Source organism: Mycena indigotica, assembly GCF_014461135.1.
Source record: "Mycena indigotica strain 171206Taipei chromosome Unknown Mind.scaff0002, whole genome shotgun sequence".
In the NCBI taxonomy this organism is placed as follows: domain Eukaryota; kingdom Fungi; phylum Basidiomycota; class Agaricomycetes; order Agaricales; family Mycenaceae; genus Mycena; species Mycena indigotica.
Window position 1 is genome coordinate 2631865 of NW_023503001.1, and position 60948 is coordinate 2692812.

Genomic DNA, 60948 nt, shown 5'->3' on the forward strand with positions numbered 1-60948 from the left:
ATTTAGATATGGTCATTCACATTCGGGACAACATTCAGCTGGGCGACCTTCGCAAGAAGTTCCCAAAGTTCCAATGGAGACAATGGGCCGACTTCGCATACGCGTTCAAAGTTCGGATCATTAATTGGCCCGAGTTCTGCAAGTCCCTTTACCCGGGTCACGGCTTTGCGCCCGAACGACCTAGCCAACAAGAAACAGGCCCCAATTCCGCCCACGAACGATGACGAGGACAATTCCAGCGACGAAGACGAGCAAGCGGCTACCACTCCCAATGTAAACGATGACGCCCCCACGGTCGTCCTGCGCCGTATGTACGAGGCCATGACCAACGCCTATCGCATCAACGACGGCGAGGACGAGGACCCACAGTTGGAAGACGCCGAGCTGGCCCCGGATATAGAGCCATGGACTGCGGGTAAGTGATTCACTTCGTTTGCTTTTGTCCCACGCTGAGGATTTCTACAGAAGAAGCAGCGCTCTGCGGACCCAAGCGATGTTCCCATCGTCGTTTGTTACGACGGGACCGTGTTGTCCCGAGCGGGCTCATCCCAGAAGCTACTCAAAAAGCTCGATGCCGATGCCAAGAAGGAGCTCAAGGAAGCCGCAGCCGCAGCAAAAGCAAAGGGGAAAAAGAAGGGTCCAGTGCCTGACGAGACGGCCATCACCAAGGCCAAGTCGGCTCCGGCCAGAAAGCGGCCCGGCGCGGAGGCTCCGAATCAGGCCGATCGGCCCACGCCCACGCCAGAGACGCCTGTTCGCCGCAAGCGAGCGCGGGAGGATGACGAAGAATACGAAGACAACAGCGAGACGGAGGCGGATGCCCAACGGCAGTCTGACCGCAAGCGAGCGCGGAGGGAGCAGCAGCGTGAACGCGACGACGACGATGAATATCATCGGCCTAAGCCCAAGAAGGCGCGTTACACCGACGACTACATGGAAATTCCCAACTTGAAGTGTCGTTACTTCAACAGCACCCAATCTTCCTCTGTGTTCTTTGCATGTGGTATCAAGCCCATCAACGTCGATGACCCACGCGTGGATCGCCGTCATCATTCCACAGAGTTCTTCATGAATGACGAGTGGACGACGATGCCCGGCTTCAAGCCCGTTTTTACTGCACCGCAGCGCATGTTGGCTTTGAAGCTGTTAGAGTACATTGATTTGGACGACGATTAAATCCTGTAGCCTTTACATCAAGCTTGCTTTTGTATGTCTTGCTTTTGTATGTCATGTATGTAGCCAGTAAAAAAAAATCTCCTTTGTGTATCAAGCAAAACTTTGCGAAAAAGTCACTCAAGATTATCGCTCTTCCCGAAAAGAGAAACCCATTGATTAGGTGAAATGTGATTATTACTCAGAACAAATTGTACACTAAGTCGGAGCGGTCGAAGGGAAACGAGGAGTCGCCGCCGCAGTGGAGCATAAAATAAGATGTGCTAAGTAAGTTCAACGCGCCGCGCGGTGGGCGGAAGAGGGACTGGGTCGGGGAGGAGGCGGGGAGGATGTCCCGAATAGGAAGGTGCAAATTGGAGAGAGGGAGAGGTGACGATTTCCCACGGTAACGGTCACAGAGGTCGAGCCCCGCTGGGGGTGAGTGATTCGGCCGACTCGGCCGATCAGGTGCGTGATCCGACTCGGGTATGCCCGTGGGCCGAGCCGGGAAGCACGTGGGCGTGCCCGCAGACCCTGGAGGCAAACGCGCGGGTTATACCCACTGATGGTGGGCTTAACCAAGTGCATGACCTGAAAATACCTGGCTGATGGGTCTGCCCAGCCTATTTAGGAAGGTTTTGCGCGGGTATGACCACCCCAATTGGGCGCATCCACGTGCACTGATGGGCCTACCCGGACGCGTCTTTGTGCGACGCGTGTGGGTCAGCCCCACAACCGCCCCGGCTGGCCCATGTCCTTTTTGGGAAAGACCTCGGGTATATCCAAGCCGAGTGATGGCCTTGCCCAAACCAGGCCTGATGAAGCCCCTTGGGTTGACCCAAATCACGTTCGCGAGCGCGTCCGGGTATACCCAGCAACCATGGGGACGACCCAAGTTGAACATGCCGGCCGGCAGAGTCATATACCGGCCGGCATCATCGGCCATGTCAGATATAACGGTGATATGTTGATTTCAGCACAGTAATAGCCAGACGACCTATGTAGCATGAGTATATATAGATAATACATATTATAGGAACGTTCTAGCAGCAAGCTTAAGGAGCATGGGCGGAAGGCCAAACCAGCAGAGCACAATATGCTTATTTTGTAGCAGGGGTGGAAGGGCGTCAAGTGACGATCAAAGCACCGACCTATAATCGTTCCGTGGCCCAGTCGGCTTCCCTCTTACCTCCCTTTCACCGGTTCCATTCCAGCACCTGTCTTTTTTTTCCAGTACAAGTCTTGCCCCCCCACCCCCTCTGGTTCAACTCTCGGAAGGGTCATTTTTTTGCCCACCACCACCTTTTCTTTTATCTATAGCCTATATAGGTACCCAATTGTCTAGATACTTTCCATACAGCCACGCCAGCTGAAAAAAATATAATCCAAGCACCTGCCCCCTACCTGAACTATGAAATGTATTTTCCCATCACCCAAGTACCATAATATATTACTTGGAACATGTCTAAGTGTCCCAGCATTTTTTATATATTTTCTAGGCTGCTATATAGGCTGTAATAAATTAAATACAAATACCCACACCCATGGGTCAACCCACACCAAAAAGGGCTAATGTGATGTGACAGACCATGGGCAAGCCCACAATCTGGGTAGACCCATACCCAGTGGAGTAACCCCATGGGAGGACCCCCTCATAGGCTTGGGGAGAGGGGGGGTTCTTTAACCCTAACAGAGATCAGGGGGGGGTAGCCTGAGGTGGGCAGAAGAAAGATTGTACCCCACATAATACCTCTTGACACTTTATAAATTCTTTTAAGCCCTGGAGCATTGTTTTCCATTTGAGTGAGTCGTTGTCAAAGATAAGTCACAAACTTGGTTGGACTCCCACTTGACCAGCTTCAGATCAGATTATGAGACAAAGCATAAGCAAAAGGCTGCAAAAGCTAAGCAAGGTCTCCGCGGACCGCCTGCGGCTGCGCGCACCTTTTTTTGCTACCCTTGTCCTGTCCCCTGCGTTCTGTTGATCTCTATCCTCAACAACACGGTGGTCAGGGCAGCTGCTGCCACATCACTAACTCGTCGGTCAACCTCACCGTGGCTGATATTGATATCATCAGTGGATACCCCTATGAATCACTGAGAAGAATACCATATGAGGCTTGATAGACATTCCCGCAAGGCTTTCAACTCGCCCGATGACCAGTTCTGCTGTGCAGCCACGATACCCACATACCGACACACAAATTCACGTCGGGCGGGGCTGCGCACACTGCTATGCCAGGCGTCAAGTGTGTGTGGGACCGACCGGGAAACGTTAACACAACCATGTGTTGACTGGGACTCAGATGCCATGGATTGGAGTGTTCGTTCCAAAGCTTCAGCGGCAGCTAGAGCTCGGATCGCAACACTGTGCAGGGACCAGAGGAATCATCAAATTAATAGACAGCAGTTTAAGTAATAACACACCTTGGTTTCAAAGGTTGCCACTGCACGATTGGGTGAGGCTGAACAGTGTTAGGTGCAATGCTGTCGCACAGGTCCTTGAAGCTCCACTGGACACTTGCGAGGAATGCATCAAAGACCAGCTCGGTGAGTGTGATGAGTCGGACCGAATGCCCCACTATTGACCGGAACCTGTCGATATTCTCGGTGATGAGCTCTGTGAAGGGACCACTGGCAGTGTAACTGCGCGCCACGTTACCCATATGTTGCAGGATAAACCACTGGAGATCAGCGCTACCTGTACTTTAGTTGACAGGCATGCAACCAAGTCATGGAACATACTCTGTTGGTCTCGTCGCCAGAGCATCGAAACACGCCGCAAGGAACTCACGCGGCGGTTCCACGCCTGCCTGACACATCTTCCCCACCAGTGAAAAGGCATGTAGCCGTGCAGCGTTTGGCGAGCGCAGAAGCGCCTCGAAGACGAGACAGCATTCTACTGACTTGACCGACTCCGCTAATAGTTTGACGTCCATGGTGGACCTCTGCCCGCCCAGGCGACGAATGAGGTCGGAAAGAACAACTTTCTTTGTCTTGGGTCCGATATTGGGCGAGCTGGAACATCCTACTTATTGAGAGAATGATCAAGAATCGTGGCTGAGACACACCCAAGGTATCCTACAAACGCTTCCAGCACGTCTTGTGTGAGCCCCCTCTGGAACTCCGTCTTTATCAACTTTTTCACCTCACGTCCATACATCCGGCGCATCAGCGGCTTGGCCATCGCATGAAGATTAATAGTAGGGCCAGATAGGTTCCGGTCACTCCACCAGCTGTGAATGCTTGGAATTGTCGGAGAACGTCCCAGCGGGGGCATATCAGCAGCAAACGGTATCGCTGCCAGTCGGGACTCCGGGTGCGAGTGGATGGAGAGTTGGGAAAACGATGTGTCTCGTGTGTGTTATGAGCGGCTCGTCAATGCTAGGTCTGAGACCTTCGGTTTGTAGAGTGTTCCGTTGCCTCAAGTCAAGACACAGACGAAGTGTGAAGCTGGTGTGAAGTCAAGAAGACGCGATTGCATCCGACGACTTCGAAGCTGATTTAGATCACGTAATAGTGGAGCTTCAGCCTTCGAGTCGGTAAAATCAAAGTAAAATGGAGAAGTTCCAGCTAAGGGCAAAAGATGTTTGTCCACAAACGTAGACGGGGGCGTTTGCTTTGAAAAAAACACCCCTTGTAATTCCAGTCCAAACATTGAATGTATTCTGACATGACCGTGCGTGACCCTAGCACAGCCCCATACCCTTCTTCATTCCCCCCCTTCACTACGGATGCTGCTGCGGACGACGGCGACGACGGCGATTGCGCTACTCGGAGCGCTGTGTGTAGGAGCCGATGAGGCGAAGGCTTGTACGGGGCGCAACGGCGGGAAATAACGACTTGAGCGGGCTAAGGAACGCGTGCGTTTCTTTTCCCTTCCACTGGTGGCCAATTGGTGTGCTGATCAGATTTCCGTAGGTGCAGCGCGGTTCCGCGCGCCGAGACCGCCCGGAGGCGCCCCGCGGCGTCCGGGATGCGACAAAGCAGCCCGTGCAGTGCTGCAGGTCGAAACCGTCGGGACGATGACGACGAATCCACTGCGTGGACGTGCCCACTGGCATGGCGCGGGCCGAGCAGCGAAGTCACTGTCAGCAACGTGTCGAGCGAGGACTGTCTCTTCCTCAGGTGCGTCTGCCTGCCTCCTCGTTATGTCGCTTATGCAATGCAGTGTGTACTACCCCGGCCGGGATGCATCGGGAGCGCAGCCCCGCGCCGGCCCGCTGCCAGTCGTCGTTTGGATCCACGGCGGCGGGTACTACCTCCGGTCGGCGAGCCAGTTCCGCGGGAGCGACCTCGTAACGGCGGCGGGCGAGGACATCGTCGTCGTCGTCATCCAGTATCGCCTCGCGGCGCTCTTCGGGTTCCTCGCGGGCAAGAAGCGTCTCCGCGTATGCGCTTGAGCTGTACCCCAACTTGCCTGCGGGGGTATATCCCCCAGATCGAGGAGGTTTATCGCGACGTTGGGTCGACGGAGGACAAGATCATAGCGCTTTACGGGGACAGTCAGTCTCATTTTACCCTCTCTCTCTCTGCACCGTCCAACACGTTTCACAGCGGTCTTTGACTGCCCGGCCTACGCTCTCCTACACGCCGTCTCCCAGCTCCCGGCGACCGCGGCCTACAAAGCCGCGCTCGCGATCCCCCCGGCGAACCACGGCGGCGACCTGCAATACTACTTCCCCTCGCTCGCCATCGACGTGCCCGTGCTGGCCTACCCCGAGTTCTTCCCGGACGCGCGCTTCGGGCACGCGCTCGCGGGTGGCCTGCTCGCGTTTGCTGCGCGCGGCGACCCGAATGACGTCAGCGGGACGATCGCGCCGCGATGGGCGGCGTGGGGCGGGGCGGGAAGGACCGAGATGGTGTTCAACCGGACGGAGGACGGCGGTCCGGAGATACGGCCCGGGGAGGACGGATGGGCGCGTCTTGGAGCGGTGTCGGTGCGTTTTTTGTTTTGTTTTGGCCTGGGAGCCTGAGCTGATCGAGGCAGGTTTTGGGACGGGATTGGGGAGTTTATTGGACACTGAGGTGTCCAGGATAGTGGTTCTGTAGAAGAGGGTCAATGAAGTCACAGTGGTCTACAGCGCCAAACCAGCCGGGTACTAGTGGTAGTCTCAGTTACGCCGCGCCAGCGGCCTCCCTCGATCGCAACCGGTATGACATGGCCAGCGAGATCTACGTGTTTCATACATTAACTGATGAACACATGACTTAGGGGCGTTAACACCCCTGCCCTTGCCACCGAGCATAACCCTGCCCTGTGAGGCTACATGATATATATATATATAACAGAGAGAAGACCAAAAACCCAAAGAGGCGGCCCTCCTGTTTTTTTCTTCTCATTTTGTTTCAAAGTTTGGTTCACTAAAGAGACATATAAGCCCAACTTGAAAGACCAAACCTTGTGGCCCCTTGGTGATGCGCCAGAGTACTTAACAACGTCATTGTCAATTAAAGACTTGGAAGTTCCGAAGCAGTAGCAGCTTGAATGAAGGATACCATAGTAACCATATAAGTACTCTAGTATTTCACTCACTCCAAATGTTATTTTTGGTGTGACATTGCATACTGTCAAATAGGGTGCAGTTTTTAAGGATTTGAGTATTAAAAAACGGTTTATAATTTTTCACATCATAATATAAATTTTTTAGCCCTAAATTCTGACTGAAAGAGTTACCTTCATACCTCTTTTCTCTTAGTAGCCTGCAGAACAGGTCATAATTTACTATATATGATATAATGTACAGGACTTAAAGTTTATCATGTAGATTAAATTAATAAAAAAAACTCATATAATGACATAAGGTTGCCTAATTAGGCAACTTTGAAGTTTGGGCTAGACATAGAAAAATTTTGGGTAGGGACTTGTGAAGATTCACTGTGACCTATAAGAAAGAATCACATAAATTAACAGGTGTGACATGTGGCACATATGACTTGGATTTTGAAGCAACTTACAATGTATAACTAATGACTGCCCATCTCCACCTTTGCTTTGATTATACCATTACTCTTTCTCCTTGCTTCTTGGTGGTGTACTCTGTCCATGGCTTTATGGCGGGCCAAACTAGGTTGGATATGTTGTCTGCAGCCCTTGGCAGTCTTGTTTCTACTACTGTTGCTCATGCTACTGCATTCCTAACTCCACCAGTGTTATATTCCATACATCTTTGGACACTCCAAGGTTATCCTTGGAGCGCAACGGGGTTTGTATGTGATGAAAGTAATGACCCATTTTAATCAATTCTGCCAGTCACAGTCACATCGAACTTTTTGGCCAAGATATTTCAGTGGGTCACAGGTCACAGTGATTTTTCTTGGTCCCAAAGTGTCCCAATTTGGAAGATTTTCAAAAATTTCCACACACCAAATTTCCTTCTTAGGTAATATGTCACAGGAGATTTGGCCTGCGGCTGAATTGAACATTCTGGCAAAACCGTCATAGGTCACAGGCCTGCTGAATTGAGTGAAATGGGTCAGTATCTGAGTGTTTGCCTTCAAACTGTTCTTCTGCACATGGACTCCCTTGGACTAGTTTAAACTCGCCAACCATCAACACAGATCTTTTCCCAATTGCACTCTTGCTTGTTTACCTATATCCTTTAAGTGTTTACTTTGTTTCCTTTGCCTTGTGTATGTCTTCTGATTTCCCTTACTTACTATGCCTTTGTACTTATCCTGCAGAGAGATCCTGCAGACCTCATCGGATCTTCCTATGAGGTCATAAGTTTACCACTTACTCTACTCTTGTGTACTTTAGTTTTGTTATTAACATTTCTTGCCTTGCTCCCCTTGCTCTCATGTGTCAGGGGAACCTCTCTTTTGGCCCTCGGAGACGATTCTGATTCCAGTCTGATTCCACTTCTGATTCTGGTCTTGTCCTCCATCTTGCCCACACAATCACTGATATGTCAATGCCCTCCCGACCAAGGGGGTATCATTATTTGAAAATGGGATATATTGTCGAAAGACTTTTTAAGGGCCTTCTGGGACCCTTACCATATCGGGTGTCATCATGCGACCTGATGATGTGATCAAAACTGGGGATAAAATTCAGATTTCCAGTTCAATTCATCAAAATACTGTTACTTACGGTTGATATATAAAACTTGAGCCCTTGCACAGTCACTAGTAGGCCATCCAAGGCTGTATGTAATCCACCAGTAATGATAAATTTGTAACACCAGTCACACTGTAGTCACACTGCACTCCAAGTAAGGTGTTGAAAGCCTCCCCATAGGAAAGTAGTAGGCATTCTGTATACCCACTTTGTATTCCATACTAAAATACATACTACAAATGTGGTGCAAAGCCAATCTCAAACCTACCAGAACCCCCCCAAACTTTTATATAGTAAAAGTTTTTTTCACCCTCCCTGCCCTCCCCCTACCCCATGTCCATGATAAGCATCTTGACACCCCCTTGACAAGCCTTGCTCGTCACGCCTGTCATGTGACCGCTCCGCTTAGTTAGCAGCCATATCCGGTAGCCGCCTTAGTTTCCTTAGTTTTTCATTTCCCTTGTCTTGTGCCTGTTCCTTTCTGTAGTTCCCTTGACTTGTTCCTTAATTAGAGCTCCTAGCTCCTAGTTCTTTAGTCTATATAAGCCACTGTTTTAGTTAGTCCAAATCATCATCCTGTTGCTCTCCCTCTGTTGCTTGCCTCTCTGCTCTCTGCTCTCTGCTCTCTGCTCTCTGCTCTCTGCTCTCTGCTCTCTGCTCTCTGCTCTCTGCTCTCTGCTCTCTGCTCTCTGCTCTCTGCTCTCTGCTCTCTGCTCTCTGCTCTCTGCTCTCTGCTCTCTGTTCCTCCCTCTGTTCTCTGAGTCTTAAGTTCCCTTAAGTTCTTAAGAGTTTCCCTGTTGAGTGTTAAGCTTAAGTTGTTGTTGGAGCATTTCTTGCCTTTTTAGTTCTTGCTCACTCCGTGAGTAAGCACGTCACCCTTGCTCCAAACAGTTGCTCTGGGACCTTGCCTGTTACGCCACCCAGGCCTTCTATGCCCGACAGAGGCAGCTATAGATATAGTCAGCTACTGAGCAGGTGGACCCTTGGAGTTTCTCCTCTTTGGATCCTCCCCTGCTGGGACCTTGATCTCAGGCCTCCAGGGTTGCCCTTACCTTATCCAACTCCCTCCGTATTCTAAGCCTTGATCACCTTGGGCTTCTCTGAACATATCCACAGGAGTTCACATATAGCCACTCAGTTTCCCTTTGGACTCTCCACTACCCCCTTTGGTCTTTGCACTTAACAACCAGGTTTAATATGCACATAATGACCTGCCCCTTGCTGGGTCCTGTCAGAGGAACCTCCCCTTCAGCCCTCTGGAGATGATTCCAGTCTGAATCTCTGATTCTGACCCCCTTTCTTGTCCGCACCATCACAGATCCATCAACACCCTCCCAATAGTTGCCCTGGAACCTTGCCTGCAACACTGCCCTGTGAAATCCATGCACAAGTAACACAGAAATGAACTGGGCCAAAAGACCACTATAATCAGATACTGGTCATGTGCACTTTCACTAGATATAGCTGGTACACACATTTACATGTACTCATCACCATCAAAAGTGAGCATCTTTTGGCTTTTTGATTGATCAGTTTTGATGCAATCATACTAAAATTGAACATACAGTGGCCCCTGAATATTCCATGTTATGTGATAAAATTTCATAATATTTGGTACATGATTCATACTTCTATGGCTGGTTTTGCATCCAGTGTCTAGATTTGGACTAAACTGTACATTGTGGCCCAGTGAGAATTTTTGGCACCGTGAAATTGAGGTAAGATCCTCCACAAAACAGTCTCTAGAGACTCGCAAAACATCAGTGTTCACATTCAAGCACAGGGTTTACAATTTTACATTTTGTTCTGCAGAAGCCTCTTAGTCTAGGCCAATTTCAGTTGAAAAAATTGGCCAGTTTTCAGGCAGTTTCTAGAAAGAGTTGGGAATTGCGGCTTGCAATGTAGATGTATGAGCTCAAAATTTAGAGGAGCTTGAGAGGCTAATGAAATGTATTTTATTCCATCAATGATATGTTGATTAAATCAATATACGGCTAGTAAATGACCTATGGATGCTCACTTTTGATGGTGATGAGTATGTAACATGCCCAAGTCTTCTGTGCCTGATAGCAGCAGCTACAGATGAGCAGTATATAGTCAGCTACCTAGCAGGCAGACCTTAGAGCTTCTCCTCTTTGGATCCTCTCCTGCTAGGACCTTGAGCTCAGGCCCTTAAAGCAGAAGTCTCTATAGGATTAACTATGTCAGGCTTTGGATACGGCCGTGCAAAGCTTCTCCTAAGAAACATGCACCGGGAACAGAACAGACAAATTCTCAGGCCCGCAAGCAAAGCAAGCAGGGTCCAATCGAACCAAAAAATTCCTTGGCAATGTCAGTGTTGGAGTTGAATCAGGTCATAAGGGCCCAATAGGTCAGCAATGCCTCCTTGTATGGAGAGAAGTGGTATGTGCATTTCTCCCCACTCACCCTGAGGATTCAGAAGAAAACTGGAGCATTTTTAAAAAATTTTAATGAAGGTAATAATAGGCCAAAAAAGGCCATCTTTATTATTGCCAATCACTGATTTCATGAGACTGATCAAAAATTTTAAGAAAAGAAGACATCAATTCCTTCCCCCCATTTCTCCCTCAATTCTGGTCAGAATCCCACGAAATTGAGTGCGTTGGAATCAGCGTTGAGCGCCCTTCAATCCGGTGCCAGCTGTGTAATCCATCTATATAATGATAAAATTCGACTTTCTGGCCCAACAGAAAGCCTCAAGAAGTAATATTAAGCTTTGTCTGCCTCTCTATGACCCCCCAAACACAGTAACTCGGAAACTCTCCATTCGGACAGAGCCTTCGACGAGTGGCTATGCGCCAGCGGATCACGGAATGGTCGGCCAGACACGACACATCACACTGTCGCGCGTCCGTGTCTTGTCTCTGGACATCACTACCTCACCTTCCTGGCTGCCTATGGCTACTGGGACTCGTCGTAGTCAACGCACGGCACCATCTCGACCTCAAGACAATGCCGAGACAGAGGAAGCCTTGGACGCGCTAGAAGCTGCAGCAGATCGGGAGAAGGAGAATGGGGGCAAGCAGGAGATGACTCACAAGCGGAAAAGAAGTAATCGTGCGTGCACACAACATAAACCTCCGATGTTCCCGTCTAACTGACACAGAAGCCCCCCGAAGGCGCCCAAAACCAAAGGCAAAAAAGCCGGTCGGTATGTGCATTGCGCTGGGTCTGTCTGATTCTTTACGACCATCTGGTAGCAGCAGTCCTTTCCCCCACTCCCATTCGAGCCACAACCAAGGCAACGGGTGTTCTAATTGAGCATAACCGTGCATCTGGTCAGCACTTCACATAACTCACCATATAAGTTCTGACCGTCTTCGAGCAGCACCTGAGGCGGAGAAAGAGGTGGTAGTCCATGAAAACAAAGCCAATGGTGGAGACCAATTTGAAGATGAATACGCGCACAATCCCCATGCTGTCGATGAATTCCGGAAGCGCTGCCACAACTGCAGCTTCGCGATAGTGAGTCCCCGGAGCAGGATTACATGGAGCGTGGGTCAGAGCACGATGATGGGCAAGATAGCGAGCTTGAGCTGGAATATCTTGAGGAGGAAGAGGTGGAATTGGCTGGTGCTGATTCGGAAAATTATGGTGTGTCATCGTTCCACGTCCAGATGTCTTGTTTATCATCTCGGTAGCTGACAACGATATGTACTCAGACCAAGATGAAGACACACGCATACTGGAGGCTACTCTGAAGATTTCAGCTTCGCCTCCTCCAAAGAACAAAGTCACTACTCTCAAAACCATTGTCATGTCGATTCCTTTAGCCCATCTCACATATCGCAAGCTTGTCAAAACCCTTGTCGACCGAACCAATGCCATTCTCGGTGCCGCTCTCATTACTGGTGACGGATACGACCTTCAATTTACTGTTCCACGCCATCATGCCGACGCAACCGATCTTGATTTCGATTCTTTCAAGGTCATGTTGAAGAAGGCAGACAAGTGCTCGGACAACCCCAAAGCCAAGTTTCTACTTCACATTCGGGTAGGTTATATCTCACTGTCCGTGGGCTTGCTTACAAATCCCAGGACCATTCACTTCTTACTGCTGCGGACGAAGCTAACGAGGAGCCGCCAGCCAAACGACAGAAAACCCGAGTGCGTACTAGCAACGTTGACCATCTTGTCACTCACTACTAGTATGCATAGGCTCCAAACGAGTGCGATCTTGATCCTGCAAACGATATAATAAATCAACGAATGGGAATCATCCGCAACCAGCAGCTTTGTCATGAGCGGCATGGGAGCGACTACTGCTGGGTGGATCCCGATACCGGCAAACATATTTCCATGGGTCATGACCATGTCCGGACCTGGGCCATAGCCTGGGTATGCTACCGTCGAAGGGGTTGGACTGGAAAAATACTGACTACTAGACAGATAGCCGGCGATTGCAATGAGAAATTCCCACCCAATCATCAGCTTTTCGATGCTTCTAATCCACGCAATACTCATTCCCTACTCCAAGACCGTGTGGCGAGGCAAGCCGCCGCACATGCTGCTGCTAATCCATCGCCTGTCAACATGACAATCAACGTTTCTGACATCATTGCTGCTACTAATGCTCGCTCCCAAGCCATTCCATTGATTCCCACCGACAAGAGATCCGGTCCTGCGATGAGTGTCGCAGATTTCTGTCGCTCATATGATCTCAATGATGAACTTGCCATCAAGCTTCACTCCGCCGGCTTCCGCAAGATTTCCACCTTTACGCAAATCAATGTTAGCGACCTACAGGACTTATTGAAGGTGGGCGAAGTTGGGGAGCTACGAGGAGCTATTGCTGAGTGGGCTATCGATGCTTAGATAACATATTTTGTTATGTCTACCGAATTCATGCACATTGATCTTGTCAAGTCAGAAATAACCTGAATGTCGAAAGTACCCTTCAGCGTCGGCTGGTGTGATGATCTGCACTGCAATCTGCATGTTGTAGAGTAGTGCTGCGTCTTTCTTCATCACAAAAATGTTGCCATTGCGTCGAATAAAATGTTTGATCTTTGAAAAGGCCTCTTCAATCGGATTTAGGTCAGGAGAATACGGCGGGAGGAATTCAAGTCGAACCCCTACATGTTTGGGTCGGAAACATAAATAGAGCGGAAATGAAGCTCACCAAACCGCTCTACAAGCTCTAGGATATCTTCTCCATGATGGATCTTGGCATTGTCCATGACTAGGACTGACAGCGGACCAGGGAAAGGAGAAGTCAATGGAAGCTAAGATGAAGTTGGTGAGCGGGATTGAAATCGATTGACAATGCTGTTAACGCACCACATAGTTCTCCTGGAAATCCAGAAAAGCCTTTCGGTTCATAGACCCTACCACCACATAGGTTGCCACCATTCCATCCATCGTCAGCAGTCCTGTCCCAGTCAGCCGTGTCCCACGGATGAAAGGTTTCTTCGCGGTTGCGCGCCAGCCTTTGCGTGCAAAGCCATAACGGCGGGCCAGCGTCCGGTCATCCTTGGATGTCTCGTCCATGAAGCCAAGCTGCTCTGGATGATAGGTTGCCATCCGCCAAATGAAATCGATTCGAAGTGGCTCGCTGCGCTCGATCACTATTTTGTCAAGTTGCTTCCGGGTGATGTTCTGCGGTTGGAGCTCACGGCAGACCGTCATGTAATGGATGGAGATGAACCAGTTATAACGGAGGAGAGACTTGAGTTCATCGAGGAACCAGTCAGGGCGCTGGCGGATAAGGGAAAGCATATATGTGAGGTCACTGCGTATGAGGAGTCGTTTTCGGCCACGTCGACGAGATGCTGCTTTTGAAGCGCAGCTGGTTGCTCGTTGGAGTCGAAGGGCACGGAAGAATGTCGCACGGGAGAGTCCAAGAACGGAGAGGATAGTAGACAACCCAAGCAACTTTTGCTGGTAGAGTCGAAGGGCGGCCATCTTCGGGTCATTGCTGATGGCTTTGCGAGCGACCATTGTATGCAGATGGCAAGGACTGATGCCAAGGGGGATGAGGACCTGTCTGCAGAGCTAGACAGTGGTGGTGATGTCGACAAGCAAGACGCGCAACGGTGTGACGTGTCGCATCGGCCTGGCCTACCGCTCCATGATCCACTGGCGCATAGCCACCCGGACATGCAATTCAAGCGGTCTATGCAGACTAAGCATATGTTTTGGGTCCTGGAAGAGCTTAAGTTGGCTTCACCAAGTGTTTCGGGGGGGCCAAAGGTCAAATTTCATTGTCATATAAATATACTACAAGACTAGTACTAGATTGGAGGGCGCTCAACGCTGATTCCAACGCACTCAATTTCGTGGGATTCTAACCAGAATTGAGGGAGAAATGGGGGGAAGGAATTGATGTCTTCTTTTCTTAAAATTTTTGATCAGTCTCATGAAATCAGTGATTGGCAATAATTGTAAAAAAGAGTTGAAAAAGGTCAAGTGGATAGAAAATAAATCTATGGGGAAAACAGCTTCCCAGATTATGGCAAAAAAAGCTTGTCTGTAAGGTGAAAAACAGAACTTTTTTTATCACATATTGATTATTTTTTTTGTGATAAGATTGCTATTCTATTTATTGAGTTCTTTTGACTCTTTTTCCCCAACAAATAAGGGTGTCCCTTTTTTGGCCAATTATTACCCTCATTAAAATTTTTAAAAATCCTCCAGTTTTCTTCTGAATCCTCGGGGTGACTGGGGTGCCTGTTCCCCTGTTCCCTGTTGTCACATGCTGCATATTGCGGGCCCTTGGTGGCCCGATGCCAAGTTTATATGCATTTTCAAGTAATCACACATGCTCCACCACCACATCCCTCACATTTGGCAGGTACTCCACGACCTTCTTCCACACCTCATTCTTTGCTGCAATGTACTCAGGGTCCGACCTTGTCTTGCCCAGCATGAGCCAGATTGTGATATGCACAAGCCGTGGAAAGTGTGCCACCCACTGTAAGACACCATTTGCCGCTGTGATGGTCTGTGTGGCGGGGACGCTAAGCGTGAGTCGCTCGACACAGGCAAGGTTCGCGGCAGCTGTAAGAAACGGCGGAGTGTTGGCCCATGGTGCTGGCGAGGCTGGCATGACATGGAACATAAGCTGGAGCTGTACGGCCCGGGTGTCGACACTGCCGAGCGCGCGGAGATCGTCGAGGAGCAAGCCGGCGGCGGTGGCTGGTAAGCCCTCGTCGATGTGGAACGCGATGACGCCCAGGTTCGGCGAGCCGATGAGACCGGGGAGGAGGCCGGCGGTCGGCACGCCGGCGCCGGGCTCGGACAACATGTGGAGCTCCTCGAGGCCGGGGTGCGCGAGCTCTGGGGTGACCAGCGGTCCCAGTGCAGGAGTTTTGCCGCCAGTCTCCAGCCGGGTGAGCTCCGGGTGGGCGTGGAGGAAGGCCCGGAACGCGCCGGGGTCGACGGCGGCGAGCGCAACAAGGGTTTGTGATCCGATGTGCACGGTGCGCAGCGCCGGGAGGCGCGCATTGCGAAAGAAGGCCGCGAGGTACGGACGCACGGATGCGGAGACGTCCTCCTCGAGGCGGAACGTGTCGATCGCCGCGCTGTTGAAGACAATCATGCTGAACGGCCCGGATGTCCCCGCCAGTGGGGGAACGCTGCTGAACTCCACCGTGTGAAGCGCGCGCAGCTTCGCGACGCGGCGCGGGGTGCGGTCGTGGCACGTCGTGATCGTGTCCCAGCGCGTCTCGCGCGGGCGGGCCGGCGGGTTGAACCGGCCCGCGGCGAGCTCCCAGCGCGCGACGTCGCCGGCGGCGCACGTGAAGAACGCGTCCGCGAAGTGCACCACTGCCGGGCCGGGCACCCGCCGCGCGGCTACGGCGAGGGCGCCACACAGCCCGCGCAGGCTGGCGGCGTTGCCCGGGGTGAAGACCGCCCAGTCAGATTTGTTGAATGTGAGCGTTATAGTGGAGAGGTTGTTTGCCCGGCGGAGTAGCCGCTGCAGCTCGACCATGTTCCCGGCGAGGCGCGTGCCGGATGTGAGCGGGGAGTAGTCGACGGTGAGGTTCTTCAGGGAGAGTATCGCGCTGTGCGCTAGCCCGCGGAGCAGCGGCGTCTCCGGCTTCAGTGTGTGATCCTCGCGGAGCGCGGAGTCGGCCGGGAGTCCGTGACGCGCGAAGTAGTGTCGGATGCAGAGCTCGTTCAGCGCGCGGGAGACACCGGCGAACGGGAGCAGGTCGGGAGTCGCGAGGGCGGCGATGATCTCTTCATAGAGCTCCATGGGGAGTATTTCCAGCAGCGGGCGACGTCGCGTGGCAGAGCCTGCCAGTGAGGGGCTTGCATGGCGTGTTATCGGTCGACGACGTGCTGGACGCATGGGGGGCTTTCAGAGCAGGGTGTTGCCACCCTTATATACTATTTGATAGCAACAGCCGACTGTCAACGGTCGCCAGATCAATTTATACACAACCGGCGTCACATCACATGTCTCGTGCCTTGGCGTGACCGCGATGATGACTCATCCACCGCTTCTTGTTCCCGACCACGATGAGCGAGACGACGACGCACGCCGCGGAGATGCAGGCCCTGTGGCAGTGGACGCTCACGCCCGAGGCGACCGCGGCGTGCCTCGTGCAGGATGTGTTCCGTGCGCGGGAGCAGCGGGGCGACGAGAACAAGGAGAAAGGTGCGCTGTTTGACGTGTGGGGGGCAAATGCTGATGACATGGAACAGCGGGCGAGGCGGAGTTCTATTGGGTGGGCCGCGTACCGGTGCGGACGGTGCGGCTGGTCGGGATGGTGGTCGGGGTGCAGGCGTATGAGAGCAGGGTGGTGTATTCGCGTGCGTGCCCTTTCTGGTCAGAATGCGTGTTGATTGGGGACAGTGGACGACGGATCGGGGGTGATGGAGTGCCAGCATCGTCCGCCCCCGGAGAAGGGAGCGGGGGCAGCCGCAGACGGGCCGAAGCCGGTGGCGCGTCTGGGCGAGCAGGCGGTGGTCGTGGGCCGGATCGCAAGGCACAGGGATGGGAAGAGGGTGGTGGTGGACAGCATTGGTGCGTGACACGCGGATAACTGACCGTATGCATGCTGAAAGCCGGTAGAGAAGTGTCAAGACCCAAACGACGAGCCGCGACACTGGCTCGCGGTGCGTGACTTGCACGCGACACACTACGACATCGACGAGCCTTTCGTCGTCCCCGCCCGCCCGCTTCAACCTACACCTGCCCCGTCAACACCGCGTCGCACGTCGGCGACAGTGTCCCCTCGGACGCCATCGACTGCGGCAAGCAGCCCGGCCCGGGCCTCCAGCGTCGTCCCAATGTCCCCGCACAAGCTGCGCCACCCGTCTCGCCTCCGATCGCGTGATCTCACCCAGAACGCGTTCAGAATATACGTGAAGCACTACATGGCGAACGTGCCTCCGTGGTCGGATCCCGGGCCGGGCACGCCGAAGACGCCGACCCAGGCACTGAGGGCGCTGGGGGTGGACGACACGCCGCGGCCTGCCCGACACACAATGCCCTCCTCTTCTTCCTCATTCCCTCATACGCCTGCGACTTCAGCTGAAACACACGGCTTCACCGTCTCCTATCTCCGGCGCGTGCCGGCCCTCGCACTGATGGCGCAGAAGGTCGCGCACGCGGAATGGAAGCGGCGCGCGTTGGAGGCGTACAACGCTGCCAAGGCGCGGGGCGAGCGGCCCGCGAAACCCGTACCGGAGAAGGACCCAGCGCGAAGAAGAGCGAGGACGAAGCGGCTGTTCGTGTGGGCCGTGCAGCAGCTCGTGAAGGACGGCGAGGTCGTGTCGTGGGAGGGCCCGGTCCGGCCGGCGCTCGGTCCGGGACTGGTTAGCACTCAGGACGGTGATGTGAGTTTGTGGCGGATGGACTCTTCAGCGTCGACTGCAGGCGGGGATAGCACGCTGTTCTCCAACGCGAGCAGCATGGCAGATGGGGAGCAGGACGACGGCGAGTTGAGCGCGCCGGAGGACGGCGAGGAGGCGTTCGTCCCACTCACGCCCGCGTTCGTTGCCGCGGCCGTCGGGGGCGCCGTCCGTGTGCTCGCGGCCCGGGGCAAGCCGGCGGACGCGCAGGCGGTGCTAAGGTATCTGCGGAGGAGCGACGACATGTGGCGCAACCTGAACGAGGTGGTGGTGCAGGATGCGCTGCGGCTGCTCGGGCTGGCGGAGTGAGGTCTCAGGTTCTGATACCGTAATGTTCCAACGAAAAAAAAGGAGATGATGATAGGCAAAAGATGTGATCTTGTGGTGTTATACTTTATGGTCGTCTGGGGGTCGAACCCCGAGCTCGAGAGAGCGAAACGCGCATTTTTCAATACTGGAGCACCAGACTCAAGGTCTTGGAGGGGCCCCAGAGTGAGGTTTCGTCTGCATATTGTTTAGTCTGTCAGACACTGCCAGTGGAATTCAAATGAGAAATATTTCCTGATATGTTGTAATAAAAGAAGGGGGGAAAAAATCCCACATGCCTACAGCCTCTAGTATCAAACGCCAATACGGGGTCGAACCCAAGACTGTCCGATAGATTTGAAATTCGAAAGCATTGGCGCCTCTCGGGACATTGATGCTGTCTCGTTCCGCGACTCGAAAGACACCCATGCTGCAACACAAGTTTGCTCCGTTGTCTGCTGGTTTGCTTATGTATTGTATTGTACTTATTCGCCAACAACCAAGAAAGAAAACAAAACAAAATAAAAGATCCACATTTGATTATGAGGTATGCGTGTAAGGGTCACCTGGGGGTCGAACCCCAAAGCAACCCCAAAGAGATCGGCAGCGAAAGACGTGTTTCGAGCGCACTGCTCACTGGCAGTCCCTTGGACGACTTGTGGTGCTTCTCGGGACACCAGCGCCGCATTGGCTTGAGCCGCTTGACATAAGACTTGAAGCCCTAGAAGACTCTATAGTTGCTGCATTGGCCGATGAAGTATAAACATTTCAGTCCTCAGTGGTTGAATGGATCCACGACCATTCTCGTGTCCCTGGTCTGTCCGCGCCACCAATTGTCCATGAAGGCCCGATTGAGATTGCCAGCACCTGCAGTAATTCATGAACCGTATTGAAATCGCAAGGGAGGCGTGCACTTACTCTTGTGAACCGCCTGCGCTTCCTCGCCAGTGGACGGCGATCGCTCCCAGATCAAGGTGCCGTCCGGCCCAGAGTCTGCGGCTTCGAGCCAGAGGCCCGCCAGCGTAGGACAGTGGGCGGTAATGGCTGTGCAAAGCGCGCTGTCGGTCCTCGCCGCGGGCGCGCTGCCAGTGCCTGCACGTGTAACAGTACGCTCGGGCCCCTCCCGCCACGCGCCGGGCGGCTGTGCAACTGCCAACGTGTGCAGTGTGGTGGGGAGCATGTCGGGGATGCTCTGTGGGTGGTTAGGGCGTGAAAATGGCTAGGAATAAAAGTCAACGCGCCTCGTAGAATTCCGCGAGCCGGCTGCGGCCCAACTGCCAGAAGAGGCGGAGGTGCCGCAAACCTGTCGAGGCACGGAGCAGCACTCCTAGTTGGGGGGCGGGCTGCCACGGCCCGGAGGTGCGGTTGAGGCCGACGAGCCGGGCGTCGAGGTAGCGCAGGCGCGGGAAGAGCGCGTGGAAGGCGGGGCTGTGCTGCAATAGCCGGTGCGAGTAGAGAACATCCCACGCGTGAAGCGTCAGCGCAGTCAGCGATGGCAGCGGCGCGAAGAGCTCGAGGAGCGGGACGTTCTTGGGGTCCAGGATTAGATGTGCGAGGAGCGGCAGGTCAAGCGGCGGCGCGGGAGGCATGAACTGAGAGCCCAGCCCGAGCGCGCCGGGGATCTCTGAGTCGATTGAGCCTAGGGAGAGTGCGCGGATGTTGGGAAACTTCGTGAGGAGGAGGATATTAGATGCCCTGTCTTCCGGCCACCAGATAAAATGTAGGGTTTCGAGATGCCGGTTGACAGCTATGTCGCCAATATGGGCCAGCCAGTGGTCTGGCGATATGGTAAGGTAGAGTTCCGTGATTTGGGATGCCGTGTCGTACAGAAATGGGGCCCAGAGCGGCATGCTAAGATTCTGGTCTCGCTGGGGTGTCGACAGCACGGACAGCTGCTGTAGAATGATCGTCGGTGCCAGCGCGTTCAAGTCGAGCACGGCAGCGGTGCAGTTGCTAGCGAAGTGAATGCTACGGAGGGTAGGATGTGCTGCATAGAGCAGACGCAACGCCGCCGTGTCGAGGTGCACCTTCTCGAAGAAAATGGTGTGCATCCGCGTGAATTGTGTGAGTGACCGCAGGAATGTCGGAATAATTGAACACGGTGCAACGGGTCCCGTTCTGTGCGGGTGTCGTGGCGCCGATATTCCTTCGCCGAGGCGCCGCGTTCCATGGCCGCGGAAATACACGCGGCGCACACACGGCGCACTGTTTGCGCTGAGTGCAAATTGAAGGCGCGCCTCCCATGCCCCATGGTCGCTGGGGAGCCTCGCTGCAAAATGCAGCGAGTTTTGGCAGGACCTGAGTTGGATGTCGTGCAGCCGAGCGGGCCGCGTCAGCCGTGCGAGATTGGCACAGGACAGTGCCAGAGCAGCCACTGCCTTCCTGTCGCCGTGTAGGAGCTCTATGACGATGAGCCAAAGCTCGGTGGGGAGGGCCTTCATGATGGTGAGAGTCAAGATTTGAGCGTGGGAGTTTATCACGACAGTCACTGGATGGCATCATGTTATGACGTGATGATCTCAGATCATATGAGTCTTAACAGTCATCTTTATATCATAGTACCTTCATTCCCTTTGTATACCCGAATAGTGAATCTCATTGACTTTGGGTGAAATTCATCCATATAATTTCCTCTATTTACAAGAGTATATTGACATTAAGGGCCAAAATACCTAGATAATTTATTTTACAAGAACTCCTGTAACTAATGCAAGCCAGAATTATATTATAGTTCATCAAATATTGAATATATATTATGACTATGCTATATTATAATCACGGAATATATAAGGTAGTAGTAGTCGGCGGGTCTTGGGTAGCGGTCAGCAGACCGCATGTACGGCTAGGGATGAGCACAGGTCAACTGGCGGGTGATCGGAGGCTGACTCAGACCCGGACCTGCACAGCCACCCACCCATGACCTGCGGGTATGGGTGCGGGTTACCCACAGGTCTGTTCACAAACTATGATTTAAAAAAGGATCACATCAAGTGGCAAAGTTCAATTCTGTCCCAACCATCCTCTAGCTCTGGCTCTTCCTCTCCTTCAGGAAGATCGTTATCCTGGACAACCAAGAGAACTTCCTCTGTCCTAACCAGATCCAGTAGACTCCATTGTCCAAGGCAGAAGCACCTGAATGGACTCTGAAGACAAAGCACTACGTGTATGATCTAAGATCAAGTGCCCCAACTGAATAGTCGCTTGACAGATACAGAAGTGGCTAATAAGTAGATAATCAATTGCCATTCACAATAAGCACGGATAGATTGCCCGACGTTCCACCCACCACTTGATTGGGTCTTTCACGTCCTCCACATCGCCGGCTAGGTATCGATCAATTTCACTGCCCAGTGCAGCAGCAACTGGTGCTTGGAAGGCCGAAAGAGAGTCGTAATGATTCCCCTGTATAAGTCAGATAGTGGTGCTGCAGCGGTGCAGCTGCTGGGCCAGCGCTGCAAGTAGATAGTTGCGTCATGTCACATTGTAGTCACAACATCCGAGTTTGCTTCATCCCAAGCGCTTCGAGCCTTGAGCATCCCCAGCGGAAACGAAATAGAATACCTTTACTGGGCTCTCGTACCCGCCATCATTCTCAGATTCCGAGGACGAACTGACAGCCGTAGATTCGCGGTTGTAGTGGTCATCGAACCGTGATTGCAGCAGCAGCTTTGCAGTCTCAATCCACTCAGACATCCACTTTGCATCTTGGAAATAATGAAGGTGGTACCATGGGTGTAGCACTACGCGAAATAAGAACCACTAAATGACGGATAGAATGCAAATAACATACTTAGGGCGGTCCGATATACCTCGGCTCCATCTGTGAGTGAGTAGTAGCGATTTAGCGTGTGCTTGGCTACTGTACAGCTGGTGCGGATTGTTCGATGGAGTTTGGTGTCCCGCTCACAGTTAGCAAAGAATGAATCCAGGTCATCCATTGTGGGAATGACAGCCGCAAGATTTAGACCATCCCGAGAGAAGAACAAAGTCGCATCCTTGAGACGCTGCAACACTGTCAATCGACAATAATTTCCAAGAGCGAGTCACTCACCTGGAGAACTTTGGCAAGATGTTTGAGAATCTTCCACTCGGCATTCAAGAGCTCGAAGTCACGAAGCTCATTCTCGCAATCACCTGTGAATTGGTCAACAGCCTTGGGATATTTAAGCGCAAAGATGAGCAAGTTAAATGTGGAATTCCATCGGGTGCGGATATCATGAGGTATAAGGTGAACGCCAATGTCAAGCTCTCGCAGAAGGGATTTCCAACGGGGAAGCAGACACGTGCTTGAATTGACAATCTTGAATGAAAACAGTCGCACAGCAGGAATTGACATTTGTCTTTGTCAGACCTTTAGCTACAAAAAGAAGTGAGACTTCTGAGCGTCAAATGAAGCAATAACGCACCCGGAGCACTCTTTTTGATTGCTCCTCCTCCTGCAGGAGCCTTAGCATTGTCTGTCGAGGTAGTTGCAGCTGGTGTTGCAGACAGTCAGATGAGCAATAATCCAAGGTGAAGGCTACATATGTGCATCACTCGCCATGACCTTTGGGACAGGGTCAGCTGCCTTCTTTTAAATGTGTTTCTTCCAGGGTGACAGGATATTGGCTGCCGGACTTTCCTCTGCTGGGATATGATCGGGGGCAGGACATTGTCGAGAAGCATCACTGAGCTTGCGTTTTGTTTTCGAAGCCCTTGATATGAGATGGTGGGAAGAAGATAAGGTGTCAATTTATATATTAATTACGACAGCATCACTGACATATTCTATCAGACCTGAGTCACCGGTTCACCGGGTCACCAGACCGGCACTGCGGGTAGCCAATTGCTGACCCAGACCTGTACCCGCGCAGGTCAGGGCAACCCGTGCTCATGCCTACATGTACCCTCAGGATGAAATATACACCTGCTAGAGGAATTTGTCTGGGTGAGGCCAGAAAACCATGTGAGATGCCTCCCAGAAGCGGCCTGCAGAGCCATGATGATGGAAAGGCTTGGTCTGGCAGCAGCTTCACACGACATGGGAGATAGTGTGGACAGCCAAAACAGGTGCCAGACAACCCAAGCCATGTGGTGAGGTAGGTGAGCAAAGCGGCGGAAATTGGATGGTAGAAAGCACGTCGAGGCAAGACGTGTCGGTCACATATAGTTATGTGCGGCCATCAAAAGGGCTAAAAACATATATAGATGCTCAGCCGACTACTCACTACCTTATCTAGCACCCCTGGTTGGCTAGCATCAACTATAGTAAGGTGGATGATGATAGGTATTTTCTCAATCTATATACTCAGTAATAGTACTGATCTTAGTCTGAGTTAGCCTTACTTCTAATAAATGTCACATATTATTTATTATATATGGTGATTCATATATCACTTCTAGTAGGAACAAGTGTCAGGAGTGATTGCTTGGGATTGACTTGATTAAATGTAGTGTAGAACCCCTGAACTAATGTCTACTAGCCAACTTAATACTAGTGCAATGCCCCTGATTGTATTGTGAGATGTGTCCAAGGCTGGAACTAGAGAGGCCAAAGGAAATTGACTGACAATCCAGCATGTTTCTTATGTTTTTATTATTTATTTCTAGCAGCAAATATGTTAAATATATCAAGAGATATACATACTAGATTATAGTTAAATATATTCATAACATATTCATATTTTGCAGCTGAATATGAGTATACTATAGTACAAATATATTATTATGTCAAAGCTCGGAATATAATATGATTATATGTGCATAATATATTATAATCATATTTATCCAGCACTACCTGTAACTATGTCACCCTAGTGGCACAGTCAATGGCAGTTTAGGGGAGGTTGAAGGTAGATTTTTTCCTTCTTTGTTTCAAACCATTGAAACCAAAGCAACCTTTGTTTGCCTGTCCACTGCTGTAGGGCCTCCTAGTAGCAAACTTGTCAGGCTTTGGGTCAAGCCATGCAAGGCTCCTCCTGGAAATAGTGCCCTGGAGTAGAATAGGCAAATCATCAGGCCCACAAGCAGAGTGAGCAGGGTTGAGTTGAACCAAAAGGGCCTGTTAAAGTGGTCCCTTGTCGAAGTCAGTATTGGTGTCGGGGTCGGATCAGTTTGTTTAGGGCCCGATAAGTTGGCGATGCATCCTTGTATGGAGAGAATCAGTACAATAGATGATCTAGTCAACAGAGTACATGCGGGCTCTGTTCCTGGCCATAGAGGGGATGATCATACATCCCTTGCGGGCCAGGCGCTACTCCTAACCTCCTAGCACTCTTCCCCCAAACCCCTTGTGTTGCAAGTTGGGCTCGGTGACAGCTCAACATGTGGTCCTCGGTCAAGTGCTTCCCATGTGTGTGTTCCTCCTACTAGGGCTGTAAGGGCAACCCTGGATACCTGAGATCAAGGGCCTAGCAGGGGAGGATCCAAAGCATAAACATTGATGAGCAAATACAAATGAAGCTGACCTAGCAGGGGAGGATCCAAAGAGAAGAAACTCTAAGGGTCCACCTGCTAGGGTGCCAACTATATACTGGTCGTCCGTAAGTGCTGACATAGAGCGCAGAAGGCCTGAGCGGCATTGCAGGCTCTGTCCCAAGGTGATTGTTGGGAGGCTCTTGATGGATCAGTGATTGTGCAGGCGAAGGAGGCCGTGGACGATTGTGATGGATATCACAAGGTCTTGCATCAGTCTGAAAATGTTGTAACAGGTTAGTAGTGTAATGGCAACACTGTCAGGGGAACCTCCCTTTTGGCCCCTCGGAGATGCCTCCGATTCCGGTCTGATTGCCCTTACAAACACACCAGAAATGCTGAGTTCAAATTCAGCCTGATCCAGAGCTGTTGGGTTCAATCCATACTCTTGTGCCTAGGGATGCCAGCCGTTGCCGTAACGGCAACGGCCGTCGATATGACGGGTGGGTTACGGTAACGGCCGTTGAAATGACGGCCGTCCGGAGTGCATCGTGAAGGGCCCGACGGTATGGGATGGGCGACGGGACGGCCGTAACGGTTACCGGACGGCCTCACGGTCTGATGCGATCATTTCCCCCAATTTTGCTGGTGAGTTTTCCTTCCGGACCCAATTTCTCTGCATGAATTGCTAACTACCCTGGATTTCGTTCCAATTTGGACTTGATGTTGCATGCTGACCTTTGGTCAGGCAGGACCAGCGCCCGGCGTGACGCAACAACAGTGTGTCATCTTGGTGGACTAAACCAAAACCCACTGGAGCCCGGTATGCAGCTGGCCGATTGTTGGCTTGTTGCTGCCTTGAAAGTCATTCGCAGATCTGGTGCCAAATCAGTTGTCTTTGGCAAGTAAATCTTTGATTTACTACATACCTACCCGTTGACCCGTAGCAACAGCCATTACAGCCGTAATCTGACGGCTGTTACGGCCCCGTCCCGTACCGTAACCGTCCCGTCGGGGACTCTACCAGAACCTCCAACGGTACGACAACGGCCACCCATTGACGGGGTGCCGTCGACCCGTGGCTACGGCCACGGGCGGCATCCCTACTTGTGACCTCTTTTACTCTAATTCACTTCTGTGATTGGTTACATGAAAGGTCACCAGTATAGACTCTGGGTAATTCCTTAAACCAAGCATAAACGGGAAAAGGTTGCTGGTCTTACCCCAGGTAAATCCTGAACCTGCAGTTTGGCATGCAATCCCTTTACAATAATGGTCGGGGTGGGTTGGAGCATCTGAGGTCGGATGCGCCTCAGATGTGCTTGGACGGTCCAAAGGAAGCCGAAGCAGGGGTTCCCCTGACACCGGAATCAGAATTGTCTTCGAGAAGCCGAAAAGAGGGGTTCCCCTGACAGGGGCGCCTGTTCCCTGTTGTTACATGCTGCATGTTGTAGGCTCTCAGTGGCCCAATACTGATATAGGTATACTAATAACTTATATTTTTAAGGGTACTGGTTATGATATTCAGGTACCCTTAGTGGTTTATCAATAACCTATGTGAGCTGTCTACATAGTAAGATATCACTGTATAAGGTGTAGATCAGCTAATGCTTGGCCAATCACATAATTACTGAGCTGCCACTATAGGTCACTCAATAAAAGTCATTCATATAGTTATAATATATAACTTTGATTTTGTGACCCTTTGTGACATTCTCTGATGATTTTCCTATCAAATGGCGAAAATTTCCTTTTTAAGAGATATGTCACACTGGTGACCTCATATGACACTGTGTAACAGCATATAAGGAGCTAAAACCAGTACCATTAATATATATATAGTATGATATAATATCACAAATATAATAACTTATTATATAACAGTGTCAAATCTCATAGTTACTTAGGTACTAAATCCTGCCCTATAATAATACTAAGCATTTGCGTTTTTGGTAACTTTCAATGATGTAATCATGATATGCACCTTATAGTGCATTTGGACTGAAATTGCCTTTTTTTGGCAAGCCTCAATGATTTGTTAGCTTGATATTTATTGTAGATATTGCAGTGTATTCAAGTCTTAAGCTACAGAATCATTACATTTATTGCAACTTTAAACTCTATCTATTGCAACATTGGGCCATTTACTAGTACAGAACCATTTCTAGTTACTGAATGCACACTAGGCTGTAGCATACATTCTAACTACAAGGGATATGTGGGATTAACAGGTGGATAATCTTGGATAATTATAGCACATTGTGGGGGTACTTATTCCATAGTATTCACACTTTGGATCCTGCAGGGACTCTTGTCACAGTCTTCAACACCCAGGCTATCACCACACAAGGACTCCGAAGGAGTCAAATTTTCTCTCTTTGCTCTGCAGTTTGATACTATAAACATGATAACATCAGAACTTGCATTCCATATGAACTTTCCAGCAATCACACATGCTCCACCACTACATCCTTTACATTCGGCAGGCGCTCAACTGCAATCTTCCACACCCCATTCTTTATCGCGCGCCACTCTGCAGTGAGTGCAGGCTCCCACCACCTCATTCCCAGTGCAAGCTTGATCGTGACATGCACCAGCATCGGGAAGCGCGCGGCCCACGCGAGGAGGCCGTTTGCTCCCGTGATGCTGTGCCTGGCTGGCACCGTCAGCGTCAGCCGCCGCACGCATGCGAGCCCCGCGGCGGCCGCGAAGAAGGGCGCGGTGCAGGCCCACGGCGTCGGCGCGTTGCGCGCGTGCACAACTGCGGTCGGCCCGGGCGGCACAAGGAGCGTGAGCTGCAGGTGCACCTCCCGGAGGCGGTGCCGCGGCGGCGGGCGGGTGCCGAGGGCGCGGAGCTCGGCGAGGAGTGGGGCGGCGGCGGCGGCAGACGCACCCTCGTCGATGTGGAATGCAACAACGCGGAGGTTTGGTGAGCCCACAAGGCCCGCGAGCAGTCCATGGGTCGGCGTGTTTGCGCCGGGCTCGGAGACCATGTGGATCTCGTCGAGGCCCGGGTGCGCGAGGGCCGGGACGACGAGCGGGCCGGGGGCGGGCGTCTTGCCGCTGGACTCGAGCCGCCTGAGCCGCGAGTGGGCGCGCAGGAAGGCCCGGAGCGCGCCGGGGTCGACGGCGGCCAGCGCGACGAGGGTGTGTGATCCGATGTGCACGGTGCGCAGCGCGGGGAGGCGCACGACGCGGAGGAATGTGGCGAGGTACGGATGCACGGAGGCAGGGACATCCTGTTCTAGGCGGAAGGTGTGCACGGCTGCACTATTGAAGACGATTAGGCCGCACGGGCGGCCCGGTGCTCGCACTCGCACCGCACGGAACTCCACCGTGTGGAGCACACTCAGGTTCGCGATTGCGTGCCGGCTGCGGTCGTCCCACGCCATGACCATCTCCCAGCGCGGCGGTGGCGGGTGGAACTGGCCCGTGGGGAGCTTCCAGCTCGCAATGTCGTCAGACACGCACGTGAAGAATGTGTCCCCGAAATGAACCACCGCCGGCCCGGAGACGCGCCGCGCCGCTGCCGAGATGCCGCCGCCACAGCGCGCGCAGGCCCGCGGCGTTCCCCGGTTCGAGCACCGGCCAGTCGTCCTTGTCAAACGTCAGCTTCATCGTACGCAGGTTGTCTGCATTGCGCAGCAGCTGCTGGAGCTCCGCCATGCTCTCGCCGAGCCGCCCGCGCCGGTCATCAATCCCGGAGTAGTCGATCACGAGGTGCCGCAGGGCAAGCAGCGGCGGCCGGCTGTGCGCGAGCCCGCGGAGGAGCGGCGTCTCCGGAGACAGCGTGTGATCTTCCTGAAGCGCGTAGTCGCGCCGTGGCAGGCCGTGAAGCGCGAAGTAGTGCCGGATGCACAGGTCGTTCAGCGCGCGGGAGACGCCGGCGAAGGAGAGCAGGTCCTGCGTGGAGAGAGTGGGGATGATGTCCTCCCAGAGCTCTACCGGGAGTATTTCGAGCAGCGGGCGCAGCGGGGACATGAGGAAGGGGCTTCTATGGAATGTCGCTGTCGTCGTTATATAGAATTCGACGACGGCAACAGCGCCGGCCTTCAGGTTTCAGCTGTCCGAGTCGAGGAGCATCACGAAAGGACGCAAGAGTCAAGATGTGGCAATGATGATCTTCACAGCCTGTCATTCACCATAGTGCTGGCCCGAATTATTTTATGTTTGATCAATTATTGAATATATTCAGAATATTATGAATATATTATGCCCTTGGTGGATCACTTGAATATGATTATGTTTGAATATATTATATTATATTATGACTATACTATATTATAGTCACAGAATATTCAACTATAGTAAGATGGATGATCATGTAAGGGCAACCCCGGAGGCCTGAGATCAAGGTCCTAGCAGGGGAGGATCCAAAGCGTGAACATTGGTAAGCGAATACAAATGAAGCTGACCTAGCAGGGGAGGATCCAAAGAGAAGAAACTCTAAGGGTCCGCCTGCTAGGTAGCTGACTATATACTGCTTGTCCGTAGCTGCCGCTGTCGGGCACAGAAGGCTTGGGCGGCGTCGCAGGCGAGGTCCCAGGGCGACCGTCGGGAGGGCGTTGACGGATCGGTGATTGTGCGGGCGAGATGGAGGGCCGGACGGGAGACGGAACCGGAGTCGGACCGGAATCGGAGGCGTCTCCGAGGGGCCGAAAGGGAGGTTCCCCTGACATCACCCCCCCTTTGAATGCGGCGTCCCGACGCTAGACCGGAACGGAATCGAGTCGAAGGTCGCGGAGGCGATGTGTCGTGGCTTGCCAGGGTACTTACGATAGAACTCCGCAATTTTCTCCGGGCGAAGACGCGGTCGAAGCGGACCCATTGGTCGTGCGATGCGTCGTAGCCTTTCCATCTGACGAAGTAGTTCAGCCGCTTATACCTCACCCTTGCGTCCAGGATTTCCTCTACTTCCCACTCCGGGACTCCGTCCTCGAGGTCCGGAGGGGGCTGGTCGTAGCCGGGGCGTCCGTCGAAGGGGTCGTCCTGAGCGAGCTCGAGCTTGACGACGGGGAAGACCGGGTGGAGCTTCGAGTAGCGCGGAGGGAGGTCGAGCTTGTAGGCACCTTTGCTGATCTCCGCGACTATCTTGAACGGTCCAAGGCGGCGATGGGAGAACTTTTCCGAGGGGCGAGTCGTCCTGATGTCAGAGGCATCCAGCCAAACACGGTCGCCAACCTTAAACTCCGGAGACGGAGTCCGTCTCCAGTCGTAGTAGCGCTTGTACTCCTCTTTGGCCTTAGTGAGGCGGCCTTGGCTTCAGCAACACCAGTGGCGATCCGGTCGCGGAACTCGTTCACTGACTCCATGGCGGAGCGGACTCCGGGTTCGAAGCCCATGCGCGGGAGCCGTCCCGTGTCCGTCATGAAGGGGACCTGCTGCGTGGAGGAGTGAACGTGGTTGTTGTAGGCGAACTCCGCGGCTGGAATCAGCTCATCCCAGTCGTCCTGCTGGTAGTTGGTGAAGATCCGCAAGTACTGCTCCAGCTCCTGGTTGACGCGCTCTGTCTGACCGTCTGTCTGCGGGTGGTACGCGGTGGACGTGGCGGGCTTGATGCCGATTAGACGCCAAAGTTCTCGGGTGAAGTCCGCGATGAACTGCGAGCTGCGGTCGGGAGACGTACTTCTCCGGAGTCCCATGGTGCCGCCAGACATTCCGGTAGTAGAGGCGGGCTGCCCCTACTGCATCGACCGTCGTATGACACTCAGCCGGGATGCGGTTGACCGGAAACGGAGTCCGAATCAAACCGCCAGGCGTCTTGGGGGCGGCTGACTTGATCAGCTTGGCCCGGACCAGGGCCTCGTATTGACGGAAGGCCCGGGTGCGCCAGCTAAGGTAATCCCGGAGGTCCGGGGGTCGTTCGAGGACGTGATTCCGTTATTGATCAGGGGGTCAAGTCCGTGGCGGAACTTGGTCACCTTGACCAGTGCGTCTTCGAATCCGGCGAGGTCCATCAGGTCCTCGAAGTCGTCGGTGTACTGGTAGACATCCTTTGTACCCATGTGATAGGCGGAAGTCTCCAGCTTGGAGAGAGCGTGATCTTGCTCATTCTCCTCGACGAACCGGAGTCGAAACTTCGGAAACGAACGAGCCCCAGGACGGAAACGGAAACGGGGCTTTGCTTCCGTGGCGCTCCGCCCATTGCTGAGCGGGTCCTTCTGCCATAAACGACATGGCATAGCGGACAGCCTTTTCCTCGCTCGCCTCTCCGTTGACCACGAAGGCCTCAGGGGCAAGGCGGGCGAGGTGCGGACCGCGTAGAGGAACGCGGCGGCCGCGTTTCCGGTCGCCGTTGAAGGTGAACGGGGGGTTTGGTCGCAAGACCAATTTTGAGGCGAGGTTGATGTCGCCAAAAAGGGCTTCGAGTCGCCCTGGACCGGAGTCGGAGTCGGAATCGACGTCTCCGGCGATGGTGTTTGGGGTCCGCCAGCATTATTAGCGGCGGCAGCGGCAGCGGAAGCCTGGTTGGTGAGTAAAGCAAGGGCCTCAGTTAGGCTATCAATTTTCGCCTCGAGTGAGTCCAGCCGGGCGTCTGCGGTAGGAGTGACTCCGGACGGCATGACGGGTGCGGGGACCACAGGAGTAGAGGAGGAGGGGACAAGTGGCAGGGGCGGTGACGAGGGCGGAACGGACTCGCACTCCGAGCCTGAGTCAGCGCCGAACCTGGCAATCTTGTCCGGTTGATCCCGTAGAGAGTTTCTTCTGCTGTAAGGGCAACCCCGGAGGCCTGAGATCAAGGTCCTAGCAGGGGAGGATCCAAAGCGTGAACATTGGTAAGCGAATACAAATGAAGCTGACCTAGCAGGGGAGGATCCAAAGAGAAGAAACTCTAAGGGTCCGCCTGCTAGGTAGCTGACTATATACTGCTTGTCCGTAGCTGCCGCTGTCGGGCACAGAAGGCTTGGGCGGCGTCGCAGGCGAGGTCCCAGGGCGACCGTCGGGAGGGCGTTGACGGATCGGTGATTGTGCGGGCGAGATGGAGGGCCGGACGGGAGTCGGAACCGGAGTCGGACCGGAATCGGAGGCGTCTCCGAGGGGCCGAAAGGGAGGTTCCCCTGACATCATCACAGCTATTTTCTTAGTGTATGTAGTCAGTCATAGTACTAATCTTAGTCTGAGTTAGCCCTACTTCTGATAAATGTCACATATTATCTATTATATATGGTGATTCATACATTACTTCTAATAGGAACAAGGGTCATGACTCGCAGTGTTGTAGATAAGATGATAAGGGTTATTGAAAATAACCCTTATTTTCAAGATAATGATATACCCTTATCTTGTGGCTGGTCCAAGATAAGACCCTTAATATGCTTATTGATTGCATCAAGTAATAGGTGATGCATGCACAGCCGCCTGTCAGCACACCTGAGAACAACCTGAGAAGGAGTGTTGGGTCATATTTACAGAGGAGGGTTGGCTAATGGAGCTGTTGCTCACAGAACACAGTGGTGAGGAACTGGATGATGGTGCAATGGAGAGCTCAGGCAATGATTATAATCCTTAAATGAGCTTCAAAATTTGGTGTCCCAAAAAGGAAATTCTCTTAATAAGACCCTTATTATCAGGACCCTTAATAAGGGGAAATTCCATAATAAGCCCTTATCTTAGAGACTGACCCTTAATAAGACCCTTATCTACAACACTGGTCATGAGTGATCACTTTGGGTTGGCCCTATTAAATGTAGTATAGAACTCCTCTACTAGTCAAGCTAATACTAGTGGCAATGCCCTGATTGTATTTTGAGAGTATCCAAGGCTGGGATTAGAGAGGCCCAAAAGGAAGTTGCCCTGACAATCCAGCATGTATCTTATGTATTAATTTTTTTTCTAGCAGCATATATGCATACTAGATTAAGTATAGTTGAATATATTCATAACATATTCATATTTTGCAGCTGAATATTATTATACTATACTACAAATATATTATTGTGTTGGAGCTCTGAATATGATATGATTATAATATATTATGCCCATAAAATAATATAATCATATTTAGCCAGCACTAATTCACCGTTTCTTTTCAAGTTGACACGTCGCATGCACTCCACGTTCTCTTCGCCTCCCGGTCCGCGCTGAATGCGAGCCGTTAGCCAACTTCCGCGCCTTGCTCGGGTGCCAGAGCGGACACGAATGTATAAAAGCTGTCCCCATCTCCTCCGATTCCTCCATCCCAGCTCCGGGCCCAGCACACGCACTCCTTCCCCCACATTCTTTATCCACCACCACTATCATGCCGTCCTTCGCGCACATCGCCGTGCTCCTCCTCCTCCCTCGCGCTGATCAGCGCCGCGGCCATCCCCGCGCCGGTGCCCCAGGCGCCGGCCCTCCGGCGCCGGCCCGGCCTCCCCGGCTGACGGCGTGCTCAAAGCGCTCGCAAAGGCTGAGTTCGGCACGCTCGGCCGCTTGATCGACGCGCTCGGGCTGCTGCCGCCCGTACCGGCCCCTCAGCGGCCCCACCACCCTACCACCCCACCCCCTCCGGCCCCGGCTGCCCACGTGCTGGTCGAGCGCGATCATGATATCGACATCGGCATCGACACCCTCCTCACGTAAAAACCCCCGATATGTCCCCTCGCTCCGTGCCCGGGCCGGCTGCTCGATTGGACGCCGATCTGGAGCGCCGCGCCCTCATCCGGGCGAACCAGGCCGCGCACCCTGTGCCGGTAGCGGCCCCGGCCCCCGCCGAGGACGTCGCGCATGTGCACCGGGCGGCAGGGGGCGGTGCCGGCTATGGATGCCAGTGTTGGGGTCGACATGGACGGCTCTAACGCTGGAAAATCTGCGTACCCGGGCCGTCCCGCTGCGATCGATCCTGTATCCCTCCCTCCCTCCCTCCCCATCTTTCCCCATTTATTGTTACTCCGTGGCCATACATACATACCCAACGCTGTAATTCAATACCTAAATCACACACGCGTCCGGCGGCCCGATCGCCTGACCGCACCTTATCGTCAGCGCAACGATCACGATCGCGATCAGTGACGTGGCGCAGTCTTCTCTTTTGCTTCTCTTCTCCTTCTCTCGGCGGAAAGACAGTCCTGTCACGCTCCAAGCGTATGCCGTCAATTCTGACCGTTTTTGATGATGGCATCAGCTGCACCGCTTCTTCGCTTTTTGACACCCGCTCTCACTTGGCTTGCGTATACATGTTGACGCAAGTTATGTTATTCCAGGGGGGCCGCCGCCGTTTCGTCGATCGCCGTTGCTGGGCTCGACGCTGTCGTCACCGTCGCTAGCTGTCTGTCTACCACCACCACCTTCCTCACTGCTGGTTTCCGCTCTCCAACCCTCACCCTCTCTGCTGCCGCCCTTGTCGTCTGCTTTTGGCCCCTGGCACGGGTCATCAGCGCTTCCATCTACTCGACAGGCTCTCAAACGGCGGGTCCAATGACCACAGTCTCAAAGGAAGCCATCGATGCTGCAGCAAGACGCGACGCGTTCCTTTTCCCAAAGAAGGACGGTGGTCAAGAAGAGCATGTCGTGTGAGTGGTTGTGTCTTTCATTGCCATCGTCTAATCCAGTCACCTAGCAATGGAAAGACTAAACTCCAGCTTCAGACCCTTCTGCGGGCCTACAATCTTCCGTTTACCGGCAACAAATCTGCGCTGGAGGAACGCCTCAAGGATTTCAGTGTCAAATTCTGTGCAGACCCCGATAATTGGTGCGTTTTCTGACTGCCTTCATAATCATCTTCTTATTCTATCTATGCTTTAGCCGCCAGGGACGGCGAGCTACCGCCCAGCGCTCACATAAGGGACCCCGGGAAGATTCGAAGAAGACCAAGATCAAGCTGTCCGATACACGCCCGTTCGAACATCATCGATACGGAGCGGGTCACGGAACGGTCGAAGGACAACCGCACAGAGAATGACAAACAAGATATGCGGGCCTGGGTGTGTTCATATCGTTCCATTCGCTATATCTACTGAAATAATGAACCATAGGCTAATCGTACATGTGCAAGGCTTCCGTATCGACCCCCGCCTTCCGAACAGTCTCCGCCTTCCGAACAGTCTCCACCACCAGCAGAACAAGCGTCGAACGTGACGTCTACAGGGATTGAGACGGTGGCTCCAACGCAAGTAAGCTTTGAAGCCAGTGCATTGTGTTTATACTCAGAGATGTTAGGCGCATGATCTTTCTGCTCGAATCCAAGCACTTGAAAGTCAGCTGGCTACGATCTCAAGGACGCCACAAGGCTATAATCAGCAAACTACGTATATGGGGAATAGCCAGCTGAACGACTGCTTTGGAGGGGAATTCAATGAGTTCTACTGGCCCCAACGACCGATGTTAGTCGAGGCGGGGCTTGTGCCTATGGAGGTGGATCCAATCAACTTCACTTGTGATGTTGACATGGTGCGGCTTCGATGGCCTCTTCCTATTGCTCTCTCTGACGATTGCCTAGAACATGTTGTCCACATCTGTTTCTGCAACGGCTGACGACAACAGGTATTATATTGGGCTACGCTATTACTAGCTAACGTACCGTTTAGATCCACGATCAAATGTCCCGCAGACCGGTCTCTCGTACTTGGAGATGGGACTATCTTCCGAATTACTGGTGTCGAAATCACACAACTGAGCGTACCTGCAACCTCATTCGCCAAAAAATTTATCGCTCCTCAATGAGATGTGGGACGATACCTCACCCTTCTGGAAGGGTCAATCAATACTTCAAATTCGGGGTCGACATATCGCAATTGTTTACTGGCGTGAGCTTTTTAAAAGCACTGGTCAATGGTCTGCCCACAAATCAGCTTGGACGGAGTGGAAGGTATGTGCATCAACACTTGTTTATACATTGCTCTTGACTGTAGTCCAGTTTCTTGTCGAACGGTATCGGTATAGTACTGTGGAGGAGTTTTGGGCCGAGTTTACCCGAAATGGTAGGCGAATGACATTTACAGCTATTCTGAAAAGGTTACGGGAGGAGCGAGGAGTCAGAAACAGTCATTTAGTTAAACAAGCACGGGCGGAGTATGGCAACAGGTTCTCAGAGGTTTTCTCTTACATATCATCATCTCGGAAAGGTGATCGGGTGGTTATGACTCGAGAGTCACATATTGCGGAGGAGTACAAACGTCTGAAAAGGCTAGATGGGATAGAGGTTGACTAGCTTACTATACCTTAAATAATGATTCATGTTAATCTTTTGGATTCTGAAGTAAGAACATGAATGAACAAGAGATACTGGTATGGATATCTACATTCCGCAAGGGCAGTTTCGACCACATGCCGGGCAGAACCTGGTAACCTGTTGATTAGGATTGAGAAAATCCTCACGTCTTTGAGTTGGGTCATCATTCCAACTGATCAAATACTTGACAATAGTCAAGTTGGAGAAATCCATGCTCCAGCCACCCCATTCACAGATCTTCCGAATGCTCCAACGCTTGTGGGTCGCAAAATACTGACAGCCACCCCGACGGAAAGAGTGGGTCCCATACGGAATTGGATCACAGCCAATATCAAGTAGGTTGTTTCGGAAAAGCTCTAAGAATCTTTCAGATTTCTACAATAATCAAAATAGTATCCAGTTGAGCTGAAAATGGAAATATCATACCATTGGGGAGGTTGGAATACAGATCTGATCTCTTTTGGTAATGTTGGGGAAAAGATACCCGTCATTGTGCTCAATAACGGAAATCCATCTGGCAAGAGCGCGAACAGGACAGAGATGAGCCTCTTCCTCTGGCCGTTCATGGAGTACAAATGGTTTGATGTCTAGAGACATTGTGGTTAGAGTAAATATAATGTTTTGGTAAGGCCAGTCAACTTACCTCCATACTGGCTTGTTTTTCGGAAAGGAAGAGTGAGCTCAAAGCTATGCTCATCAAGACGTCTGATATCATGATGCTGGATTTTGAGTGCCTCATCAAAGCGGAGTAGACAGAGGAACGCAAGCACATAAATAGTATGCAGCATTGCCCGTGTGCGTCCACCACACCAGTTGTTGATGTCACTGATATTTCGATTTTTTTCGAGTGATGGGTTTGATTTGTGAAAGCTCGGGTTTATTATTGAAGTGATAAAGCTTATAAAGCATTTCCTGATGATATGATCAGATCATTTTATTTTTATTTTTAAAGACGCACGGGTGTAATTGCACGAGCACTAGTAGCAACCTCTCCAGCACGAACCTTTTTTTTCCGAAGGGTGATCATATATCGAGAGACAGCCTCAGATACAGAGGGGTTTCCAACCCAGCACCAGGTTCTTGTTCCCGAAGCATCAAAGCTATCGATCTGTTCCCAGGGACGTGAGCCTAGATCAGCAATACGACCAAAGCCATATGTTGCTGCAGCTCGCATCTTTTGAGCATGACTATAGGAAGAGGAGACTTGATTCGAAGATTTGGCTGTCCCGTCAAGGTTGATATTGTCACATCTAAAATTAGTGGTAAGTATTTCAGAGCCAAAGAAGGAAGTCTGGCTTACTCGCTCATAATCCATGCAACAATGAATGCTGCCGAGTCGGCCACTGGTGTAGGCGAGAAAAAAAAATTGTCTTTTGGAATGAAACCTTTGTCATGCATAAATTTTTCGCACTGAGTGATCAATCTGACAATAATCAGTATTTCTTTATAGAGATAATCTAGATTATTTACCTTCGGTAAGATGCATCAGTAGCCTCAATAACACCCTTTGATGCCTGAGCAATTACTTTTTTCATACCGTTCAAGTCGATGTTATTGACAGCACTTGTTGTTGTTGTTCTAGCTCCATCAGCATTGTCTTCTTCAGAGTCAGTTTCCTCTTCTTCATCTGAAGCCTCTTCTTCATAAAGCCTTGCGTATTCATCTTCAATGATGGGAAAGCCAAATGCCTCCTGTTCACCATCCAAATCATCCTCGATCTCTTGCTCCTCTCGCTCTATACAGTTTTCTTCAGCTTCGTTAGGATTATCATGTTGAGTGGATGGCTTTGCAATAGCATCATATATCCCAGAGTATTCTGGCGATTGTAGGTCAAACATGAGAGGAGAGTACAAGAAGCGGTGAATCAGGAGTCTGTCTATCGATAGCCTACAACTCGCCCTCGGAATCACTCATTATAAAAATTTCCTCCCGACCTTCATAGATTGTAGAGATTGCAGTATAACGTGTTGAGACTGAATGAATTTAATAAAAGAAAAGAACATGAGGTGGACGCAAGTCATACCTTGAGTTGTCGGCTGACCGACAGTGGGTTGGCAGATGAAATCCAAGACCATTGACCGGTCGACCACCTCCAACATCGACATCGGAAGCCACACTCGAAGTTTCTTAAGGTTATTTTCCAGCCAGCGCTCTACATCTGCAGTTGAACCCCTCGTTAAGCAACGCAGCGGATCTCTGATGTTGCCAGCATCAATACGGACAGAAACACGAAGCTCACGCATGGAGTCGGTGCCGCGTTGAGCACGTTCTCGCTCGACATGCTTAATTATGGATGCCGAGGTTATCTGGCCACCATCAGCTGCTTGAGCCGAAAGAATAACCATTGATATAACCAAGCCAGGGAGGATATGCGTTGAGATCCGCTTGAGGATACCGTTGGTGTGGCCCCAGTTGAAGAGCTGTTCGGCAAGGATAGCCAACAGGTCAAGTCTAGGTAGGCAACGCTGAATGACTAGGCCAGGTATATGCTCTGAAACGGCAGGCTGGAGGTAAAGAAGGATAATGTCGAGATCGGGAAATGATTCGGGAAGAGACTCCGCAAGAGAGCCAATTTACGACTTGACAATGTTCCAGAGGTATTTGTACGTAGCTCTTCTTGAAGCTCCGCCCGCCAGAGGGAAAGCGAGCGATACGCGTCGCTTCTTGACTTTCCATCAACAGCAAGGCCTAGTTTGGCTCCAAAACCAGCTTGGGCTAGAGCGATTGCAGTCTTGATTCCACAGTGCGGAACTCCATCCTAGGGAGAAGTGTGAGACGAAGAAGTTAAAGAGTGAAGCTAACATACATGATAATCACCGCCAACAAGTATGGCAATTAGAACAAAGTCGTTACGAGTTAGGCCAAGTATCTGTTTGATGTCTGCTGCAGAATAAATCGAGCCGCTTAGATGTTTCTTGTCCTCTGAGCGGCTAAGTGAGGACGTTAAGATAGACAAACAGACATAAAATGACAACATACATACGCAACACTGAGGTTGCCCCAAAAGCGAAGCAGTCGGAGTCGTCTGATTGGACCATGTCAATTGGCGCCGGTATCCCGATTGCAGACATAGTCGCAAGTGTTGCTTCAGCCTCTCCGGGGGCCTATGACTGTTAAGCAACGGTGCTGAAGAATGAAAACAAAACATACGATGAACCAAACGCAGCCAAAGGCCTCAATAATCTTCTTGAAGTCCGCAGAAAGGCGATGTCCACTTTTGCAGATTCGATGACCGTGCTTCATTCTAGGCCGATGGGGCCCATCGAATACAAAAATGAGAGTAACAGCAGCGGTGATAAACCGCTCCACGCGTGCCCAAAGCTCTTGCTTGCAACAGATTTCAAGAAGGTTAGCATAGAAAGAAGAAGAAGAAGAAGAGAAAAAATGAAAAATGAAGGGGACATGCCACGCAGGATCCAAGGGCGAATCTCCTTGCGGCATGCATAGAAGGGAGATAGAAGGGACAAAAGGAAAGAGGGAGAGGACTCACCACAGAGAAGTAGCGAAAGGCAAAAATGACCACGCGCCGCGCCGAATGTGAGGCTATCCACCCCATTCCTCACGGCCAATTATGGCGCAGCGCAGTGCCTTTCCGAGGCGAGGGTGTTTGCGCTGGTGTTTGCGCTGTACCAGTGATGGGAGCGGCAGTGGGTCATGCGTGGATGGTCGTCGATGGCTGTCGAGCAAGAATATCGATGGGCAAGTGCTGTCTGAGCGTGAACAGCTGGCAGGGGACCAAAGGGAAAAAAGAGACATACCTTTAGCCATAGAGTATCCACAATGCCGGATAGAGCGCAGCCTGTAATGCCCGCCCCGCCCGCCCGTGAATCATGAGAGCCGAGCCAGGCTAGAATTTGTCAGAGGCAAGGGTTGTAAGAGGCGGGGCTGGCGGTGACGGAGGGAGTGGAGTGGGGTTTGATAGAGCATCCTCTCCACCAAGCATTGCTCTGCTGAGGGCAGCAGGGCTGGAGAGGACGTTCGCGCAAGGTTGGAAAACGTCGCGCAAGGTTGGAAAGAGAGGTCGGTCACGGGCTTAAATAAGCAATCCGTTTTGGGGTTGTTGACGATCATAAACAAACGCGAAGGACGCGACAGGACGCGACGCGACGCGTTCAAGTGAATCAAGTCACACAAAAAACATCGCCAACCACGGCTGGCCATTATCCAGCACAACAAGACACGCGCGAGGCACGCGAGGCACAAGCGATGCTGCATGCTGGGATGGACTGGACGGCTGTTGGTCCCCATATATCAAAAAGGTCTTTTTTTCCATGTGTCTCGTTCGCTCGGCGAATTTTGGCTGGCAAGAAATGTCTTTTCACTCACATAATTCACCGTGAAAGACAGTCTGAGTCTGGGAAACGAACGTCAAAAGACATTTTGTATCCGGCAGCCGAGCAAACACGCTTTACTGACATTATACGTTATGTAGATCCAGTACTCTTGTTTCACTACACGCTCGTCTCGCTCTCCGCTGCTCGATCACCCGTGTCGCTGCTCGATCACCCGTGTCCCTCCCGTGTCCGACTAAGCAACACGCGTTTCTTTCTCTGAGTTTCTCACCTCCCATCGTTACCCACACACCCACCCACCCAGCACCATATCTCACTCCAGATCACTCCACGAATATTATATCTCTCTCGCACTATCTCTCTCGAACTCGAACTCGAACTCGAACGAACCGACCGACCCACGACCATGCCGCCACTGCCAGTGTATCAGCCACCGGCCACACCGGCCACTAGCTATAGTGGTGGTCTTTTGCTTTCGGGGTACGTTCCTCTCCTTCCTCCTTCTCGCCCGCCCCGCCCCCGATTTTTCTTCCCGGCCTATGGCCGGTTGCTCTTTGCATTCCTCTCTCTCATACATACCCTCCCCTCCCCCGTTATCTCTTGTTTGCCTCCGCGTTCTTGTTTCCGTTCCCTTCCCTCTCTTTTGCCGCGGCCTCGGTTGTTTGCCTCCGCGCTGTCGCTGCCTCCTCACCGTCGCACTCGCGCACGATCGCGATCTCGATTCGATCGTCTCGTCTCTTGGCTTGTTTGCCGTCGCTTGGCTACCTCCCCATCAAACGTCACCCAAATGTGACGACGGTCTGTTTCTTCGTTTGAATATTCACTTCCTTCTTCACCCCGTCGTCCGCAGATACACCGGGCGGGCGTACGCCGGGGCGTGCACTGGCACTGGCAGGCGAAGCACACCCGGGTCTCTGTCTTCGTCTTTGGCTTTGTCAGGCTCAGGACTCGTTGTCCCGGCCGGCGCCACCGGTGTATGCATCACCTATAGTGCACCCTAATACCCTCTAGTTAGAGGGATAGAGTGGGGTACTCTCTCCCTCTAACTAGAGGGGGTTGAGCCAGTAGCGGGCACCCCCGCTAAATATGGCTACCAAGGCCGGTCTTGGTAGCGGGGAAAGAGCCCCGGAGGCTGCCATCACCCTCCCGGCTGCCTCCCCGCCCCCGCCAGTGTGCGCGCTGCCCGCCCGCCGCCCCCAGGGCCTCGGCGTCGTCGTCACGATCGTGACTTATGTCACCGATCGTTGATTGACGTCGCCGATCGCCGCCCGCTGTCGTCGGCCGCGGAGCTTCTTGCCCGCCGCTGTCAGGCACCCCGCCGCCGCTGTCAAATAGTCCGCCGACGTCGTGCTCAACGTTGCCCTTGACGGTGAGCTCAGTTCTCCATCATTTTCGATCAAATAAATTGATTTCTAATCAAACTTGATGATCGCAACACCATGGCGGTGTCATCGCTGTCATCAGCTGATCCCGCCCTCCCCCGACGCCCGCCCGACGCGCCCCGACGCGCCCCCCGACGCCTCCCGCCCCAAAAATGAAAAAGCTGCGGAATGTCACGAAAGCCATCCCAGTACAAACCGCTTATTAATAGCTGTGTTCGTTTAAGAGATATTAATAAAAGTCGTTAACTCAATTAAAAGTCGTTAACTCAGCTATCCTCCGTTATATGTAAAATTCGGTCCAACGCCTCACCTAGACCCTCAACCTCCTCCTCATCAGTTTCATCTCCATCATCCTCCCCTCCAACCACTTCTCCATCTCCCTCTCCCTCTTTATTCCGCTCCATCTCTGCAGGAATGCCTAACACCTCCAGCCCCACCTCCCAATTCACATCCTCCGGCACTCTTCTTTCCTCACAGACCCCACGGCCAGGGAGTATAGAGCCGGTGAAGCCTCTCAACTTGGTAAGCTTCTGAAGCCGAAGTATATGCAGGCCTGAAAACCTTCCCTGCAGCATTCGATATTGTTGAACTTGCATTGCGCGGGCATATCTTCCCTCCGCCTTCAATCGTCCTTCATGGAACACAAGAAACCTCTCCTCCTCGTGAATATATGTCACCAGCCGGAGGATCTCGAGGTCTAGACGTAGACGTTCTTCTTCAGCACGAAGCAGCTTGTAATAGAGGTCCATCGCCTCCCGAGCGCCAGGCTGCGCCCATGGAGCATCCCGTATGTCTTCCCGGCCAAGCCGTAAGAGGTCGAAGTCGGCCAGCAATGCGTAGTTCATGACCTCGTCTGAACTCAGTATGGGCCGATCTACCGCTGCTGCTGCCTGATTGTATTTGATCAACGCGATTCTGAACTGCCCTCGAACGAGCTTGCAGGGCTTTTGCGATATGCTTCCGAAGCTTATAGCCTACCGCCCGTAGTCAGTTACCATAGAGCAAAAACAAGAAACGAAATACCAGTTCCTGCTAAGTTGATACGACCCAGCTCCAGCAGTCGGGCTATTACCAGGCCTTGTATATGGTCCAATGCTCGCTGGTACCGTCGATTCTTGACCAACTCGGCAGCTTGAACCCACTCGTTCGTTCCAGGCTCCCATCGGGTGTTGATTTCCAGCCTCCGCTCCAGATCCTCCACAACCTCTAAACATTTGTCTCGATGTTCCGTTGCGTGCCATCGTTCCCTTTCGATTTCGTTGGTTCGTCTGACTGCAGCCGCGTAATCGACGCTGGTCTCCGGAGGTATGATAAGAAAGTCCATCCCGAGAACCTTCTTGAACCGATCTCTGCAGAAAGTTGAGTTAACGACATAAATCCAATAAACACGTACTCTGCGTCTTGTAGATTGACGAGCTTTTGGTAGTATTCCATCTGCATTGTCTCCTCCTCAGGCTCTTTAGAGAGCTTCTTCAGGTGTTCCTCCTCATCCTCTAACCACTCCTGAAACACATCTCGGCTCGCCACACCAAGCACCTTCATAGCGTCTTCCAGTGCCGAGGCGCCATCCAGAATTTCCAGCGCATGCTTGTATTTGCTAACTAGCGTCGAAGCTACGTCCATAATTGTAAGTAGATGCTCCAGATTGAAGGAAGTGACTTACAGAGGTTGGCATATGCGTCAAACACATCTGCGTGGGCCATGTACTCGACAATTTCTTGTTGCCGATGGAATCGAGACATGTATCGGGTAACCCCAGCCAGTGCGTTGGATTTGGAAAAGTAGGACTCGGCCTCTTCAAATGGCTCCAGTCCAGCCCCAGTTGTGTACAATGGCAGCCGACGAGTTTGACACCGACGATTGTGCCCGTATCCATGAAATGCGCCAACGACCGTGGAAAAGCCGTGCTGCCTTGCCAGAGGTGCAACGAGAGGATGTGTATTGACCCATTTCAAGAACTTGCAGCCAATGTCGTATCCCGCAAGGAGTCTTCCTACAATCTTCAGCAGCTCCGCAGTAATAGCCAGTCCATATTTCGCACTGAAGATTGAGTTAACGACAATTAATATGGGACATTGAACCACTCACAGCTCTCCACTCCGAACCATGTCGGACACAAAAATTCCGAAGCTGTGGCGGCACAGGGCCACGAATATGCCTGTTTCCTCATAGAGGCCCCAGGCCTTGTTCACGACATCCTCCTTCATGTTTTGCCAGCTATCACCACATCCATCACCCTCTTCATCGAAATCTGGGTCCGGAACAAAGCCCTTCATGAGTTCGGATAGATGATCTTTGCCATAGCGATCGACGATGTCGCGGGGGATGTAGTAGTCTCGAGGAGGCTTGCGGTCGTCAGGCGATTCTCGAGATCGACCTGGAGCTTGAGTTCCATCTTCGTTGGTCAGACGTTCCCTCCCGGTCAAACCGTTTGAGGGCATTATTGCCATCCATCGTAACAAACATCCCCGGCGCCGCCAGCTCTGGCTCCCCCTCCACCCGATATAGGCAACAGGGGCAGGCATTCTTGACCCGCCAATTTGGCCCGTCGCGCTTCAATTCAGCAGCAACTCGGAGCCGTATGACTTCTTTCGTGCGGAGGAATACGTCGTAGGCCACAGTGAACTGCTTGACCAGGTAGGGATGGGGGGCAATTCCATGGAGATCGCAAGTAGACCGAATGAAAGCTTGCTTCCCAAGCTTTGGGCACCGAAGATGGGTGGAGTGGAAGAGGGAAAGGAGCCTTGTGGTAAACCCGACAGCGGGGAAAATGGGAGAGGCGGGATATATGCCCTGCCGTACGAGTGCCGAGGCAATATACTGGTCGCCAGCAATATATTGGATAGGCACTTTTGATGATTCTTTAAAGTTGTTAACTCAGCGAAGATGGTCAAAGAAAAGGAACTCACTGAAGACATCAACAACGTGAAGATAAACCTCGTTTTCGACCACAGCGTCGGGCGGCAGTTGATAAGGTGCATCGAGGCCATAGGTCCCAGCAAAAAGACCGTACCCTTCTTCGGCATCGGCAATGGCCTCCATTTGTCGGGCGAAATGGTCGATGATTCTCTGCGAGCGATGACGTTGTACTCGCTGCCTTCGTCTGCCATGGGGACGACTACTCCCAAGTCCAATGAGTGAGGGTAAAAAACAAAAGAAGGACGCACTTGTAAGTCTCTGCCAACAGCGAGTACATCTCCCTCATCTCATCTCCTAGAGCGCCCATACTCTCCTCGCCGCCAGCACCGATTTCTATGCGTGTCGCACCAGACAGAACACCCTGCTCGTATTCGTCGTTGTCTAGATCCATGGCAACAGGCTCCGGAATGTCATACTGAGCCTGTTCACGGAGTCGTTGTGAGCGACTAAGACCTTGTTTCAGATTAGCCAGTGTAGCTGTCGGTAGATACTACACACCTGCAAGACGAGTTCGTTCGGCAGCCTCTTGAGCCCGCTGCAGGTTGCTTGCTTTTGCCGAGGTGAGGGACGATACGCGCGTGACACCACCAGGAGTGGCGGAGCCCAGCGAGACACGGATTTTGCGCGACGAAGAAGAGGTACTGTTGCGTTTGCGTTTGGGCGGCATGGTGGCGGGTGATGGTGGCGGGTGGTAGACTGTTGACGCGTCGACCTGATCACGTGCAAATCATGTGCAGTTGATTTTTGATGGCATCCTTCAGGGTCGTTCTTCACCACGGTCTTGCACAGGTGAGTTATGACCATCTCCGCTACCCTTCCCCATTCCCATCCGCCTCCAATATGCTTGCCATTGAGCTCAAACTGGGCTCTGGCATCGTACTGGGGGCGTTACTCCCATGGTCATCGAGCTCAAACTGGGCTCTGACCTCTCGCTATCCTCATTCGTTTCTCCTCCCATCGCTTCCTCTCCCATCTCCATACTGAACCCTGTCCTAGACGTTGAGATGCTTTGGACGCCTACCAGAAAGGTGCGTGTGGCACTGATACATCTCACATATTTCACCATCATCATACAGACACGAAGCGGAGCCATCTTTGCCGATTTCTTCCAGTCCTCCGACTTCTCCATCAGCAAACCGCTTCAAGTTGCCGTAGCCCGCGAATCTGACAAGCAAGTCGACCATGAAACCGATGACGAACTCAACGACGAACTGCTCAACGACGAACTGGATGTCTTGGACGACCAGCTCAGCTCCCTGCCGCCTGACCCACTTGAGCAACTAGATGAGTTGCCACCGGCAAAGCGGCCCACACTCCCCAGCTGGATGCAACAGCGGCCAATGCTCAAACCCCAGTCAACAATTCAACCTCAGTGGTCATTCCTGAGTCCCATGGTGCTGGGCCAAGCCAAGTGTTGCCTCAAGAATCGATGATGGGAGTGTTCCAAGTGGGTGGGCAAGATGGAGCGGTGGACATTGCCAACTTGGATGGGGGGAAGGAGATTGGACCACCGAAGAAGAAACGGAAGGTCAATCCTGAGCCGGATGAGCCCCTTCTTCGTTCATTGCCTGTTCGGGAGTCCAAGAAGCTTGCGGTGGCTGTCATTTCAAAGAATACGGCCTGGTTACGAGGAAAGGACAAGTAAATCTCTTGAAAATCTCTGATGTAATAATTGAGTTAACAACGAATTTTTTTGACCAATATTTATTGTTTGAGTAGAAAGAAGAAAAGTCTACGTTGTGGACAAATATCTGATCTGTTGCACTTGGAGCTGTGTGGGCAAGTGCATGGTAAACGGGATTGAGTTAATGAGTTTTATTGACTGTTCTGCACTAAATCATAGGTCAAAGGGAAAAATAGTACATGGATGACCTTCTATAGCTCCACATGTGTTGCTGAGCCTGGGGAGGGATGACTAACTTCTCCGAACGATTGAGTTAACGACTTATATTCCACAACAACTACATATATCCATTGAGCCAGTGGTACTTTTAGAAGGATCTATATTCTCTGTGGTACAGCTTGAAGTAAACTGATTCTTCAGGGAATTGAGTTAACAATTCGTATTAAATATCGGAACAGATAGAACACTCGAAGTAGCAGCTTGCACTAAGCAACTTTCTGATGCTAGGGTTGGGACACATTGGGCACCTGATGGGGTGGGGGGCGGGCCGGGTTCAGCACTGAGCAACCAAGGTCACGGGCGGACGGGTTGAGTTAACGACTTTATAATTGAGTTAACGACTTTTATCAATATCTCTTAAACGAATGAAGCTATTAATAAGCGGTTTGTCCTGGGATGGTTTTCGTGACATTCCGCAACTTTTTCACTTTGGGGCGGGAGGCGTCGGGGGGCGCGTCGGGGGAGGGCGGGATCGGCGGATCATGATGGACTGAGTTAACGACTTTTAATTGAGTTAACGACTTTTATTAATATCTCTTAAACGAACACAGCTATTAATAAGCGGTTTGTACTGGGATGGCTTTCGTGACATTCCGCAGCTTTTTCATTTTTGGGGCGGGAGGCGTCGGGGGGCGCGTCGGGGCGCGTCGGGCGGGCGTCGGGGGGAGGGCGGGATCAGCTGATGACAGCGATGACACCGCCATGGTGTTGCGATCATCAAGTTTGATTAGAAATCAATTTATTTGATCGAAAATGATGGAGAACTGAGCTCACCGTCGAGGGCAACGTTGAGCACGACGTCGGCGGACTATTTGACAGCGGCGGCGGGGTGCCTGACAGCGGCGGGCAAGAAGCTCCGCGGCCGACGACAGCGGGCGGCGATCGGCGACGTCAATCAACGATCGGTGACATAAGTCACGATCGTGACGACGACGCCGAGGCCCTGGGGGCGGCGGGCGGGCAGCGCGCACACTGGCGGGGGCGGGGAGGCAGCCGGGAGGGTGATGGCAGCCTCCGGGGCTCTTTCCCCGCTACCAAGACCGGCCTTGGTAGCCATATTTAGCGGGGGTGCCCGCTACTGGCTCAACCCCCTCTAGTTAGAGGGAGAGAGTACCCCACTCTATCCCTCTAACTAGAGGGTATTAGGGTGCACTATAGGTGGTATGCATCGATATCGGCGACACTGCGTCCATATGCACAGTGCACGCTGCAGAGCCTGCCGGCGAATATCGATCAAATCCCCGGCCACACGACCGCAACTGCTTCTCCCTGATAGTCTATTTTCGGGCGCGGTGCCGGGTGCGCCTTGACGACGGAGGCTTCTCGCTTTGGACTAGTTCCGGTAGTCTGCTTCGCGAACTTGGAATCGAAATCGAAGCGGCGACGAGTGGACGCAGGGCCGGCGGCTCGTAGACTCAGCGTTGTTTCTCCGCGCCGCTGGCCAACGCGAGACCGCAGCTCCAACGGACACACTCGCAATTGCGCCATTGCAAGGGGTGTACGGATCGACAGCGACAGCGACGTCATTGACGACGATCATGGCGTCTGTCCCCCAACGAACAAGCGAACAGCACCTGCGCGCTGGTCAGGCGGACGGGCCGCAATCAGCGGGCAGATAACGCGGTTGGCCCCCATCACGCAGAAGACGCGCGACCACGCAGGCAGGACCGCATCCGGCCTGCGCCGCCACGCGCTCGAGCCCCCCCCGTGGGCACGCTGATAGCCCCCCGGCAGCTGAACAATTCACGGCGCACTCGGGGTTGTGCAGGTTCGCGTGGATGGAAGCCATCCACTGACGCCTGCCTTATCGGGAGCACCCCGGGGGGATTTAAGGCAGCGCAGAAGGGGGGGCAGGGCGAGCCTCTCAGCCCCTCAGAAAGCACAAGCGACGAACCATGGTCCGCTTTGCTGGCGCGCTCGTGTCCCTGCTCTCCGCGCTCGTGGCCTTAGTCGGCGCCGTCCCGCTGGGCCTGAACGCGACGCTCGGCGCTCGGGCCGACGGCCTCAGCCCGCTCGCACGCGACCTGCTGCTGTCCTCGCGCGCGGTCCCGGCCACGCGCTGGGTCGCGTACTTTGACAAGTACGTGTCGTACAACAGCCTGCCGTCCCCCGCCCAGCTCAACGTGCGTGTCTTCCTACTACTTAACTACTTAAGTTTATGGGCACACAGGGCTTCAACGTGTTCGCGCTCGCGTTCATCTACTCGGGGAGCCTGCAGGACAACGCGGCGCTGTGGGGCCAGTTCGACGCGGCGACGCGCGCGAGCATCAAGTCGCAATACGCCGCGGCGGGGATCAGCCTGATCGTGTCCGCGTACGGCGCCGGCCCGAACCCGACGAGCGCGGGCGACGACCCGACCGCCGCGGCGAACTACATCGCGAACTTTGTCAAGAGCACGGGGCTCGACGGCGTCGACGTCGACTACGAGGACTTTGGCGCGCTGGAGACGTCCGGCACGGCGGTCGCGTGGCTGTCGACGTTCACACGGGCGCTGAGGGCGCAGCTGCCGCAGGGGCAGTACATCATCACGCACGCGCCCGTCGCGCCGTGGTTCACGCCCAACATCTGGCCGGGCAACGGCTACCTCGGCGTGCACCAGCAGGTCGGCAGCCTCATCGACTGGTACAACGTGCAGTTCTACAACCAGGGCTCGTCGGAGTACACCACGTGCTCCGGCCTGCTGACCTCCTCCTCGAGCCAGTGGCCACAGTCGTCCGTGTTCCAGATCGCGGCGAACGGCGTGCCGCTGAACAAGATCGTGATCGGGAAGCCCGGCACGACGGCGGACGCGACGAACGGGTACATGGACCCCGGCACGCTCGCGGCGTGCTTGGCGCAGGCGAAGAACCAGGGCTGGAGCGCGGGCGCGATGACGTGGCAGTATCCCAACGCGGACAGCGGCTGGATCACCACCGTGCGCTCGCAGTCCTTCCCCGTCGGAGGCGGAGGAGGCGGCGGGGGGGAGGAGGAGGGGGCACTACTACATCGAAGACGACCACAACAACGACGACAACTGGCGGTGGCGGCGGAGGATCATGCTCGAGCGCGGCGGCATGGTCGTCGACTACAGCTTATACCGCCGGCGCAGTCGTGTCGTACAGCGGCGCGATCTGGACCGCCAACCAGTGGAACTATAACGAGACTCCGGGAGGCGCATGTGAGTGATTCCCTCATTCGTTTTGCTGAGGCTGATCCTTAAACCTTTGCAGCCGGGGCCTGGACGCGCACGGCCACGTGCAACGGCGCGCTGCACACCGTCGCTGTCGCTAACGCCGCGACCGCGCACCCCGCCATCGTCACCAAAGGCGCCTGAGCGGCGGATAAGTATACTTATTCTGGGATTACGGATCGACGGGGAGATATTGCTATATATATTTGTTGTACGCAGCAGGAAAAATAGAAAGGGTCCGCTTAGATGATATCGACGCATGCTGCCCACCACCGGCACGGCGGCAGGGATCGCTCGGGTATGGCATATGCGATCAACTTGAATGGCATTAAGTATTGACGATTGCTTCTCGACTGGGACAGTTGAAACTTGACGGCCGGCGCTATTGCCGCCGTCGAGCTGTTCTGGTCTCGTGAGAGCCGCCGCTGCTATATAACGAGAACGACATGCCATGAACGCCCTTCCCTCCCTCACGTATGTCTCCGGCACGGCCGCTGCTCGAAATCCTTCCCGTCGAGCTCTGGGAGGACATCTGTTGAGAGTAGATGAACCGGAGAGAACAAGAATGAGATGATATTGGGGGCTTTCAGCCCAGTATATATACTACAAGTAAGAGTATCTAGAATGTTCTGTAACTATCTACAAGTCTTGCTAAGTGCTGACTGAGCCGCGTTGGAGGCGAGTCAGTCCGAGGTCATGTGACCGTGGATGGTCCGGCCGGCCGGCCGGGCATATCCTCAACACTCCCCCTCAAGCGCGATACATCCCGAGGAGCAGGAGGAAATGTTCGTGCTTGATTCGAGGTAAGCCCTTCGTGAAAATGTCCGCGGTGTTCTCGTCCGTTGGCACGTGGGAAACTGAGACCTTGTTAGAGGCGATAGTCTCTCGGATGAAGTGGAAACGGATGTCGATGTGTTTGGAGCGGGCGTGGAAACCGGAGTTCTCGGCGAAGAGAATGGTGCCCTGGTTGTCGACAGAGATGTGCGTGGGAAGGGATGTGTCGAGCCCGAGAAGAGGGTGCGGAGCCAGAGAGCTTCGCGAGTTGCGCTCGCGAGAGCCATGTACTCGGCCTCCATGCTCGAGAGAGCGACGGTGGCCTGCTTCCTGGAGTTCCAGGTTACAGCTCCCCCAGCGAACGTGGAGACGTAGCCGGTGATAGACCTGCGGGTGTCAGTGTCACTGCCCCAATCAGCATCAGAAAATAGTTCAAGCGCGGTGACCGGATGGTCCGACTTGTACTCAATTCCGAGGTTGAGTGTACCCTTGAGGTAGCGGAAGACACGCTTGGCGGCCGTAAGGTGCTCGGGGCCAGGGTTAGTGTTGAACTGGCTGAGCGACTGGACGGCAAAGGAGATGTCGGGTCGGGTGGTGATGGCCGCGTATAGCAACGAGCCGATCATGTTCTGGTAGACGCGTTTGACGTCGGGGTAAGATTTGTCGTCAGAGAGCTTGGTGAGCTTGACGCTGGGGTCAATCGGAGTGGCAACGGTGTTGGCGTTGTGCATCTGGTATTTCTCCAGGATGCGCGTGATGTACTGGGTTTGCGTGAGGCGGATGGAGTCGGCGGTGCGCGTGATTTCCATGCCAAGAAGTTGGCGGATCTCCCCCAGCTTCTTGATGGTGAACTCAGCATCGAGTTCGGCTTCGACACGGGCCATGAGCGCGTCTGACGATGCGAGAATCGTCATGTCGTCAACGTGGACGGCTATGATGGCGATGTCGTTGCCGTCGCGGCGGATGTAGACGCATTGGTCGGAGATGAGCTGCGTGTAGCCAAGTTTGATGAATGACGCGTTGAGTTGAATGTTCCACACGCGTCCGGACTGTTTAAGCCCATAGAGCGTGCGGAGGAGGCGGCAGACGCGTGCCGTTCCATCTTCGAAGAGCGGGGGTTGTTGCATGTAGATCTCTTCGTCCAGTTGGCCGTTGAGGTAAGCACCAACAACGTCGACAACGTGGACTTGGAGATTGTAGCGTGCCGCGAGGGCGAGTAGGAGCCGGATGGTTTCGATCCGGACGACCGGCGCGAAGGTCTCGTCGAAATCTATGCCAGGGACTTGTGAAAAGCCCTTGGCGACGAGCCTTGCCTTGTAGCGAATGATATTGCCGGCGTCATCGCGTTTGACGCGGAAAACCCACTTGCATGCGACGGCGGAGCGGCCAGCAGGGAGATCCTGCATGGTATAGGTGCCCAGCGTGCGCAGCTGGTTTATCTCCTCCTCCATGGCCTGCTGCCATTCCGGCCAGTCGGCGCGCGCTTGTGCCTCAGCAACAGTGAGTGGATCCGCAAGGGGATCGACACGAGCGGCGAGCGCGACGTTCGGCGCATCATGGGAAGCGACGCGATGCTTCCACGCGTCAGGCTTCTTGGGCGAGCGGGCGTCCGGGTTGTTCAGCAGCCGGTAGTCCAGCGTGGTCTTTGCGGACCGGGGAAGCGGTTGCCGAGACATGGGAATGACGGGTGTGGGGGTGGCGATGCTCGGATCGGCGGGCTGATCGACCGGGGCCGGCGGCGATGGCTGCGCGACAGGCTCATTCTCCCCCTCGAGCGGCATTGACGCAGGCTTGGTGATGGTGGAGGAGGTTAGTGGAGCTGTTGAAGTGTCCGGAGCAAAGCTGATGTTGCGAGTAGTTTGAATAGAACGAGTTTCGGGGTTGTAGTAGCGCCAGGCCGTTGACTCGTCGGACAGGCCGGTGAAGACGAATGGCCGTGTCTTGACAGGGAGCTTGCCGGAGACAGCGGCACCTTGTTTGAGGACTTCACAAGGTGTGCCGAACTCCTGGAGAGCGGAGACGCTTGCGCTTCCAGAAAGCCTCGTCCGGCGTGATGAATTCGGCGAGAGCGGCAGTTGGCGACCGGTTCTTCAGGTAAGCAGCGTACGCGACTGCCTCGGGCCACAGGAAGAGTGGGAGATTGTGCGCAGCTAGCATGGCACGGGCATGCTCGATTAGCGTCCGATTGAGGCGCTCGGCGACGCCGTTCTGAGATGGGGAATAAGGAGCCGTGAGCTGGAGACGAATGCCACGCTCGGCGAGGAAGTTTTTGACGTCCTGATTGACGTATTCTCCCCCATTATCGCAGCGGAAACATTTGACGCGTTTGCCGGTCTGAGTTTGGACATACTGGTCATAGTCGCGCATCTTGTCTTTGACTTCTGACTTCAATTTCATGAAGTAAACAAGAGTGCGGCGTGTTGCAGCGTCCGTGAATGAAACATAATAGCGGGAGCCGTCGATCCCAGTGATTTGGGATGGGCCCCAGACGTCGGTAAACGTCATCTCGCCAATCTCCGTATATTTTGTGTCAGATTTCGCAGGGAATGGCATGACGTGAGACTTGGCCTTGACGCAGATGTCGCAGTGGGAAGTCGGCGTGCTGGACGCGTCAACCTTCATACCGGTGACCATGTCTTTGTCATAGAGCAACTTGACTGACTTATGTTGCATGTGGCCGAAGATACGGTGCCATTTGTCCCAGGAGTGAGACGGAGGAGAGACGGATGGGAGTGCGATAGAGGGAGGTGATGCGGGTGGCGCCGGCGTCCGTGATGATCGCGTGATGCGGACCTTGTATAGGTTACCGGTGCGCGTGCCGCGCATGATTTCGCGTTTGGAGCCCGGTGCGAAGACCTTCATGGTGTCGCCCAAGAATTCGACAGAGCATCCGCCAGCCGTGAGACAACCGATAGAGATGAGGTTGTACGGCGCGTCGGGGACGTGCAGTGTGTTCTTGAGTGTGAGCGAGTAGGCGTTGTTGCCTACGTGGGAAGCGATCTCGGCGTTGCCGATACCGGGGCTTGGCATTGCGCCGAAGCCGGTGACAAACTGGCCGGGGGTCTCCGTATACGAGGAAAAGATAGATTTATTACGAGCTATGTGTTTAGTGGTGCCGCTATCAGCGAGCCATACATCCAGGCCGGTGGTAAGAGACGGGGCGGCAGTGAAGGCATAGTTAGCCGTTTCGTCAGGAGATGATGTCACCTCCGTGACGTGAGCACGGCCCGACTGGCCGTTGCCGTTTCCCAGGGACCGCTGGTAATTCTGGCGCTTCTGCTCCTCCGTGAACTTCTTGCCCTTCTTCGTGTCCCGACAATCGCCAACCATGTGTCGCGTCGGCCACACCCATAGCAAACGGTGTCCGCGCGGGACTTGTTGGGCTTGAAGGGTTTGGCGGGTAGCGCGACAGCATCTGAGTTGGGCTTGGCGTGTTTTTTGGCGATCCTGCTCGAGGATGCGCGCGATGATCGGGGCAGAGTCGGTGAAGGAAGAGGTGTCGACAGTCTGGATGAATGAGTTCCAGGACTCCGGGAGGGATGTGAGGAGGGCCGTGGAGAACTCGTCTTCTTCAAATTTAGAGCCGAGGGCTTGGATTTGTGTCCGGAGTGCAGTGAGCTTCCGGATGTGCTCTTCGATGTCGCTGCCTTCTGGGCACTGGAGATGCAAGAGCTTCCGGCGCAGGAGAACGACAGCAGGAATGCGCCGCGCGGTCGGTACATCTTCTCCAATGTGTCCCACGCATCCTTGGAGGTGGTGCAGTTGGTGATGTAGACGAGCCGGGCCGTCTGATACGCGAAGTCGGATGGCTGACAGGGCCTGGCGGTCCTTGCGTTCCCACTCAGCGACAGTCTGTGTGCTGGTGGAAGCAGGTGCCGCGGGCGCGGCTGCAGCAGTTTGCTGGGCGGAGGCTGTGCCGGTGCCTGCTGGAGGCGAAACGACGACGACAGGCGCTGCGGCGCCAGGCTTGAGAATGCGACCCTTTGGATAGTCATCGAGCTGAAGATCTGTCAAGATGTCGGTGAGCTTGACAGCCCATGTGGGATAGTCGGTGGACCCGGCAAGGTGCTGAATGCGATAAGCGGAGGTGTAAGGGCAACCCCGGAGGCCTGAGATCAAGGTCCTAGCAGGGGAGGATCCAAAGCGTGAACATTGGTAAGCGAATACAAATGAAGCTGACCTAGCAGGGGAGGATCCAAAGAGAAGAAACTCTAAGGGTCCGCCTGCTAGGTAGCTGACTATATACTGCTTGTCCGTAGCTGCCGCTGTCGGGCACAGAAGGCTTGGGCGGCGTCGCAGGCGAGGTCCCAGGGCGACCGTCGGGAGGGCGTTGACGGATCGGTGATTGTGCGGGCGAGATGGAGGGCCGGACCGGAGTCGGAACCGGAGTCGGACCGGAATCGGGCGCGTCTCCGGGCCGAAAGGGAGGTTCCCCTGACATCACCCCCCTTTGAATGCGGCGTCCCCGACGCATAGACCGGAACGGAATCGAGTCGAAGGTCGCGGAGGCGATGTGTCGTGGCTTGCCAGGGTACTTACGATAGAACTCCGCGATTTTCTCCGGGGCGAAGACGCGGTCGAAGCGGACCCACTGGTGGTCGTGACGGCGTCGTAGCCTTTCCATCTGACGGTAATTCAGCCGTTTATACCTCACCCTTGCGTCCAAGATTTCCTCTACTTCCCACTCCGGGACTCCGTCCTCGAGGTCCGGAGGGGGTTGGTCGTAGCCGGGGCGTCCGTCGAAGGGGTCGTCCTGGGCGAGCTCGAGCTTGACGACGGGGAAGACCGGGTGGAGCTTCGAGTAGCGGAGGGAGGTCGAGCTTGTAGGCACCTTTGCTGATCTCCGCGACTATCTTGAACGGTCCAAGGCGGCGATGGGAGAACTTTTCCGAGGGGCGAGTCGTCCTGATGTCAGAGGCATCCAGCCAAACACGGTTGCCAACCTTAAACTCCGGAGACGGAGTCCGTCTCCGGTCGTAGTAGCGCTTGTACTCCTCTTTGGCCTTAGTGAGCGGCCTTGGCTTCAGCAACACCAGTGGCGATCCGGTCGCGGAACTCGTTCACTGACTCCATGGCGGAACGGACTCCGGGTTCGAAGCCCATGCGGGAGCCGTCCCGTGTCCGTCATGAAGGGGACCTGCTGCGTGGAGGAGTGAACGGGTGGTTGTTGTAGGCGAACTCCGCGGCCGGAATCAGCTCATCCCAGTCGTCCTGCTGGTAGTTGGTGAAGATCCGCAAGTACTGCTCCAGCTCCTGGTTGACGCGCTCTGTCTGACCGTCTGTCTGCGGGTGGTACGCGGTGGGACGTGGCGGGCTTGATGCCGATTAGACGCCAAAGTTCTCGGGTGAAGTCCGCGATGAACTGCGAGCCGCGGTCGGAGACGTACTTCTCCGGAGTCCCATGGTGCCGCCAGACATTCCGGTAGTAGAGGCGGGCTGCCCCTACTGCATCGACCGTCGTATGACACTCCGAGAAGTGGGGCGCTTTCCGAGGGTGTCAACGACGACCATGATGCGTCGTACCCATGGGCTTCGGGAAGCTCTACGATGAAGTCGACGGAGACGGTATGCCAGCGTTCGGGGCGTTTCCGTGGGGTGCAGTTCTCCGTGGGGCAGTCTCCGGAGTGCCTTGGTGCGACAGCACAAGTCACAGGTCGCAACATACCGGCCGATATGGCGAGACATCTGAGGCCACCAGTAGTTCCGGGAGACCAACTCCAGGGTCTTGAAACGACCTGCGTGTCCGGCGACTCGGGTGTCATGGCAGAGCTCGATGATGCGTCTCCGGAGGTCCTTGTCCTTTGGTACGACGATCTTTCCTCGGAAATGGAGAAGACCGCCGGAGACGGCCCATTCGTCAGAACGTGAGGAGCGGGGGCCTCGAGCTTGACCTTGAACCTTAAGAAGTTGCCGGGCCGCTAGTGCGACGGGCTCCTCCAGGTCAGGCTCACCGGAGAGGGCATCACGGATGTCGCGGAGGAGTTCAGAGCCGGGACCGGAAACGGAAACGCCCTCGAGTGCGCGGACGTGGAAGAGTTCAGGCCGCAGAAGGACGACGTCGGAGTTGTCGGAATCGACTCCGTGGTCGGGTCTCCGGGAGAGGGCGTCAGGCCGACCCATATCGCGGCCAGGCTTGTGGTGCAGCGTGAAGTCGAACCGGGAGAGGTACAGAGACCACCGGGCCTGTCTCCGGTTGAGGTGCTGCGTCTTCCTGAAGTACTCCAAATTCTTATGGTCAGTCCAAATCTCGACAGGGTGCGCGGCGCCCTCGAGGAAGTGTCTATACTCCTCGAGTGCGCGGATGATCGCGAGCATCTCCTTGTCGTGGATTTCGTAGTTGCGCTGGACATCATTTAAGCTTTTGGAATAGAATGCTACAGGGTGCCACTTCCCGTCCGGGGCGGATTGTGAAAGAACCGCCCCCGTCGCATAATCAGAGCTGTCCGCCTCGAGTCGGAAAGGCCGTGCGTCGTCCGGAATCGCCAGGACCGGTTCCGAGGTGACCGCGTCCTTGATCGCTTGGAACGCGGAGGCCTCCGCGTCGCCCCAAGTCCATTGCTGGTCCTTCTTGGTGAGCACGAAGAGAGGGCGCGCAAGGGTCGAGAAGTCCCGAATGAACCTGCGGTAGAAGTTAGCGAACCCAAGGAACTGCTGAATGTCCTTCTTGTTTTCCGGAGTCGGCCAAGCGGAGACGCCTGCGACCTTGACGGGGTCCATTTCGACGTGGTTGTGGGAGATGATGACTCCGAGGTACTCGATTGACGATTTTTCAAAGTCGCACTTCTCCGCTCGGAGGTACAACTTGTGCTCTCGGAGTCGCCGCAAGACCTCCTGAACGATCTGCCGGTGTTTCCGGAGGTCGGAATGGGCGATCAAGATGTCGTCAAGGTAGATCATGACGTCTCCGGAGAGGATGAGGTCCTGGAAAATGTCATTCATCATCGTTTGGAACGTCGGGAGAGTTCGTCAGGCCGAAATACATCACCAAGGGCTCGAACAGGCCTCGGTTAGTCCGGAAAGCCGCTTTCCACTCGTCACCTTCCTTGATCCGGACGTTGTTGAAGCCCCAACGGACGTCGAGTTTGGTGAAGTAACGAGCGCCTTTGAGCCGGTTGATGAGGTCGTTGATCAGCGGAAGGGGGTACCGGTTTTTGACAGTCATCGCGTTGAGAGCACGGTAGTCCTGGACGGCGGAGTCCGCCGTCCTTCTTCTTGACGAAGAAGACCGGAGACGCCATCGGAGACTTGGAGGGGCGAATCCGGCCCGTCGAAAGCCCTTCCTCGATGAACGTCGAGCTCGCGTTGCTCGAGGGGCGAGATGGGGTACACCTTGCAGTTGGTGGGCTTAGCGTCGGGGACGAGTTCAATGGCGTGGTCCCAGGCTCTCCGCTCCGGTAGCGTGTCGAAGGACTCCTTGTTGAAGACGTCCTGGAACTCCTTAGCCCAGTCCGGGATCTCGGAGGGCGGAGGGGCGGAGTTCCTGGCGAAGGCTTCGGCCAGGCGTTGCGAGACAGTACTGCCAGCGCGTATCTCCTCCGAGGGGCGGAACGAGGTGTAGAAGATGCGGTCACCATCTTCAAGCTGACCATCGTCATCGTCGTCGTCGGAGTCCGGTGTCAGATTAGGCAGGTCGGAATTGAGACCGGAGTCGGAATCGTCTCCGTCCTCAGGGCCAGAGAGGTCCATAGTGCAAACCGAGGGGAACGGGCCGGAGCGGAGACGCTTCTGAAGCGACCGGAGTCGCCGCAACTCGGTCCGTTCGACCCGCTCTTCCTCACGGCAGGTCGAGCAATGGGGGGCACCGTGTCATCTTGACCTCTTTGGTTTCCCAATCGATCTCTGGGTTATGTTTCCGCAACCAGGAATACCCCAGGATGAGGTCTTGCTTGCCAAGATGGGTGACGGCCAGCTGAACTCGTTCGGCATGGCCCTTGTAGCGCAGGACCAAGTCCGCGATCTGTTTGATGGAGCCAGCGTCATTGGGGGTGCCATCGACATTGAAAACCGGAATCGGCTGATCAAGAGTGCGGACCGGAATGCCATTCCGAGCAACATAGTTCGTGTCAATGAAGTCGGAGGTGGCACCACAGTCGACAAGCCCAGAGAGCGAGAGCTTCAGTGCGCTGGTGGTGGACTCGAGCTCTAACGGGAGGTGGAGGGAGTTCGCCCCAGGGGCAGCGGCAACGGTGTACTGCTTGGGCAGTTTCTTTTCCCAGGCAGTGAGGCGGCGGAGGACGATGACCGGAGTCGCGGGCGGAGTCGGAGACGGAGTTGAGGCGGGGGGCAGGAGAGGGTGTGTCTTTCGTTTCGGGCTCATTGTAGGGCAAGGAACTGCATTCATCATACAAAGAGGCAAAACGATTTATAGACGCGAACGAGGGCACACCAGTCACTCGTCGCGGGGGACAAAATCCTCTCCGGCCATCGACTCCGCTGCCGTCTCCGGCAGGGCAGCTGTGTCCGTGTAGCGGGCGATCAACTCCGCTAACATCTCGTCTCCGAGTTGTTGGATCACCTCGTCGAGGATGTCCATCGAGCGGACATCGGCGGGGAGGGGGCAATCCCGGGCGAGATGGTTTGGGTCGCCGCACCTGAAGCAGGCGCGACGAGGGGCACCCCGAGCCCTGGTGCGATCCAACTCCATAGGGACGGGAGCTGGAGGCGCCGGGGGGCGCGGGCCGCGGGGTGGTACACCCGGAACCACCGGGCGGAAGGGAGCCGGAGCCGGGATGCGGTTGACCGGAAACGGAGTCCGAATCAAACCGCCAGGCGTCTTGGGGGCGGCTGACTTGATCAGCTTGGCCCGGACCAGGGCCTCATATTGACGGAAGGCCCGGGTGCGCCAGCTAAGGTAATCCCGGAGGTCCGGGGGTCGTTCGAGGACGTGATTCCATTGTTGATCAAGGGGTCAAGTCCGTGGCGGAACTTGGTCACCTTGACCAGCGCGTCTTGAATCCGGCGAGGTCCATCAGGTCCTCGAAGTCGTCGGTGTACTGGTAGACATCCTTCGTGCCCATGTGATAGGCGGAAGTCTCCAGCTTGGAGAGAGCGTGATCTTGCTCGTTCTCCTCGACGAACCGGAGTCGAAACTCGGAAACGAACGAGCCCCAGGACGGAAACGGAAACGGGGCTTTGCTTCCGTGGCGCTCCGCCCATTGCTGAGCGGGTCCTTCTGCCATAAACGACATGGCATAGCGGACGGCCTTTTCCTCGCTCGCCTCTCCGTTGACCACGAAGGCCTCAGGGGCAAGGCGGGCATAGGTGCGGACCGCATAAAGGAACGCGCGGCCGCGTTTCCGGTCGCCGTTGAAGGTGAACGGGGGGTTTGGTCGCAAGACCAATTTTGAGGCGAGGTTGATGTCGCCAAAAAGGGCTTCGGAGTCGCCCTGGGCCGGAGTCGGAGTCGGAATCGACGTCTCCGGCGAAGGTGTTTGGGGTCCGCCAGCATTATTAGCGGCGGCAGCGGCAGCGGAAGCCTGGTTGGTGAGTAAAGCAAGGGCCTCAGTTAGGCTATCAATTTTCGCCTCGAGTGAGTCCAGCCGGGCGTCTGCGGTAGGAGTGACTCCGGACGGCATGACGGGTGCGGGGACCACAGGAGTAGAGGAGGAGGGGACAAGTGGCAGGGGCGGTGACGAGGGCGGAACGGACTCGTACTCGAGCCTGAGTCAGCGCCGAACCTGGCAATCTTGTCCGGTTGATCCCGTAGAGAGTTTCTTCTGCTGTAAGGGCAACCCCGGAGGCCTGAGATCAAGGTCCTAGCAGGGGAGGATCCAAAGCGTGAACATTGGTAAGCGAATACAAATGAAGCTGACCTAGCAGGGGAGGATCCAAAGAGAAGAAACTCTAAGGGTCCGCCTGCTAGGTAGCTGACTATATACTGCTTGTCCGTAGCTGCCGCTGTCGGGCACAGAAGGCTTGGGCGGCGTCGCAGGCGAGGTCCCAGGGCGACCGTCGGGAGGGCGTTGACGGATCGGTGATTGTGCGGGCGAGATGGAGGGCCGGACCGGAGTCGGAACCGGAGTCGGACCGGAATCGGGCGCGTCTCCGGGCCGAAAGGGAGGTTCCCCTGACAGGAGGTGGTAGCGTCAGACATGCTGGATAATGAGGATTATGACGTAGCGATGTGCTGGCTGATCGATAAGACTGATACGCGGGGGTAAGACAGATATCGAGAGACTGTTCAGTTTAGGGCGGGGCCCATAACCTGTTGAGAGTAGATGAACCGGAGAGAACAAGAATGAGATGATATTGGGGGCTTTCAGCCTAGTATATATACTACAAGTAAGAGTATCTAGAATGTTCTGTAACTATCTACAAGTCTTGCTAAGTGCTGACTGAGCCGCGTTGGAGGCGAGTCAGTCCGAGGTCATGTGACCGTGGATGGTCCGGCCGGCCGGCCGGGCATATCCTCAACAACATCATCCCCACTCTCCCCACGCAGGACCTGCTGTCCTTCGCGGGCGTGTCCCGCGCGCTGAACGAGCTGTGCATCCGCCACTACTTTGCGCTTCATGACTTGCGGCGGCGCGACCACACGCTCCGGGAAGATCACACGCTGTCTCCGGAGACACCGCTGCTCTGCGGACTGGCGCACAGCCGGACGCTCGCCCTGAAAAACCTCAGG

General features: G+C 54.1%; 3 protein-coding genes across 3 annotated transcripts; 2 read left to right on the forward strand and 1 right to left on the reverse strand.

The window, feature by feature from the left end:
• Window positions 1–16687: 16687 nt before the first annotated feature.
• MIND_00204300 (Stn1 domain-containing protein) lies at window positions 16688–18346 on the forward strand (the record flags this gene model as incomplete). Its single annotated transcript, XM_037358942.1, has 4 exons — window positions 16688–16838; window positions 16886–16993; window positions 17037–17207; window positions 17256–18346. The coding sequence occupies exons 1-4, from the start codon at window positions 16700–16702 to the stop codon at window positions 18344–18346; spliced, it is 1509 nt and encodes a 502-aa protein (XP_037224037.1). The 5' UTR covers window positions 16688–16699.
• Window positions 18347–36831: 18485 nt separating this feature from the next.
• MIND_00204400 (uncharacterized protein) lies at window positions 36832–37723 on the reverse strand (the record flags this gene model as incomplete). The annotated part of the gene is made up of 3 exons (XM_037358943.1): window positions 36832–37135; window positions 37186–37308; window positions 37356–37723. 3 exons carry the CDS (start codon window positions 37721–37723, stop codon window positions 36832–36834), a joined length of 795 nt encoding a protein of 264 aa, XP_037224038.1.
• Window positions 37724–48276: 10553 nt separating this feature from the next.
• On the forward strand, window positions 48277–49779 carry MIND_00204500 (Glycoside hydrolase; the record flags this gene model as incomplete). The annotated part of the gene is made up of 3 exons (XM_037358944.1): window positions 48277–48504; window positions 48552–49542; window positions 49591–49779. The coding sequence occupies 3 exons, from the start codon at window positions 48277–48279 to the stop codon at window positions 49692–49694; spliced, it is 1323 nt and encodes a 440-aa protein (XP_037224039.1). The 3' UTR covers window positions 49695–49779.
• Between the last annotated feature and the right edge of the window lie 11169 nt (window positions 49780–60948).